The 69,511-nt window shown below is 32.3% G+C and overlaps 2 protein-coding genes and 1 long non-coding RNA gene across 3 annotated transcripts in view; 2 read left to right on the top strand and 1 right to left on the bottom strand.

Moving 5' to 3' along the window:
• Positions 1–16,156: 16,156 nt before the first annotated feature.
• LOC143052504 (uncharacterized) lies at positions 16,157–18,393 on the bottom strand. Its single transcript, XR_012971142.1, has 2 exons — positions 17,542–18,393; positions 16,157–16,330 (listed from the first exon to the last, which is right to left on the bottom strand). It is a non-coding gene; the product is annotated as an uncharacterized LOC143052504 (long non-coding RNA).
• Positions 18,394–35,451: 17,058 nt separating this feature from the next.
• Positions 35,452–48,835, top strand: LOC143052503 (serine beta-lactamase-like protein LACTB, mitochondrial). Its single transcript, XM_076225550.1, has 7 exons — positions 35,452–36,570; positions 37,423–37,489; positions 39,082–39,272; positions 41,893–41,976; positions 45,048–45,300; positions 46,636–46,801; positions 47,777–48,835. Exons 1-7 carry the CDS (start codon positions 36,157–36,159, stop codon positions 48,435–48,437), a joined length of 1,836 nt encoding a protein of 611 aa, XP_076081665.1. The 5' UTR covers positions 35,452–36,156; the 3' UTR covers positions 48,438–48,835.
• A 13,053-nt stretch (positions 48,836–61,888) lies between these two features.
• LOC143052502 (uncharacterized) overlaps positions 61,889–69,511 on the top strand; it is a 10,534-nt gene continuing 2,911 nt past the window's right edge. Inside the window, exons 1-2 of the mRNA XM_076225549.1 lie at positions 61,889–62,227; positions 64,392–64,547. Of these exons, the coding sequence (XP_076081664.1) occupies positions 62,017–62,227; positions 64,392–64,547 (367 nt within the window). The 5' untranslated portion in view covers positions 61,889–62,016. The remainder of the gene's footprint in view (positions 62,228–64,391; positions 64,548–69,511) is intronic.

The following is a 69,511-nucleotide window of genomic DNA, read 5'->3' as shown; positions in this document are numbered from 1 at the left end:
AGCATCGATATCTATAACTCTTTCTGAAACAAAGCGATATGAAGTTTATGTCTTAATCAAGAAAATGATCTTGAACTTTGACCTTGACCTTATTCTCAATTCGGTTGACCAGAACCTAAAATCGAACACCTGCTGGCCCCTATCAAGTATGTTTCATTAGTTACGAGTGCTTTTACTTATATCAAAAGCATCAAGGGAAATAACTCTCATATAAAGTTTCGGATGGTTTCGGTCAAAATTCTTCTCAACATTCTGCGGTCGTAACGAACAATTGAGATTTTTTTATAGATATTATTCGTTTGGTGTGTTTCTGTTTTTGAGTTTACCTTTTGATGAGGAATTTTTCGTTTCAAATTTCCCTTATAGTTCGGTATTTTATGTATTTCACTTTTATCGTGCTCTTTTACTCTTTTAGGTTGCAAATGAGTAGTGCACACAAAAAAAACTTGAAACACTGATTGATTTAGTGAAATATATGGTAAGTCTGTGTATTCAGTAGTTAACGAGCGTCTACTGGAATAACCATTTTGCATTTTCTTCTTAAATAAAAATAAAAAACGCGCCTTGATGCACGTAAACGCGGAGGTAAACGAAGAGGCGCCGTTATACTTTATATGTCTACAGAAACTCTGATTTAACGCAGAGTTAAGGCGGCGTTTACAAGAAGTGCACATGAGTAACCACTGCGTCAACTTATTCCGCCCGAAATGCTCCTCGTAATGCTTGGTCTACACCCAACAGCTGAAGCTGGTATAATGCTACTAAGGTGGGATAAATTGATAATGTCAACATTTAAATCGTCTCTGTTGTTATAGACGCTGGTACTGAGATGACCGCTCATGTTAAATTCGAGACATAAATCTAAAAATGAGACAGAAGAATTTCTAGCTCTGGAAGATATAATAATGGATCCTAATTAACACAGTTTGGATTTTTTATTGAAAGAACATCATTAATATATCAAATATATATATAGAGAGCCATGGTGCAGTGGTTAGTGCATCGGACTACTAACACAAAGGTTCCTGGTTCTATTCCCGTTCCGGGATGAACATTTCAGGAACTGAATTTTCGGTGCTCCCTTGACACCATCTGTGAGTATGGTCTTGAGGAACCGATGATAGTCTGTTGGAAGGGTACGATTAATGGCCGACCCGTCTTAAGAAAGAGTCATATCTCTTGCACGTAAAATACACCCTTGTAGATTTCGAAAAAGTGCAGGCTAATGCTCTTTCAAGGCAGCATTCGCACCAGCAAATTGGAAAGGGATAAATATAAGTTGCAAAACTTGTTTTCAAATCCACTATAAATACATATGTTTAAATTAAACAATGTATCAAAGTGTGTACTTGAATTATCTGGCATCTTAAATTTTAATTTTTTGACAAGTGTCAGAAGGAACAACGACACATGCCTACGAAAGTAACAAAAGGTCGGCATTGAGAGGCGTATTATCGGACAGATGATATGGATTCGACAACTGCATCTAATGTGATACGATTATCCACTCGAGACAGTTAAATTTTGAAACTTAAAACCCAAGGCTCGCCGAGCGTTGTACACATTTAAATTTAACTGTCGAGAGTAGATAAATATGCCATTGCTAAATTTCAGGTAAAAGTTCTTGTCAACCAGTTTGTATAGGAAAAGAGAAAATAGGAAAAAGATTTTTTTTAACTTTACTTTTTGCAACAAAGGTTTCGATGACATCAATTCGGCCAATGTCGTTAATCATAATTCAGTTCACTCGAAAATACCTCTCTATTTTGAAGATGAGTCTGTACCTAGCATTTTCGTATTCATATACAAAACCACTTGCAACTAAAATGTTCAACTACTCTTCAAGTACATCCTTAAGATAAAACATAATGCATTCTACATTGTTTTAATCATTCGGAGTTAAATGTTGAATGTCGTGGATTAAAGAATGATTGGTTTTCTAACACATTTCATATTTTTATTGTTTACCTTATTGACGGAAGAGGCTCATAGCTTCGCATCTGTGTAGCTAATATAACTTCAGAATTATTTGATCGAGCACCATGCTCACTATGTACTGGTTCTGTACTAAAATCAGAAATAATTAAATGAAAATCAATCATTTAATTTACATGCAATCTGTATATAAATTTAATATGGTAATCAGTAACAGTTCGATTCCAGTTCTCTTGTAAACTCGCCAAAGAAACAAAGCTAATAATTATGCATTCAGCGCACTCAACGTGTTTAACAATGCCACATTTTTATGTATCAGTCTGAAGTCAGACGTTTGTAGTTTAGTGGTTGTCGTCGGTTCGTGTATGACATACTGATAAACGATTATCATGTATTTTGGAAAAGTTAAATGTTCATGGGTTCTTAAATTCGTGGATTTTACATTTCTGACGAAAAGTAGTGACGCTAACTGAATGCTAAAACAATTAAATGTCATCAACGATGTTGATTTGTTTATAAACATGTCATTTAAAGAAAACATGAAATTGAGAACTAAAATTACAAAAACTAACAAGACTAACAATGGCCACAGGCTCCTTACTTGGGACAGACTCCAAAATACGGTAGGAAAACACATGTTTGTGAGATCTCAACCCTCCCACTATATCATGTATACATTTAGCCAATTATAATAAACAAACACACAGTATACACACATATTGATACATAAATTTACAAAGGACTACCAGCAGTTATTGACATGCCAGCCACAGACCTCATTTAAACTGATTGAAAAATTATGTCTTAATCATATCAAAATCTACCGCAATCCCTCCTGCTAGGGGTTTATAATCATACCGTTATAAAATATATGAGAAAGTTGCTTACAAAATTTCTAAACATGTACTTCGAGATAAAACGATAGAAAAAATACGTATAAAATAAAACAAATAAAAATAAAAAATGCAAGCTCAATATGATTTTTTTCTCATTATGAGGAGACAATATGAATACTTCATCATCTTATATCATCTTAAGTTTGGCTTTCATCTTTTAAATCTAAATTTTCATGAGTACTAAATGTTTAATGTCCTGCAGCTCAGGATATATTGTATAGAAGTTGAACATACTACACAGGTGCTACGCCACTGCATATGTGTCATAGTGCACTTGCAGATATTCGATGGTGTCTGGTATATGCCCGTATCCTAACAGTCAATCTTTCAGGGTGAATTTCCATGTTTTGCTTTGGACAACATTTCTTAATTTCGTTGAGTTGTTAAATTCGTTGATACAGTTATACACAAACCACGAATAAAACATTTTTGTATAAGTATTTGTTTTTTGTGAAGTGTTTTGCCTCTGGCGTCTGCCGTATCAAATTATAATCCTGGTACCTTTGATAACTATTGCTATAGATTAGTCAGTTAGTTTTCTCAATTGAATTGTACTTAAGATTTTTCATTACGGGGCTTTCATAGTCGATTATTCGGTATGTTTTGTTTTTCTTATTTTATAAGGCCTTACTTTTGCCTATAACTAATTACATTGGTTTTATTTGAACTTTGGTGGTTAGTTTTCATACCTAATTTCTTCATATTTTATAGAAACAAGTTAACGAAAAGGTAAATTCAATTATTTCAAAAAGAAGCTTGAAAGCTAAAAGGATTTATTTGTTGTCTTTTAACTCCTATTTTTTTTTTGTGTTTATTTAAATATTCTGTATAACTGATTGTTTATCCAAAATAAAGAACATATCATATTAGGAATACTTGGGTTGTATTTAACAAAAGCTTTAAACTGTTAGGTCCTTAATGTTTTGACATTAAGTATTCCATTTTGCCTCTCAATTGTCTTAATTCGACTGTCACTGATAAGTCTTTTGAAAACGAAAAGCTCATTTGGTAGACTTAATTATAGATTGGACTTTGTAAATTAAGCTGTTTTACAAACCACTTCTCTTTTCGGGAGATATATAACATGCACAGTTAATAATTTTTTAACCTGCTGGTTCCAAGTCATGATCTATTAGTTACATCTCATAGAGACATCGTTAGGGAATGTTACCATTACAAATATACATTGATAACGGCTAAATGGAATTATGTTGAAGACAATACGTGACGGAAGGGGAAGTACAGACATTTTTAAAACTTTTTAACTCTTAGAAGTTCGAAGCTTATTTTGACCTTGAAAACAAAAAGTAGTGCACATGAACATGATTAACTCTCCCTTCCCATGATATATTTTAACTAAACTTTATTGTAAAAGTTGCCCTGTTTTAATCGAAAAAGGGATTCAAATGCGAAATAACATTGTCTGCATTTACTATTGCAATCTATAGACATGGAATAATTATTGAAACATGATACATTACACCAGTTGTTGCTAGATTCTGGCAACCGTATTTGTTCTTTGTTTATTTGTGAAGTCTAAATTTGACCTTTCGTTTTCATTTATGAACTGTTTTTACTTTTTTCATTCAGTGCTCCATTCAGGTATTTACACGGTATAGGTTGTACTCATTGCTTATTGGCAATCATAATCAAAATCAGCAAGTTCGAATGAAAATTAGATACATAAAAATACAAACCGTGGCGCAATTGGAGGGATGAGTTTTTAATTTTTTTCAATTACAATCAAATCAAACAGATACAAACAAACCTATCCCTTTAAAATCGATTTCGTCAAATGCTTGTCTATTTAACAAATAATCTTTGAAACGCCCGATCAACTCAGGCTCACATGTATGATATAATAACACATTCCCTGTTTTTTCCATGTTCATATTCGTCGTCAGAGTGTATCATCTCGCCTGTAGCCGGAACAGTTGTGTTAATACGACCTAGTAGTTATATTTAAAAGAGAAGTGATATGAATGTGAATAAGTGAGAATAAAATGTCGTAGTAAAATAACTGACCATCAGTTCGAATTACTATTTTAGTTTATGACCTTAGCAAAGATAGTATAATTCGTCTTGTTGATACAAATGAACATTTTAATAATTAACGCTCTTCTATGTCTTAGTTGATTCGAGTTGAATTAATAAATCTTCTGTAGGCGTAACGCGCGTTTAGCGTACTAATTTATTATGCCGCCGTCACACATTGGCATATATACCGACGTGCATCAGACGGAATTACAAAATTTGACTAAGTCCATATACATTTGGTAAACGCAATAGGAACGCTAAGCAATCGTTTGGAGCGCGTTGCATAAGTTTGATGTACGTCTAAATGCAAATGTATACGCTTGGTGAACGCTATAACTCATTTTATAACTATGTTTTGCTGCATACAAATGTTCATCTAGCTCTAGCATATACCTTTTTTGTAATTATTTTATTTTTCCACGATGAAACATGTGAAATTACATACTACAGTATTTGATACACATTATAAAAAATAAAGTAATACTTGACAGATCAATTAAGTCATAAGGATATAATAAGGTATAATATAAATATAAAGATTACAAATGTTTTTGTTAATTAAGCGCCAGACTGCCTAAGAATCAGGCAGTGGTTAAAACATGATAAAAAAACCCACCCTATTTGACATTGATTTCAGTTCATATACATATTCACGTTTAGATAACATTTTTATCATCTTTCAAAACACTGTTTTTGATTAAAATTTCCTTTTTTAATAATTTTGCGGGAATTATTATTACCGGAGTCAACATTACACCTAAGTCCAGCACATTCTGAAAATTTATCAAACAAATATAAACACTGATTTAGGGACTTTGTGTCACCATCCAAGACTATTGAAGAATCGTCAGGGTATTGACTTTACAAAAATTCAGAGTCATTAATTGTTACACCAGCAAAATCAGGGTCATTTTAAATAGCTGCACTTAGTAATTCTAGCACTAAAATAAATAGATACGGAGACAGAGTATCCCCTTGACGGACCTCCCCTTTTAGCATATACGTTAGCTAAACGGCACGTACTTGTAAGCGCTACAAATACATTTAAGACACGTTTAGGGCACGTTGTATACTCCTCAACATCATTCGACTTTAACTTGGACTAACATGCATTTTCTATCCTACTTTCACCCTAGATGATTACTTCTTTACAAGGAAACTTTTAAAACAATGTTGAATTCATCTATTCAAAAATAGTATGGTCGGTAAATATTTGTTTTACCATTTAGAAAGACTTTGTCAACAAATTATTCCTTTTTGAACGAACTGTGCGCCTCTAAGAAGTCCTGTTATTTTCATATGAGTTCTTCAGACACTTGTCAAAAGAAGGTTGTAATTAAGCCAGATTTCTCAATTCCAAATTCAGATATATTGATGATGTTTTCTGCAGAAGCAATCAAAACATTTCTGATTTGTTCAACTAATATATCCTTTCGTCAAGAAATATAACAAATCAACAGACCCGACTTCCTCTGTCTCATTTATGACTTATGACAAAAGCAGTCATCTAAGCACCAGAATGTATGACAAACGTGACAATTTAAATTTAGAAACTATCAAGTTTCCCCGACTTTGTAGCAATTTATCAATTTCATCTGCATATGGGATATATGTCTGAATTAGACATTCAAGAGTCTAAAGCTGCTACCCAGACTTTATAAAACGTTATCAGTGTCTGAGCAGACAGTTGATGAACCAGTGTTGAAAAAAATGTCAAAAATCGTTTCGTCCTATTTTTTTTAAAGGTTAATCTGAAGATACCAAGACATTGTTGATAATATTCCGTGTCAACTTCTTGATGGTTTTAAAGTATAGATATGAGGTGTTGACGTTATTTATCAGCTTAGTTGCATGTTATACATGTCACTGTGCTGTTGTATTTGTCTTTGTCAATTGGTTACCCTAACTGTTAAGTCCATTGTTGGTAATATCATTTTGATGTGGCTAGGTACTTCAGGACTTATGCATCCTGTAAATCATAAGATGAATGTATTCGTTGAACTAATGGCTATGTTGTTACAGTTTATTTAACTGTCACAAACATACAAAGTTGTATTGCTTAACATTCTTTGACATCTTGTGTTGCCTTTTTATTTGATGTTTATGATAAAGGTGATGTCAACCTTACGTTAAATGGTTTGCTTACCTGGTTTGTCGTCTCGATGGAATAGCAGAAAATTGGACATCTGGATTCCGTCCTTCTCTATAGTTAGAAGCAAAATATGACGTTATTTCAATGTGAACGGATTGAAAAGAAACAGAAACCTAAAAACAACTTCATTTACAAAAAAACATGATATCGACTTAAAGTTTCATGTTTATACAATTGACTGCAATTAAGGCGATAACGGTTATCTTTACTCAAAAATCTATTTGTGACACTTAAATTAACATTCTTAAAAGCTCCAATAGAACACGTAAAAAATATAATTTAAACCACCATATACAAAACAGAGACCATAAAGAGCATGTTTCGCTCACCTAGAAAAATGAACATCTTCAACAATGGATACTTTTTAACGTTTGTCGACACGAATATAATTGATGAAACAATTCCTTTTTTTATACATTTTGAAGAATGTTTTCTAATTACAGTGTCTCTCTGTGTTGTTTAGTGTTTTAATTATAACACACACCAATATGTAAAAAAATCTTATGTGAAGAAGGTAGAAAAGGAAGAAGGAATATAACTCTTAGAATCAGTCGAACGTGTATGACATATTCTAAACTTCCATGTAGGTTTAGATTAGTGTCCTTTTGTTTAATCTTAAATGTTAAAATAAAATTGACAAATGATTTAGATCTTGTCTCTATTCACATTCAAAGTTTATCTATATTTTAGTTTTAAGAAATAATTCAAAAATACTAATAGATGGTACAAATCCTCATTTAAGGTTGTCTACTCCTTTTTACCTCCCCTTTTTAAGTGACTTGTCAGTTTTGATATAAGTAGATAATAAGTACATTTTATAGATCTCAACATTTTGATCCTTTTGTCGCCTGCCAGACGTTTTCTATCTGTAGCAGTTTTCCAGATAAAATAAACTTGCATTCTACAACATTTTTTATCAATGGCAGTCATTTTGATTTGCAAGCGGGATAATTGGACACATTTTCAAATGAAATACTAGTAACATTATGACGATATTGCTACTTTCGGTTTAATTTGGTCTTGTTTCAAAGGAGACGATTTTTGTAAAAGTAAACGGACGACGAAAGCCGAGCTATGAGAAAAAACATCTAGACATGTACATGTGAGACAGAATTGGAGTGTCTATTTATTTCAGGGATACAATCTTTGAGTTAACATGTATGTAAAGTGTAGTGTTTTGTAGACTAATGACCGTCTTTTCTTGGTTGATTTTTTGATTTTTTGCAATGAAGATATGGGTTTCATGTCGACTTTTTTATTGTCCCTTGTGTATCTGTTTTTACATATTGAATAAATAAATACCTTGAATCATTGTTGCTCATCTTTTTGATATGTGTTGGTGTACTTTTATACTGCTAGTGTGCCTATATATATATAAGGTAAATATTAAATAAGTTAAGTTTAAATCAAACTCGTCTGTTTAAAAACATGAAAATATTTTCTTACAAACCAATTGTGGTTAAAAAAAATTATATGTAAGATTATTTGACTAATTAATCAGTGATTAACGCTACTTTGAACACTAGTGTGCTATATTGTGGCAGATAGTTCATACTCATTTAAGAAACAGGACTGTACCCCCTACGGTATAAAAACTAACAATCGGATACAATTAATATTGTTGTTGAATACAGCTTATTTCATTTCAGTGAGGTGTCCTACCTATTAAGGAAAAGTTAACTGCCCGAAACTGAAAGGGGTAGTGAAAGATACCAGACGGACAGTTTAACTCATAGATCGATAATAAATTTACAACGCCATTGTTAAAACAGAAAGAAAAAAAAAACAGACAGACAGACAAATAATAGTACACAAGAACACAACATAGAAAACTAAAGACTTATAAACACGAACCCCATCAAAACCTGGGGGTGATTTCAGGTGCTCCGGAAGGGTAAGCAGATCCTGTTCTACATATGGCATACTTTGAAAATGTTCTCTTTTTTTTTAAACCTGCATTTTGAATAGTAGATTCTTTGGCTAAAACAGCTGTGTTTCCAAATCAACATTTACAGGTTGAAGTCATATGAATCATTGCCAATTAGGTTTCCTAGCAAGACCAAGAGAGAAATTATTGTCTTTTTGAAAAAAACGATGTATTTATGAAAGTCCTTCATCACATGAATGGAAACACAAGGCTTTAGATAATTTAGGTCATAATTGTTCTTACATAAATGAGGATTGTAATTTTTCTGTATATAGCAATCTTTAGATTGGGATAACTGGAATGCAGAGAACTAGACAAGTGCTTGGATTAGAGATTGTCTCCGATAGAACTTTTTTTTAACACAGATGGAAGTTAAGCCGTCTAAAATTAGAATCCATTAAGACCCTTCCATACATGATCAGATAAAAGATGAAAACAATTAAGCAAATATTATGCACCTGTGCCTTTGGGAAAACGTGATCTTTGCGTTTTAAAATTTGACAGAGTATAGAAAATGATACTATATATGCCCTTGAATTTTCACTAGATAACATTTTTGTTCGCTTTGGGGATTCCGTATATCGTCAGATTATCGGAATTCCAATGGGGACTAACTGTGCACCACTTATTGCGGACCTGTTTTTGTATTGTTAAGAGTTACAATTTATGACAAAAATTAGCAAAGACCCATCGAAACAACATCTGATAAACAAATTTAATAATACTTTTAGATATTTAGATGATATTTTGGCTCTCAATAATGACGACTTCAGTATGTATATTAATGAAATTTATCCTGTTGAACTTACTTTAAATAAAGCTAATACTAACAATGACCACAGCCCTTTTCTCGATCTTGATATCTATATCACTAATGGAAAGCTGAATACTAAAATTTATGATAAAAGGGATGATTTTTCATTTCCTATCGTTAATTAGCCGTTTTTAGATGGTGACGTTCCCTTGTCACCATCTTACGGTGTTTATATATCTCAACTTGTATGATTCGCTCGTGTATGTAACAATGTTTTAGATTTTAACGAGAGAAATTTATGTATTACTGAAAAATTATTACACCAGGGTTTTCGATATCACAAACTAGTCAAAACATTTACTAAATTTTATCATCGGTATAAAGACATTATTCGTAAATATAGCTCAACATGCAGACTTTTAATACGTTCAGGTATTTCACATCCAATTTGTTATGGTAATATTCTTTATAAAGCACAAAGGTGTCAGTATTCACCTCAGAAACTTACAAAACCTTTGAATAGACTTATTAAGAAGGGATATAATTACGATACTGTTGTCAAGTCATTAAAGATTGCATATTTTGGCGTTAATATTGAGTCATTGATAAGGTCTTTGCATCGGAACTAAACACATTAATTCTAAAAACAGTTGTTGGCATGACACGGGTTATGTTCTTCTCATATATGTTATGATGGTATGATACTAAACCCCTAACGGGAAGGATTGTGCCTGATGTTCATATGATGAAATCATAATCTTTCATGCAGTTTAGTTGAAGTCTGGAGCTGGCATGTCAGTTAACTGCTAGTAGTCTGTTGTTATTTATGTATTATTGTCATTTTGTTTATTTTCTTTGGTTACATCTTCTGACATCAGACTCGGATTTCTCTTGAACTGAATTTTAATGTGCGTATTGTTATGCGTTTACTTTACTACATTGGTTAGAGGTATAGGGGGAGGGTTGAGATCTCACAAACATGTTTAACCCCGCCGCATGTTTGCGCCTGTCCCAAGTCAGGAGCCTCTGGCCTTTGTTAGTCTTGTATTATTTTAATTTTAGTTTCTTGTGTACAATTTGGAAATTAGTATGGCGTTCATTATCACTGGACTAGTATATATTTGTTTAGGGACCAGCTGAAGGACGCCTCCGGGTGCGGGAATTTCTCGCTACATTGAAGACCTGTTGGTGACCCTCTGCTGTTGTTTTTTATTTGGGTGGGTTGTTGTCTCTTTGACACATTCCCCATTTCCATTCTCAATTTTATGTATTAATTCACTTTAGATATTTTATAATTTGGGAATCATAGACTTGTCGTTTATTGATTCCCCGTAAAACAAAACTATTTTATGTGTTACTTTAGATACACAGAATGTGCTTTAGAGCTAATTCATTATCATAAAGCAGGCAATAATTAATAATTTGTTGCTTTTTATCTGTTATGTCTGTTTGTTTTGTTCACAAATTGGTATTAGTTAAATGGACTTTTATGCGACTGTCAAACAAATGAGAGGTTTAACTATCTATAAAACCCGTTTTAACCCACCATTTTCTACGTACGAAAATGTCTGTAGAAAGTCAAAAATAATTCAGTTGTTATCCATTCGTTTAGTTTGTTTGAGCTTTTGATTTTGCAATTTCAATAGTGACTTTACCTTTTAAATTCGTTTTCGTAGTTCGGTATTTTTGTTATATAACTAAATTCTTTGAAACACGATTTAAGTATAGATTGCAAAAAAGAACATAAACATAAACATAAAAACACCAAATGATAAGCTCATTTCATGGACAGGTTAAACCAGGCTGTGAATAAACATGTTAAAAATGCAAATGGTTATACGATTCTAAGCAGATATATTGTTACAGTGTCAATAGATTATTGAAACGGTACATAGAGGAAACAGGATAAAGAAAGTTATCAAGAAGTTTGCAAGGCAATACATAAGATGAAAACATTACCAAGGATTCAAAATCGGATGTATCAGAGCTAAATATGATAGGAAATAACTCAAAGAAAGATAGAAAGCAGTGACTAAAACAAACAGGCCTATATTATTTCTCTTTTCGTCAACAACCTGCAAACTAATGTACTTTCAGATGTTCTAATGGTCGCAAATCAATAATATTCAGTTTTTTTTTTCAGGAAGATACATCAGGGCTTTTCGAATTAAGCCAAACATGACTTCCGACAAGTGTAAAATTCAGAATTGTAGAAAAAACTTCAAAGTTACACGATGAGCAAATATGAAGCCTGTTGAACTATCCCTACAAATGGTGAATCGGACGAAGATGTTTGAAAACATTTTGACATTAATATGCCGATTATTAACCATCCCAATCAGGTGAATACAGCCTATCAGATAACAGGCCTCATTCGCCGTTCTTTTGTCCATCGTGACTATTGCACGTTTACTATGATATTGAAGTCACTTGTTTGACCGCATTCCGAATATGCAAACAGTAAAAGCTGACATAACAAGTATCGAAATTAGCAAAGGAGATCAACCCAACAATTTTTCTTAAAATGTCCTCCACCAAGCCAGGAAAATGGCCGTTGCTATTTGATAGTTCGTTTTTCTGTGTGTTATATTGTCGTTTGGTTTTTTATTGCATTTTAGTGTTTCTGCTATTTCGTTGTTTTCTTCTTAAAGTTCATGTTTTTTTCTTTCAGTTATAGTTTATAACCCGAATTTTTGTTTCTCAATATATTTATGACTTTCGAACAGCGGTATACTACTGTTGCTTTTATTTAAATGCTACGAATATGGAACAGCCTCCCTGCACAAGACATTTTTCCTAAAACCTTAAGCTCATTAAAATAAAAGTTATAAAAAATATCAGTTGCAACAAACTATTTTCTGTACAACATCTACAAATTAGTCATTAATATACTTAAATCAACTTCTAATAAGTTTATTGCCATTGAATGTAATTCAAAATAGAAACGGGAGATGTGGCAAACAGACAACAAGAAGAGCAAAGAGCACCAATGAGTTTTCAACACAGCGAATAAATCCCCAACCCGGAAGATGGTCTTCAGCTGGTCCATCAACAAACATATGTACTAGGATACCAATCATACTATTATAACAAATATTTGTGTTTTATTTTGAAGAAATTATAACAAACAAGAGAAACCGTAAATAATCAGAACAATAAGCACAAAACGATGTAAAACATATCTTAACACGACCTATCGTTCAGTAGTCATTGTCATTACATTGTATTATTTCCGTATTTATTAGATAATTTTGAAATCAGTTACAGTATTTATTGGATTAACAACATAGACATTTACGAACTAAAGTTCGAACGCACCTTTCAGATCACGGTTATAAATCACTGTTAATCAATAAAAAAAATCCTTGAAGAACTATAGAACATAAGAGATAAAAAGGTACAATAACAAAAATATCAAACTCCGAGAAAATTTCAAAACGGAAAGTTCTTAATGGCTTAATCAAAAGCTCAAATACATCAAACGAATGGACAACAACTGTCATTTAATGTGTGCACTGTGAAATAAGTATTGCGTGAAACGTATCCATGATAGAAAGGGAAATACGAGAGGCATTTAATTTGTTTTAAAAATTTATATGGATGAGTTAAGTCGTCGTTGAATCGAATGACACACTTGTTTGTTCACGTCCAAAACTTAATTATTCAAAGTAATGGTAGAATTTAAAATATATTCTCTGCTTTACAAATTGGGTGTATATCAAAAAGTGTTTTAATGTTTTGTCCAACATATAACAATTGAATAATAGAAATTGTACAGCATTTACGATATTTAATTGATTGTACGTCGAACATGCCAAAATATGTATACAGGTACATTTATTAAGAGGTATATTTTACGGTTAAAGTTAAATGTAATAGATTAAACCAGTTGACACATATTTGACGTTCCTAATATTGTGAATACAGGTTATTTTTCTGACTTTGGCATTCCAATTAAAAGTTTTTTTCATTTACTACCTTTTATTATCGGATAATAGTTTAATAGCTGATGGATTTTTATTTACTGTGCGTACTGCTATGTGTTTCTTTATTCTATATTGGTAAGGTCAGAGGTATAGGGGGAGTGTTGAGATCTCACAAAACATGTTAAACCCTGCAGCATTTTTTGCGCCTGTCCCAAGTCAGGATTGTCTGGCCTTTGTAAATGTTTAATGTTATTTTTTTTATTATTTTAGTTCATTTATGTTTTGGAGTGTGACGTCCATTTTCACTCAACTAGAACATAATATTAGTAAGGGGCCAACTGAGGACCAACTTAGGGTGCAGGAATTTCTCGCTGCGTTGAAGACCCATTGGTGGCCTTCGGCTTTTGTCTGCTCTTTGGTCGGGATGTTGTCTCTTTGACATATTACCCACTTTCAAATTTTATTATCTCCTTAAACTATTAATTAATGCAAAAAGATATAGGTGTTGCTTTGCAAGTATCTTTTAGTGGTAGACCATAAAACGCTAATTAATCGTAAGTGATAAATGTTACTAAGTTTTTCTATTTCGTCTCTATATAATTCTATTGTACATTGCATTCCAATGTGATGAATGTAAAAATATTAAAATAGTACGCACAAGTCATTTTTAGTTTTATAATAATGTTGGCTAGATAAATAAATGATAGCATTTGGTGGATAAAGTTAAGATACTCATTATGTATTCCTCATTTTCATTAAAAATTATCGAAAAAGAAAACAAAATAATGTCAATGGTTCTTTTGTATACCAGTCAACAAAAGAAACAATACACAAGATGAACTCTGATTTATCAAAAATATAATAAATAAGGAAAATTGGTCAATTGTCCAATGTAAACCATTCATTTACAAAGCAATGCATATGATGAAAAGAATCCGATTAAGTTGAAAAGTTAGAAAATACTGATTTTTTTAACATAGGGATCAAATTTATTTTGCGGAAAATGATGAAAAATGTCGGCACTTAATTTCGAAGATGAGAATTAAGTGCTCAAATATTTGCAAAGGCATTAAAATTTTAAGCAGACCATGTTTAAGTTTTACATTTTAAGTTCTAATATCGATTTTTCTGATTTTTGAAATTAAAAACATTAAACAAAATCGCGTTTTTGCCTTAACTCAATGGTTTTGATAAGAAAATGACAGCCTGTAAAAAAAATACCAATTAGGCAGTTATTTACTTTGGTACAGTGCATTAAATTAAATCATATATGGAAACGTTTTACTACGTTTTAAAAGCGTAGCGAAACGGGAATATACGTAACGAAGCGTATTGAAACGTAGTGATCCTTTGTTTAAAACGGACCTGCCCCGTATGTTTTGAAAATTCAACACCAAACGTAGCGAAAATTGAAACGAAGTAGAAACCTAGTAAATACGTATCAAAGCTTAGTGGAACGTAACAAAACATCCCAGCAGGCACACAACGTTGATTTAACATTGAATCAATGTTTATTTTCTATGTTGAATCAATGTTGAATTATTATTAGATTTTGCAAATTTGTATCAACGTTGAAATCCTATGTTGAATCAACGTTGATGTTCAACATTGAATCTATATAGAATAATAGTTGCTTCAACATTGTTTCAACCAATAGCTTAATTTGAATTCAGATTGAATTCAGGGTGAATACAATACTAGTATTCAACACGGAATCAAAATTGGTTAGTGATTGTGTTCAACTGTGTTTCCACCTAAACTTATATGTTTCATTCATCCTGTATTTTCTTTGTCTTGCAGTCCATAATTTTATACTGTAGCAATGTTCAAGCTATTGTCTTCTCTAGGCGCTCAATATGCAAAACGCCATAGCAACATTCTGCCTCAGGAAACCTGATCCAATAACTGCTCCATTAGACCCAAGTTTGAGAAATAATCTCAAAACAAAATTGATTATCTTTAAATAAAGTCATTGTCTGGTTATATTTGACATGGTGTGTTCTTTATTTCATTGTTGAAGACTGTATGGTAACGCAAAGATATTATTGTTCTTTGGTTGTCTTGTTAACAATAGGTACAACAATAAAAAGTGTTTGGGTGCACAAAACTTTTAATACAATGTAGATGCCATTGACTACCAATTATTATTACTTGTAAAATATCAGTAATTTCCAACAATAAAACTGAGTGACCACATTCGTGTGATGATAGCATGGCTTGACAATGATGATGATAACAACCAATCAACTGAATAACAAATATGGGTGTTGAGGGATATCCTACGAACCATAATTTAACCACCAAGATTTTTTTTTAACATTTAACAACATGCTTACAACAACACAAATTATCATCCAAGAGAATTATTGATTTCGAAAGCGCACAACCCTTAATACACAAATTTTGCTCAATGTCTATTTGAAATATCTGAGTGGTCAAAATATAAAACAAAGTTTGCTGTTCGGACACTTCCTTTCCTATGTATTCTAATGTCCAACCACCGATTATAGAGAAATATTCAATACGATAAAATTAAAATGAATTTATTTATTAATACTGAAACTTTTTATTTATTAATAGTGAAACTTCAACTTCTTTTTTCTCACACCTTGTATTTTTGGAGCCCGTTTTAGAAAGTTTATTGTTTTTTTCAGACACTTGAATTGCTGTTCCGTGATTCCATCTAGGTCTTTATGATGACATCTACAAAATCAAAAGTTATAACATTGTAAAGTTGTATTCTGTTCAACACATTTAACTATTTTAACTTCATAATGATATTACTTTAAAGTATAAATAAAAAGCATAAGAACCGGTGAAAACTAAAGTAAATAACAGTTGTCCTTTGAAGTCTCAACTACATTTCCTTTTAGATAGACTAGAAGGACTTAGGTATAATCTGCAAGAAAATCCTAACTACATGTACTACATTTTAATTTGAACAAATTGAAGGTTTATCCACTTATGTCTTTTTCTGTATTACTTGTGCTGCGGCATGGATATCTGACTAATTGACATATTCGAGGATGGTAAAGGGGGTTCTGAACATGGAAACACGTGAAATAAAAATAAACAAAAACCACTGCACTGAAAATAAAAATTTGGATAAAGGAACCCCGAAAAATTAAATCATGAATATTATTAAGGAAAAAAGTACTAGAAGTTAATACTCAGTCGTTATTGGAGATCATACAGTCATGATAATGGACACGAAGACCCTGCAGTCACCTTTTCGCTTTCGCTTGTTGCATCCGAACCGTGGAAAAATATCCTGGGAACACATAATTTAAAACGATCTCCCGACTGGACTGCGAATTTAGTCCTGGTTTACTTTTTTTTTATCTTGAATGTTGGACTAGCACGAGAAATTAAAGAGTACCCAGACGAAACACGGAAAATAAATAAAAGGAAACAAAAATAATGCATGTGGAAACCAATTACGAGAAATAAAACGCTAAAACACGTGAAATAAAAAGGCCATAAATGCAAATAACTTTTTACCACCCTCATATAACCTTTATGTTTAATTACCTTGTCCAAACTCTACCTCAATTTTGACAGTAAAATTAAAGGTTCAACTTGGTGAGTCATATATAGCTTCTGACCTTTCCACCCCAAAGTTGTAAACAAGCCCCCCTTTTTATGCGATCAAAATTTCTTTTCACTTTTGATTCAATCATATGATTTCAAATAGTCAATGATAAAAATTCATGAGACGTTGCAAGATATCTTGGGAATGGTTACATGCTATCCTGATCCTGATCCTAAGGTCAATCCATAGATTGTCCTAAACATCCCCCTTTTTCACGTGTAAAATTTCAACTTTTCAGTACTGTACAGTTTCATAACAACATGATATGTTCACATTTCTAAAATACGATAACGTAATCACAACAATTAATATAAATACTTACGATAAAAATGTAAAAGCTGTATAGAGGAAAGATATTGATAAAAACTCTGCACAAATCACTTGTGGTCTCGTTGGCGGATATTCAAACTTTGGCAACAAAAACAACTGCGCATGCGCATACCTGAAGTCTTAAAATAGAAATGTTACAATGCCGCGAAAATTTAAATCGTTAAATAAATAGATCTATCCGTTGTTTATATTTCAAGTTGTCAACCATTGTTTATGTACTGATGTATACGTCTTTCTCTTGGAATTAATAAAAAGAATAGAAAAAAAAGAAGAAATGAAAACAAGATATTTGACATCAGAAGTCAAGGAAAAAGGTGGAGGGATCTTTTAAGGGGAAGGAGTTATTCACAAATATTTAATTTTATATTTACTGTATGATCCTGTATACACGCTGGTTCTTTTATTATGTTTTGGGGTGGGGTGAAATTTTTGAATTTTCTATTATTTCAATATTTGAGGTGCGAAGTTCATGATTAATTAGTAATGCTTATATATATACACTGCGATTGTTTTATGTGTTATTCTATAATCACCACAACAATTACTGATAAATCTACTAAATATTTTATTTAATGTGAATATCGTTTTCAATTTGAAAATAATTGTGATGTGTCAAATACTTCTTTTTTGACAATTCTGGTATCCACAACTACTGGGTTTTATATATTGTTTAGCCAACGTTGATTCAGTGTTGGTATTTCAACACAATGTCAATTCAACGTTGAAACAATGTACTAATTTCAACGTTGCATTGTCAACGTTGAATCAATGTTGAATATTTGTTGATCAATGTATAACCTAAAATCAACAAAGATTCAACGTTGATTCAACAAAGTGTGCCTGCAGGGATGCTAACTACGTATCGAAACGTGTCAGTGCGTGGTGGAATCGTGGGTCTACACGTATTTATACGTAGCAAAACTTGATAATAACGTAGCACAAACCTAGTAAAACCTAACTTTAAAAAAACAGGACATTTTTATTCAAAATTTAGTTGAAACGTAGCATTTCAAAACGTAGTAACACGTGACAGTGTGACTGGGGCTTTATACATATCGTTTCTTTTGTTGACTAGCATATATAGTAGGAACAAAATGTTACTCGTCTGGTACTGAGATCGTACAGATGTTTCTCGTAGGAACCATTTTGCCAAACCTCTAACTCGTACTGCATAATATTATAAACTTTTAGTAACTATAGTCAGACTCTCATATAAATAGTATTTATATGAAAACTATATATTGATACACTGTTTGTGAGAATATGTCAAAAATAATTAATAAGATCTACCTTTTTCCAGTTATTTTCATATCTCCATGTCACCTTTGCGCTATCTATAAAATATGGGAAAAGACTTTCGATAGACTTGAAGAGATGCCAAGTGCACATAATATGATCACATACAGATATATGTGTTAATGAGTTTACGGTTGAATGTGTGTGTATACAAGATAAATATACGTTTAAATAGTCTCTTGATTATCATAAAATATTTCAATAAAAATTCTCAATTAAATTGTCCTTCCATTTTCATTTTATAAAATATTTCAAACGAACAAAAACCTTTTTATTTCTTATTTTGACTATAATGGCATACATTCACTTTTAGGATGACAGGCCAATATCAAAGGTATTTTATTAGTAGGCACATGTAGAGCTTCTCTTTTAAAATCGCTTTTGGGTTGAAACGACAGATGACAAAAGAGAGCTAATTGATTTTTTCAATAAATATATAATAACATTTCTGTAATAATATAATAGCGCATTATACTGTTAAACTTTAATTGACTTTGAAGAGCTATTTAAAACCTTTAAGAACTATTTGTTTTCGTCATAAATAACACATTTTTGAACCATAATCCATGTTTTTATCTTAAACTTTAGGTTGGAATTGACTCATAATTATAAGAATTTGTTAAACAAGAGGGATATTATACTATAAAACACGGTGTAACCCACCATTTTCTCTTAAAATGCCTGTACCAAGCCGGAAGTATGACAGTTGTTTTGCATTATTATGAAATCAATATAATAATAACTATTGACATGATTATTCTTACCGAACAAGATAAAATCAGATGTCTCACGACTAGCTCCTATCATAATACAAAACAATTGACGGAATCTCCAAAGTGTAAACAAAGTAGTTTTATCTATCAACTATAAAAGAAAGCATATTTTTTCAAATCTCAAAACAGAAAACATTTTGAATGAATTTTAAATTAAATTTTGAATTAAATGTTTACGGTGTTGGATATTATACGCGTTATAGCTTTTTATTTATAGCAAAGTGACGTATATAAATGTATATATATGTATGAGTAAAAACTTAAGGTTTTAATCATTTCGTGGAATTAGGGGTATTTTGTAAAAACATATCTGTAGCAATAACATTACAGCTTCGACAGATAAATAAATAGAGACACTCAATAAGATAACAATGTCCGTTTTAGTTCGTAAAAATTACAATGAATTAGCAAAAACGTTAAATGTTGCAAAGTCAATTTTTAAAACTCCATATATCAGTTTAAGTCGTTGTCTTTGTTCTATCATAATTTTGCAAATGTAACACGAGTAATTTATTGGTTATCGGTATAAAATAATTCGAATCATTCCACTGTTTATACATTTTGATAGTTTAGTCAATATTTGATTAGTTGAAACTATCCCTCGTGCCATTGAACAAATCTTCATATTCCTCTCTGGAATGTCGGGACAACATCGTGCGACGTTACGCGCGGTTAATGAACATAAAGTTCTGAACTCCTTTTTTTAAATAGCGATAGCAAAAATCATTATCGTGTTCAAATTTATTTAAGACATTAAAGCAAACAGACTAAATTTAAATCATTCAGTTTTGGTCATATTATTTATCTGTCTATATCGTGTTTAGTTATAAAAACAAGTAGATTAGAAGAAAAAAATGTATGCAAACTAGTATTTTATGTTTAGTAAACACAGCATAGGGAGGGGAATAAAATATTCGTTTCTCTAGACTTCAGAAGATATGAAGATTTGCTCCCCTTCGAAAAATCATTCTTCCCTCGAGCAAGAACTCGTGAAATATGAATATTCTTGGGTGAACATATCTTCATATCTCCCTCAGGCACGGGAAATAAATGTATTATACTCATCAGTACCAGATAGACCTATATATGAAAAAATACACAAAAACACACGTGTTTTGATTATAATTTCAGTAATCTATTTATCCATTTATATTCAAAAATATTATTCATTTCAAACTATGATTGAATTAACATAATATCTAAATATATTTTATTGTTTGGAGTCTTCGTGTTTATCAATGAAACTAAAATAATGCAATAATGCAACACAACAAAAACAGCAAATAACATTTCAATTAATTTTAAAGTAAATTAATTCCTTAAATATTCCTTGCAGGAGGCAATATCAAACATTGAAATTTAAAGGGCATTTAAATAATTTTGAGTTTATAAAATGGTTAATTATTTCATATCCCGAATTGTATATGTTTATATTCTTTAGACACATCTTAGGTATTGATGAAATTAGATCAATGAAATTTTAAAAGAAAACATTCAAAGGGACTATGTTATTTTATATATTCCTGATATAATCATGATAAATAACACTGCATATTATGTATCAACATATTTTCTATCAACATCTTAATTTATTTCCTTAACATTCAATAATTATATTTCATGTCATGGTTACCAGCTTAATATGTAATATGACAAAGCATTGTGTTGAAACAAATGCAAATAAAAGTCTATCAACCTTACCTTATCTTTAAATTAGATATCATAGTTACATGTGATCTTAATACCAACAAGTTATGGACTAATGATGTAATTAAAATTGAGAATGGAAATGGGGAATGTGTCAAAGCTGACAACAACCTTTCAAACTTTCAAACTTTGCTAGAATACACCCGCGAAATCGCGGGCATATACAGCTTACGAACTGTTGTAAGATGAATTTTTGTTAAAGATATTATGTATGGAGAATTTCATAAAAGGTATCAAAAGCCCTCTCTCTTTTTCCAAAGTCTGATATTTGTTTCCTTTCTGTTTAATTCAATTATTTTCGTGTTCCTGGCCTCAGACCATAATTATTCTTCTCCTTTGCTGCATCTTTTGGAAAAAAGTCAAATTAAATTAAAAATTTGCACTGCTCCAAACATGAAATAAATGTAACTGCTTATATATAGACCATGATTATTAATGTAATAAAATATGCTTCTAGGACAAACCATCAGTGCTTTTTCTTTTGAGAGCCTTATTAACATGTCAATGGAAGGATATGAATCATGTATAAATGACTAAGACCGACTTAGGCTAATTTGAGGGGTGGTCGGAGGGGTCCTGATCCCGAAATCCCGGGCTTAAAAACACGAAATCCCGAGATGCAGAATTTAAAGAAATTCATATCCCGAAATCTCGAAATCGAAAAATATATTCCCGGATCCCGTAAAAACCAATCCCTAAATCCCGAGCTTAAAAACACCCGATCCCGACGTCCCGAAAAAGGTCCTGCTTCCCTCTAATCTCTACCCTACTTTCATTTTTTCCAAATCACTACTTTCACTTTTAAGTCTTATGCCCCATTTATGGGCATTATGTTTTCTAGTCTGTGCATCCGTGCGTTCGTTCGTTCGTTCGTCCGTCCGTCTGTCCCGCTTCAGGTTAAAGTTTTCGGTCGAGGTAGTTTATTGATGAAGTTGAAATCCAATCAACTCGAAACTAAGTAAATATAGTGCCGATGTGGCATCCGTGTACTATGGACACATTCTTGTTTCCACATGTTCTACTTATTTTAATATATGCAACTGGTATGATCCCTTAAATAGTAAACATTTCAAGAAAACAGTAGACAGAATACAGAGAGTCTCTATATATTAAAGTAGTATAATCGTAGTTTACATGTAGATAAACGCGAAAAATAACTGTCCTCTCTATGGAGGTGTAATAGACACCCGCGAAATCGCGGGCATATACAGCTTGTGGACTGTTGTAGGAATATTTTTTTGTAAAAGATATTATGTATGGAGAATTTCATAAAAGGCATCAAAAGCCCCCTCCCTTTTTCCAAAGTCCGATATTTGTATAGACCATTATTAGTCTAATAAAATATGCATCTAGGACACTCCATCAGTGTTTTTTTTTCTTTTGAGAGACTTATTAACATGCCAATGGTATGATATGAATCATGAATAAATGATTAAGGCTAATTTGAGGGGTGGTCGGAGGGGTCCTGATCCCGAAATCCCGGGCTTAAAACCATGAAATCCCGAGATGCAGGATTTAAAGAAATGCATATCCCGAAATCCCGAAATCCCGAAATCAAAAAATAGATTCCCGGATCCCGTAAGGATCAATCCCCAAATCCCCAGCTTAAAAACAACCGATCCCGACGCCCCGAAAAAGGTCCTGCCTACTTCTAATCTCTACCTTACTTTCATTTTTGCCAAATCACTATTTTCCCTTTCAACCATAAATTTTTATGCCCCATTTATGGGCATTATGTTTTCTAGTGTGTACATCCGTTCGTGTCTGTCCCGCTTCAGGTTAAAGTTTTTGGTCGAGGTAGTTTTAGATGAAGTTGGGCATGTTTTTCTTATTTTAATATATATTCAAGTGGTATGACCCCTTAATTAGTAAACATTTCAAAGAAAACAGTAGACAGAATCAGGGCCGACTTTTTATACTAACATACTAACATAGAAAGTCCCTGACAGAATACAGAGTCTCTATATATTAAAGTAGTATAATCGTACACATGTTTACATGTAGATAAACGCGACAAATAAGTGTCTTCTCTAAGAAGGTATAATAGTTGTGGTTTTTGCGATCTAAACACCATGATATGAAACGCAAAAAATATTTGTCCTCTCTAAGGAGGTATAATAGTTGTGATTCTTGCGATATGAACACCATGATATGGAGAACGCTCTGAAAGGCTTATTTTTTTCCATTGTTGTTATCCATCATACGATTGGTTGTAATTGTGTCAAATGTTTTACTTATTTTAATATATATACAACTGGTATGACCCCTTAAATAGTAAACATTTCAAAGAAAACAGTAGACAGAATACAGAGAGTCTCTATATATTAAAGTAGTATAATCGTAGTTTACGTGTAGATAAACGCGAAAAATAATTGTCCTCTATAAGGAGGTATAATAGTTGTAGTTATGGAGAACGCTCTGATTGGCTTATTTATTTTTCATTTTTTTTTTCTCGCAAAAACATAATTGTTCTGTCCTAAGTCCTTATGCAAATTGTGTTTCATTTCAAAACAGGCCTAAAAAAAGGGCAGCGGAAGTCTTTCATATTTCTTAAAAAGTCAGTCCGATGACGGAAAAAATAAACATATGAGCGCCTATATTTTCGTTTTCCTCCAAAAATAACCCAAACTGAAATATTTTAGGCATGATGATCAATGCTAGAAACACACCCGCGAAATCGCGGGCATCCAGAGCGTGGTTGAAAGCCAGTACATGTAAAGTGTTGTAGGATAAAGGAGTAGGTCCGGTAAGGGCCGATTTTTGCCTCAAATTTCAGGTTCAACTCACGAAAGTTTTTGGATACTTTTTAAACACTTAAATGTCTATTTCAATTGATTCGATTAGTTTATGTGAAAGATTTTAACTCATTTAGTCATTAAAAACGCTCTGATTCGAGCTTAAATATGAAAAATTTATTAAATATGCCAAAAAACGTCACTTTTCAGATGGTTTTTGTCAAAAATGAAAGTGGCCGCATCCGTGTTCATCCTCAATTTTTATATGTTTTGTATTATTATCAAATACAACTTACATTTCAATATTATGAATGAACACGAATGCGGCCACTTTCATTTTAGACGGAAACCGTCTAAAAATTAACCAAAATGCTAACATTTTGAAGAGTTCAGTAATTTAGCATGAATTAATGATGCTAGAACGCGATATGTGTGCATTGTGTTGTCAAAAAACAGCTCATATTTATGTAGCAGAAGCATTTTACTTTCCAAAATATAGCTTAAAGATTACATTTTCACAATTTTCTAAAACTGCTATATTTTGGGGCCAAAAAGGGGTCTTACTGAACCTACTCCTTTTTGCAAAAAAAAATAATGACTGGAGAATTTCAGGAAAGTTAATAAAAGTTAAAAGTTCTTGGGTTTTTCAAGTCCTTCTCCCTTTTTTCCCAAAATTTCCAATTTTTTTTCTATTTATTTCAATATGAACATACGTTTATGAACATGCATTACTATAAATAAAGTGTGTTTGCTTTTTACTATCAATTCTCAGTTAACTTATCAATCCACGGCGATCATTGATATATTATATAGACCCTCTCTATTTACTATACTTAATGACCCGATGAATTTTTGTAAAAGATTTTATGACTGAAGAATTTCAGAAAAGGTATAAAAAAAATATAGGTACTTTGGGAGCGCCTATATTTTCGTTCTCCTCCAAAAATAACCCATACTGAAATATTTTAGGCATGATGATCAATGCTAGAAACACACCCGCGAAATCGTGGGCACTCATGGTTGAAAGCCAGTACATGATCGTACATGTAAAGTGTTGTAGGATGAATTTTTATAAAAAAAAAATAATGACTGGAGAATTTCAGGAAGGTTAATAAAAGTTAAAGGTTCTTGGGTTTTTCAAGTCCTTCTCCCTTTTTTTCCAAAATTTCCATTTTTTTTGTTTTCTATTTATTTCAATATGAAAATACGTTTATGAACATGCATTACTATAAATAAAGTGTGTTTGCTTTTTACTATCAATTCTCAGTTAACTAATCAATCCACGGCGGTCATTGATATTTTATATAGACCTCTCTATTTACTATACTTAGTGACTCGATGAATTTTTGTAAAAGGTTTTATGACTGAAGACTACAGAAAAGATATCAAAAAATATAGGTACTTTGGGACATGACAGTTGTTTTCCTTCAAAACTCCTATAATTTTTGTTTCTATTGATTTCAATAATGCTTTTTACTTTCAACTCTCAATTTACTAATCGATCCACGGCGGTAATTGACATATTATATAGACCCTCTCTATTTAATAAACTCAGTGACCGTCGTGGATAGTAAACTTTAAATTGATAGCAGATAGCAAATACACGTTATTCATAGTCTTTAGTATGTACAAAGTACAAAAAAAAAAAAAAAAAAACGCAAACCGGATGTCTAGTCTGACTTAAAATTTCGTCCAATGACGGAAAAATATCCGGACGCATTTTGTTTTCGTTTATTTTTCGTTTTTCTCCCAAAATAACCCAAACTGAATAATCATAAGAATCGATGACAAATGCGACAATTCATGGTACCTATAGGACACAGAGGCATGGTGATTAATCAAACTCATACGCAGTAACTGCGCTAAAGGAGCATCAATTATACATAGTATATTATAATAACAGATGACAGAATGAGTATAGAAATTATCTTACATATATATATTAAACTAATAGTATATGATTTCAAGTTATTTGAACTTATACAAATGTACTATATACAAAGTAAATATAGATAGAAGTATTACTGTATTTATATATATTATAAGTAATAACACATATTTCAAAGATAATACACAAGTTCATGCTTCAACTATATTTTGAGTGTACTCGATCGGTTCTTGTACGTCACGTAACCACCACCACGTGTAAATAGAGTGTTGTGTTAAGCAATGTAAATAAATATGTCATCCGAGTATAAGAGCATGAGAGTACTAGACCATGAAATAAGGTGACTTTTCAGTTTGACTCTATAAGAGTTTTACAATCTTTTGGAGGGACCAGGATAGGTGAGTAAGAACTTGTGTATTACCTATATTCAACATTTTATTCATTTTTGACTCACTGGGTACATCAACAAATTAAACTGTTCTATATTTAGTTTGAATATCTTTCAATTCATTACAGCAGAAAATATAATAGAATTCATTTCCAACAGCTTGTTTACAGAGATTGCACAATCTTTCATTCCTTGGTATACCAGCCCAACGTCCCGTCTCTATCGGAAATTTGAGATTGCATGTTCTCAGTTTACATATATAGTTTCTATTTACAGGATTTAACCGTAGAAGATAATCTTCTAATTCAAACTCTGTCTTAAATTTAGAATAATATTCCCTGCGTGAAGAATTAGACAAATCTGAAAACCACTTTTGTATAAATTGATCGTGCAATCTCTGTCTTACAACAATTTTTAAAAATTCAGGATTTACATATTCTTGATTATTCCATATTTCACTATACCCCGTTTCATCAAATATGGATTTAATATAATTAATCCAGAGCATGTTTCTATTGCGATTTTCATTTAATTTGAACAGTAATTTGTACATTTTTACGAAAGCCGAGAAGGATCATTCAAAATTCAAAATTCAAAATTCAAAATTCAAAATTCAAAAAAAAAATTCAAAATTCAAAATTCAAAAATCAAAAATCCTACATTAATCTATCATGATTCCCCGCACTTACGAAAGCCAAAAAAGATCGCACTTTACACTTTAATATGCTACTGAAAGCTATTTTAGAATTTGTTAAGAATACGAACCCATTGAAACAAGGCAAAGGGTCCGTTAAACCTTCATAGGGATACATCCAACTTTACCGTTTGACAACCTTGGTAACACAGCGTTTTTGCAAGTAGCAACCCTCTATCAAGAAAATAGGAAAGGAAACCCGAGCGCTATACTACTACAGCTGGAAAGTCGCTTCACTTAAATGGAACGTTCACAATGGAAACATTGAAATCATCGCTTTTTCGTAAAGTTTAAAAGGTTAAGCAAACAGCAACAAATATCTTATAATAACCTAGTTTTCGAACGGGAGAATCTAGTTATTAATATATGTATATACAAAACACAGATTTTGTGTATCGTTTATCAAATTCTGATATATAATTTTATGTTGTTATATCAACAAAATTCGTGTTAGGTTTTTGACAATTTGTATGCCCCACCTACGATAGTAGAGGGACATTATGTTTTCTGGTCTGTGCCTCCGTTCTTCCGTCCGTCTGTTCGTCCGTCCGTCTGTGTGTCCGCCCGTCCGCCCGTCCGTCCGTCTGTGCGTTAGGTTAAAGTTTTTGGTCAAGGTAGTTTTTGAAGAAGTTGAAGTCCAATCAACTTGAAACTTAGTACACATGTTCCCTATGATATGATCTTTATAATTTTAATTCCAAATTAAAGTTTTGACCCCAATTTCACGGTCCACTGAACATAGAAAATGATAGTGCGAGTGGGGCATCCGTGTACTTGGGACACATTCTTGTTCTTTATGTTTTTTGGGAGTAATAATAATAATAATAATAATAATATCTTTATTTAAAGAGAGTAACTCATTTGGATTAAACCAATTTTCAATAAGGCTCTCTACATGCATACAATGTTAACAATATGAATAAAAAATAATTAATCTACTGTTACACACATGAAAACAATAGACGTATATAAAGTAATATAACAACAACAACAAAAACAACTATGGTATACAATGTGGCTTAACTTATAAATTCAACACTTTTAAAAATAAAATGACTTGTAAGAGTTTTTGAATGCAGATATACTTTTTGATTTTTTAATTTCACTGGACAGTGAATTCCACACTTTTGGACCACTAAAAGAAAAACTTGATTTGTTTAATTCTGTATTCGATTTAGGGACAATAAAATTATCCGATGATGAAAGTCGAGTATTGTACGATTGTTTACTACTTGTAGGCACAATAAGATTGGATAAATATTTTGGTGCCAGTTGGTGTTTTGATTTATACATTAATAATGATTTGTGGTAAAATATTCTCTTTGATTGACGAAAGATGATACTTTTGGCATTTACTTATGTAATTCCTTTATTACGAAAGCGTATTAGGGTCATCCTTTTTTATTTATTTTTTTCAAATTGTCGACTTTAATCTTGCAATTTCCAACTTTAATCTTGGAATTATCAATTTTAAGCTGGGTAAAAGGGTTAACTTCTATTTATTTTTGGTAGGGATGTGCTATGTTTGTCTAAACAATGTACCCATTTTTATATAATATTAACTAATATATGGTACCTATATTTATATATTAAAATTGTGACCCCCATGACATTTCCCGGCTTATGGAGGTAGAACGTCATTGTTAGAAAAATTATAAACATGATAAATATCTAGATTCAATAAAATACGTATTTGTGAAGAAGAGATAAATTATATCCTTGGCTTTTTTTTTTCCGGACGCCGAACTATACATAATATATAAGTTTTGAAGTGAAAAATATTTGAATCTACATTTTAAATTGATACACATAAAAAATCAAAATTCTTTGTTCTATAGATTTTATTTCATAAATGGAGTCTGAAATATATCCACAACAAATGCACCGTATCAAATGCATATAAGAGAACTCCTACTTATAACATGTTACGCGTCGCCAACTATGTATAGAGACATGCATTATCAATCTAAATTAAAAGAAGGAATTCTTAAAGCTTACTTTGACAAATTTTAAACTAACTTCATTTCAACAAGTTTAAATTACATGTTCTAAAATAGAGCTATAAAAAAAATGCTCTGCTCTATAGATTTTCTTTCATAAATGGAGTCTGAAAAATATCCATAATAAATGCACCGTATCAAATGCATATATGAGAACACCAAGACTTATAAACTGTTACGCGTTGCATACTTTGTTTAGAGACCTGCATGATAAATCTAAATTAAAAGACAAATTTAAAAAAAGAAATTCTTAAAGCTTACTTTGACAAATTTTAAACTAACTTCGTTTCAACAAGTTTAAATTACATGTTCTAAAATAGAGCTAAGAATTGTTTGTATTGTAGTAAATTAAATTCTTTGAAATTGTATTCAAATACGCTATTGAATATAACTAAGAGCCAATAAATACAATAATTTTGTATTTTATAATTTGGTGCCTTCAATAAATAAAAGTCGTTATAGAACAGTCTCATTTTCATACCGGTATTCGAAATGACTCGTTTCATTGCTATTGCTATGAAATAAAGGATATCAGGAATGATCTCAAACACCAGTCAGAAAGGTTGAAAGACGAGGAATTTCAAAATTCTATTATTGAAGACCGAATGTCTAAAACTGAAAATGCTAAGGAAAGATTAGCATGGGAAAACAATGACCTAAGAGAGGAAATTTTGGAGATGAAGTGTCATTCCATGAAATACAACTTGCTACTAGTATATTCTGAAATCCCAGGGCCTGGTAGCTGGAAGGATGAAAATACGGAGGAAGTTGTGAAGGAATTCATACAAAAGGAACTAAATGTTGATAGCACTACAATGTCTTTCCAAAATGTACACCGATTAAAACAGAGAACGGATGGTAAACCTCGGAGTATAGTAGCACGATTCACAAGCTATAATGAACACGAAAAGGTCCGACGTACTGTTATTGAAAAACTTAAAAACAATGTCAAATACTCTGTATATCAACAGCATCCCATGGAGATTTCAGAGAGACGCAAATTTTACTTCCCAAGTTGAATGATGCTAAAAAAACATGGCAGACGCGCATTACTACAAAATGACAAACTTTTTATCGAAGGACAAATGGTAAACAGGCGCCCACCACCTGCCGGACCCCCAGTAGAGATTCACAGATTCGATCACCCACAACCACAACACTTTCATTCGGATGAAGAAACCCCTCATAGACCACGATACGGATAGGGGGCTGACAACAGGAGTTGTAATATTTCGTCGAACAGTAATTTAGACAATTTAGACAATGTAATAAAAATCTTATCTCTTAATGTATGTGGCGGAATGGACTATGACATATTTACAAAACTATATGAAAGCCTTGTACAGCCTGTTTTATTATATGGAGCGAGTATTTGGGGCATATCAGAACACAAACAATTAGAAACTGTTCAAAACAAAGCATGCCGATACTACCTAGGTGCTTTTAAGAACTCTTCAAACCTAGCTTTACGTGGAGACATGGGATGGTCTACGGTAAAAACTAAACAAAATATCGAAGTTTTGAGACTGTATTTTAAAGTTACAAACTTAGATGGAAATAGGCTCGTTAAAAAGATACATGAATCGAGTAAATCAAAACAGCGCTCGTGGAATTCCCGTGTACTGAAATTTATTGAACAAATTGAATTAAGTTCTTTGATAAACGCTCAAAATATGACAATCCGACAAAAAGTTAATATTGCAAAGGACAAGTTAAACACTATGGATGCTGAAAATTGGCTACGCGATGTGCATAACGATCGAAACTGTGAAAATGGAAATAACTTAGGACGTTCAGACAGTTTAAAAGTTATCTTCAGGCAAGTAGTTATGTGAAATCCGTCAAGTTTAGAGACTACCGTCGAACTTTATCCAACTTTCGTTGTGGCTCCTTACCACTCGCCATTGAAACAGGACGTTACACCAAGCCAGTTACACCTTTAAATGAAAGAATTTGTCAGTTTTGTGATGGAAATACGATTGAAACTGAACAACATTTTAGACAATTTGACAAAGACATAAGCAGGACAAGAATGTCACACATTGTCTTAGTTTTTTTACTAGTTTGTTATTGGCTTTCATACTGCAGTCATTCTATTTGAGCAGTCAAAATGCGTTTACTGTATATTTCTGCGACAAAACTAATTTAAATAAAACTCAGATGATTGATACAAGGAGAGAAAGAGTTGCGACCAAAGAGGGTGGGTAGTGTTATTCAACTCCGATATATTTATTTATGTAGTTAATAGTAGGGGAAACCTGATACGCGAAAGGGGGACCGAAGATCTAGTTAAGTCTTAGATGCATGACTTTTTTTATTAGTTGTTAGTGGCTTTGAACTAGCTTTCAGATAACGGCGAGAACTCTCATATCTGTCCCTAGTGTCTTTTTGTTGTCGGGATGTACAAGTACCCGGCCACGTCCACTTGTATTTTTGTCCATCTGATGAGTTAAACCTTTTTCAACAGATTTTTATAGTTCGTTCTTATGTTGTACTGTTATACCACTGTCGCAGGTTAGGGGAAGGGTTGAGATCCGGCTAACATGTTAAACCCCGCCACATTATTTATGTATGTGCCGGTCACAAGTCAGGAGCCTGTAATTCAGTGGTTGTTGTTTGTTTATGTGTTACATTTTTGTTTTTCGTTCATATTTTAATACAAATAAGGTACTTTTTACATTTTCATATCGGGGCCATTTATAGTTGACTATGCGGTATGGGCTTTGCTCATTGTTGAAAGCTGTACGGTGACCTATAGTTGTTAATGTCTGTGTCATGTTGGTCTCTTGTGGATAGTTGTGTCATTGGCAATCATACCACATCTTCTAATTTAAAAAGAGATAGATCAAGCCACACATGCAAAAATTAGCGGAATAGAACAGCACAGACTGATATTGGACATACAAACAACGAAATATAAAGATAGATAAAGTACCTTGACACGTAAAACGAATATTGGACGAGGATAAGGACTGAGCAGTTGCTATAAGCATGTGTATCAACTCAATATACTGAGACAAATATCCCGCATGGAAAGAATATTTCTAATCAGGACGGACATCCACACATACCATAGAGGACGGAGTTGGTCTTTTTAGAGAAAATTTACCCATAAGAAAAACGCATTGTCGGAATAATGGGCTGTCGGAGTAATGGGTTGTCGGAATAATGGGCTGTCGGAGTAATGGGCTGTCGGAGTAATGGGCTGTCGGAATAATGGTTGTCGGAGTAATGGCCATGGGCTGTCGGAATAGTGGGCTGTCGGAGTAATGGGCTGTCGGAATAATGGTTGTCGGAGTAATGGGCTGTCGGAATAGTGGGCTGTCGGAGTAATGGGCTGTCGGAATAATGGTTGTCGGACTAATGGGATGTCACCGACGTTATATTCAGATATGAAAATAAATCTGCGAATATTCGACGTGTTTAAAAATGATGGATGGAATACGACAAGTAAACATAGATTCGGCTATTTTTTTATTATCTTCTAAATCAATAAGTTCTATTTGTTTGCTGCAAATCCTCATTTTCAAACGCATTGGCCGTTCGTTATTTAGCAATAGTCACACACATATCTTTGTTTATATAATGACTTGTGATGTATGATCCAAAATAATGATTAATAAGTCCATACGAAATTCCAATGAGCAAACTATTTTCTCAATGATTTTGCAATGTGTTATAGCGCGAGATGCAGAATTTCCTTTACTATTCTATTTTTAGGATTATTTGTTTACGAAATTTATGGTCAGATCGGTTCTTTTTATGTTGTAGTGTAAACGCATTGGATTAAATAAGATCGATCTCGTCCATTAAGGATACATAATTTTTTGTTAAATGCTTCCAGAACTTAACTTATATTAGACTCTTATAAATAAGTATCACATATTACTGTTTCAAATCCCACAATCACGGGAATAACTAAGTTCGGGTACATGCCTGTTTTGTTTATCAAATGTGAATCAAACCTGAAAATTCGATGTAAACAATATTTTTGTAACTCGCAACTCGACTTTCTTAACTCGCAACTCGACTTTTGTAACTCGCAACTCGACTTTTGTAACTCGCAACTCGACTTTCCTAACTCGCAACTCGACTTTCCTAACTCGCAACTCGACTTTCCTAACTCGCAATTCGACTTTCCTAACTCGCAACTCGACTTTCGTAACTCGCAACTCGACTTTTGTAACTCGCAACTCGACTTTCCTAACTCGCAACTCGACTTTCCTAACTCGCAACTCGACTTTTGTAACTCGCAACTCGACTTTCTTAACTCGCAACTCGACTTTCCTAACTCGTAACTCGACTTTTATAACTCGCAACTCGACTTTCTTAACTCGCAACTTGCAACTCGACGATAAGAAACCCTACACATATGTGTTATAGTAGTCTCAGCTCATAATTAACGTTTTTACATTATATCTAAATAAAGTATTATTTGCTTCTCAAAGTGTAAGACGCAATAAAAATCGAATGCTTGCATCATCCTACCCAATTGCAGATTTAATTAAGTCCTGAACATTTCGACATGTGTTTGTTTATTTTTTTAAAATACCGGTTTGTAACAAATCACAATTAAGTACATGTTAAGATCCAACTGAATACCGATATGCCGATATCGTCAGGTAAATATGCTAAACTATGGATCAACTCAGAGCCGATAACGGTCCTAAATTATGAAAAATGTAAAGCAACCCAAAGGAGAAAAGTAATGGACTGATTTAAGTAAAAAATAAAACACGTAAAATGAAATAATATTATATATATATATATATATATATATATATATATATATATATATATATATATATATATATATATTAAACAGCAACAAATAACGATAATCACTGTTTCACATGCTCTTGACTTTAATAGCCGGAGTCAGGACAGGTATATATATATATACAGAATATGGTGGGGTTAAAATATTAGTTTGCGCCCAACCCTGCTATGTTAGAAGTATGGGACTGTGGTGTATAAGTACAACAAATAAATAAACTAAAATAATTAATTGAAAATGACTGTACATACTCATCTGATCGATGCAAAGCACTATTTAAGGTTTATAAATGTCCATCGTCATGCATTTATTTCTGTTTAAATAAAACATGAGATTACTAAATCTAAAACTACTTTTGTGCTATGTCCCTCTTGATAACTTGAAACCAACTGCTATAAACATGACTTTGTTATCGATCATTATACCGATTGATCGATCTTTGTTTCTGCAACTATAAGAGGATGATAGATCAACGATTATTAACGATTATCATGTATCATCGATACAATCTAATAAATACTTGATTACCCGCAATTCGACATATAATTATTCTAAACGATCAGCTTTCGTTTTTTTTTTGTATAAATCTATTTGTCCCATCATGAACAGGAGAAAGGCAAATTGAAAAATGTGACTTTTAACCCTTTCAAAACTGAAGTGATCATCTATCACCAGTAAAAAATATGTTTATAATATTTCCCTTTTGTCTCCACGGTGGGGAGAAAAGGGGGTACTTCGATATTTTCTGGTAGGGATGTGCAGAGGCGGATTTAGGAGGGGGCAGGGGGTACGGCCCCCCTTTTTTGGAAAAAAACTGGTTGCTTATATATAGGGAATCACTGAAGCGTGACTTGAGCGGATCCCCTCTTAGGCAGTCAGTGGGCCCCACTTCTAGATCCGCCAGTGGTGTGCAATTTTTGCCTTAGACATGTAAAAATGTGCCAATTAATATAGCACTGAATTTCACTAAAATTCAATACCTATAGCTACAGCTAGACTAGTATATATATATATATATATATAGATATTTAAGAAAGAATGACCCGGTTATACTTATACATGCATAAACAATAGTTATCAAAGGTAACAGGATATCAGGAGACATATTTGCATGGGAACTTATTTCGAATGTGATCTTTCAAACAACAACCCGACCAAATAGTAGATAATATTTTCTTAAATATATATAAAATCAAATCAAATAAATCAAATCAAATCAAATAATTTTATTGGTGTAAATTCCTATACAGAAATGATACCAGCCGACATTTACAAAATACAAATACAAAAAATAAACAAACAAACAAACAAACAAAAAAAACCCAACCAAACATATTTTCTCAATGATATCATTATAAGAGATACATATTTTATATTTACATTGCGTGGAGGTGTTATTCATACAATATTATTAATTCAAGCTGTTACCTGACCTTATCTATAATAATTGATCATCAATAATCTACGATTCTTAGTAGGTCTTAAATGATTACAACATGATTAACATGAATACAAATAAAAAAAACTGAATATTTTGCCAGGAATATTTTACGGTTTTGTAACCGAAACCGATCGATCTACTATATTATCTGTGAACTGGTGTACCACTGATTTACAATTCAATGAAGAGCTACGTTTAAAAAAATATTGTCATAATGGAACCAGTACGACCTATATTTTGAACTCAACTCAAGCATCAAGGTCTCTGACATTGGACATGAATTTAGTGATAAACTCCTCTTTAAGAGTGAATAGAGTTGCTGTTATCAATCTCCACAAGCTCAAAGCATCAAACGTTCCGTTTATTGGTGCTAAAAGTAACAGTGATCCGTTGAAAATCTGCATATACACACATCAATTCTCAAACCGGCAAACTTTCCACACAACCGCATCTCTTAGAACGAGAGGGAGAGATAAATATACCGCATTAGGTCCAGCGACAATCTATATTTATCGACTTGGTATACTTTTCGTCTTCCTTCTAATTATAAACAAAGTAACATCTTATATCTTTGTAACCTCTGATTTTGGTTATTACGACGAGGAGGCACACAACAAGAATGAACTTTCTTCTAAACAAGAAGTGGACTCAAAAAATTTAACCCAGAAATAAATTCTTAATTTTATTTCTTTAAGTTTTATGGAATGATTGACTTCATATACATGTGCATTGAAATATAGAGATATTTGAAAAATAAGGATCTAAAAAATATTTGCAAATACATTAAACTGGTACATGCATGACATGTAATATGTGAACTTAATATTAAACAAAGATATATAAACATTAAATAAAATTCAGTGTATGTGCATTATCAGCTGTTATCCTTGTTCTTCAAAATCTCAACGATGAGTGTAAGGAATATGTGGCATGTAAGGGGTGCATGTTTAATGTCTACAGTTAGCAAACCTTTTATCATGAAGCAAATATCAAATCTTCATGTATGTACCTTCAATAACAGCAAAAAGATACTTCAAAGGAGACTAATACAAAGGAAAAACTACCAAGATTACAGACACACAGAAAGATTTTCAACATATGGACAATATTTGAATAAAAAGGAGTCCTGGTCTAAAGTTTTAAAAGTGATAACGTGCATTAGTGTTTCTGCATTGGCTCTTGCAAAAAGCAAGCAAATATTCTCTGTTGGTAAATGTGAAGAAACAGATAAAGTGAAGGACGAAAAGTCTGGAGATTTTAATAATTCAATGGCAATGTTTGAAGCTATAAACAAAGCAAGAGACCTTATCCAGCGAATAAAGGTAAATGACATTTGTATATTATATACATGTCTTTGTCATTCTTGAGAAAGAAAAAAAATACTTGTATCTTAAACATAAGAAATATTTATTTAGGCCTTCCCAGTATCTTTCTGAATCAGGCAGTAATACAAACCATGCAAACTGATATGGGTAGGTCTGTATGATTTTTCTTTCTTCTGTCACAATTTTGTGTCTGTAATTGCTCTTGAATTGTTGTAAAAATAGATGAATATAGAATTCAATCATTTCAGATAGTTTAATTTGCCTCTCTTTCTTTATTTTTAAGCTATTTGTATATTGGGTTTGCAATATATGAATAGAAAAAAAACTTTGTGTAAAAGACCAAGCTTTTAATTTTGTTTTCAAGATAAAATTAATATTCATATTTGAATTATCTCCCTTTAATCATTTCCAAAAATGTAATTCACAAGTTTCAAAAGGTTAAATACATGTACTAGTTAAATTCATAGGCGGTTCCAAAGGGTGGCACTGACGCCCCCTTTCTGTTGGAAAAAATTGGTTGATTGTATATTTACTAAAGCACTGAAGCATGACTGGAGTGCCCCACCAGGTGTTAAAACTATTAAAGAGAATTATATCAAATGAAACCAAACTAGACTTTATTTTACAGCAATGTACATGCTGTAGTCAGAAGAAATTCAAGAAAATAAGAAAATATGAAAATAAGAAAATCTGTACCATTATAGTCGGCTATCTGTCAAAGGATCAGACATGAAATATGTAAAACAGTCAGTTTAAAATTCACAATCTCCTTGTTTATAACTAATCATAATGGGAGTGGCCAATATATTTACATGTACGAACCATTTCTTATTTCTTTATATTTCACAGGATGAAACAGGAAGTCCAGGAATTGTTGTTGGTGTCAGTGTGAATGGGAAAGATGTTTGGAAAGAAGGTATACAAATATACTTTTTTTCTTTTCATGTCATAAAGTTACTGTTTTACTAGCTATTAACAATGGTTTGGATGGGGTTAAATGATTAAAGAATAATGCCCTTAAAAAATGAAGATTAGAGAATAATGGGCCAAAAAATTGAAGATTAATTAGAGAAAAAAGGCGTTAATTTTTTGAAGATTAGAAAAAAAGGGATGAAAAATTAAATGTTTACAGACACCCCCCCTACATGCCCTACCAAACCCTCATTAACAATTTTCCATTAATTCGTTAAATATTAATGAAATATGAACATGCTACAACATAAACAAAGCAATAATAAAACATCACAAGAACTTCAGATTTTCCCCAATACTGATCTGGATATTTGAGATATTTGGTACAGTAGCATGAGTAGCTCAGGGTTCATGTCTTGACATTTGGTAAAAATAGTTGAATGATGTATTAAATTGAAAATATTCAAATACTAAACATGCTATTTAACTTTTCCTTAAACTGTCATGACTGTGGATTCATTATTATTTCTAAGATACCAAGTTTCATGGATATCATGGGTCCATGTCAACCACAGAATTATATGCACAATGGATGACAAATTTTCTATCAACTTTTATCGCACCACTGGTAAAATATCACGTTGTGATTGGTTTAACGCTGTCACGTGGTGACCCCTATGAGACCAAAGTGGGTTGTTAGTAAATTCCATAGGGGATTCATCACGCTTTAATGGTGACGTCATCTATTAACGTTGTGTTGTTTCATTGTTTATTTTTTCAACAAAACGCAGCAGAAAAAGTATAGTTTGCGATAAATTTGTTATACGGTTAACTACTGACCCCCTATGGATCCATAGAGGGTGAATAAAATACATAGGGGATTCTGTCTCAGGCCTCACCCCCTATGGATTTTACTAACCCTCTATGATCTGTAGGGGGTCAGTAGCGAACCATATAACTTATAGTACACAGCTACTTTTGCATAGGTACTACCGGTATTTCTGTACTAAAAAGCTGTAGTACTGGAAATTTACTTTTAATATTCAGTACTATTTTGTTACTTTCAAATTATTGTAATATTTAGGTACCTGTATTTTACAGTTACTTAATTTGTACTTGAAATTTAGGTACTACAGATTTTTGGTTTAATACTTCCGTTACATTTTCAGCATTTTGAAAGTTTTTCTATTTCAAATCTCTTAAAATTATGATTTTCAAACATGGAATATATTGTATTATTTCTGTACCAAAATATTTAGTACAAATCAACTACTGTAAAATACAGTACCTAAATATCACAATAATTTTAAAGTAAAGAAATAGTACTAAATATTAAAAGTAAATTTCCAGTACTACATATTTGAAGTACAGAAATAGTACCTATGCAAAAGTAGCTGATGCAGACAATGGCAAAACCACACAATTTAAATATCCATGAAAAAAAATTTCCTTGATCCACAAAAATTGGTACCTATTAAAATAAATGAATCTACAGTATATGAAAGTTAGATTCATTTTATACTTCAAAAATATAAATGTACATATATTCTTATATTTTTGCACACTGACACATGGCAGCCATGATATATTTTTCAGGTCTTGGATATTCTAATGTAGAGAACAGATCACCATGTACTGCAGACACAATATTTAGGATTGCTAGCATTAGTAAATCTATCACCATGGGAATGGTTGCTAAGTTATGGGAAAATGGTGCCCTTGACCTTGACAAACCAGTCCAACATTACCTGCCTCAGTATCCTGTTAAATATTTTGATGGCCAGAAGGTAATATTTAAAGAAAATAAGAACTCCCGACTTTTTTATTTGCAACTAAAGAAATTAAGGAAATTTGGCTTTTGTGACCAATCTTCAGAATAAAAAGAAGAAGATGTGGTATGATTGTCACGAGACAACTCTTCACAAGAGACCAAATGATACAGACATTAGCATCTATATGTTTCTGAACAACCTTCAACAATGATCAAAGCCCATTAGTTTTTATTCCCAAACTTTATGAGATTGTCTACCTAACATGCCCAAGAGGACCCTTTTTTATGTTGTTTGTTATTTGGGTTCTGTCTTATTGACAAATACAGTTGAAGTCCTTTTATTCCTATATACTTGATATAAAGATAAAAGAGTTTCAGCTCTTATACAAAAATTTACCATATATAAAAAAGAAGATGTGGTATGATTGCCAATGGGACAACTATCCACAAAAGACCAAAATGACACAGAAATTAACAACTATAGGTCAACGTACAGCCTTCAACAATGAGCAAAGCCCATACCGCATAGTCAGCTATAAAAGGCCCCGAGAAGACAATGTAAAACAATTCAAACGAGAAAACTAATGGCCTTATTTATGTAAAAAAAGAAAAAAAAATGAACGAAAAACAAATATGTAACACATAAACAAACGACAACCACTGAATTACAGGTTCCTGATTTGGGACAGGCAAATACATAAATAATGTGGCGGGGTTAAACATGTTAGCGGGATCCCAACCCTCTCCTAACCTGGGACAGTGGTATAACAGAACAACATAAGAACGAACTATAAAAATCAGTTGAAAAAGGCTTAACTCATCAGATTGACAAAAATACAAGTGGACGTGGCCCGGTACTTATACATCCCAACACAAAAAGACACAATGAACAGATCTGAGAGTACTCACAGTTATCTGACAGCTAGTTCAAATCCACTAACAACTAATAAAAAAATCATGCAACTAAGACTAAACTATCAATGTTTACTAATTATTTAAGATGTTAGACATGTTATAAGCAATATTTTTTAAAGAAAATTTGTCAGCTGTTCCTATTAGTCAAGTTATTGTTTGTTGCCAAAGTTCATCTATTAATGTCTCTTTCAGATGTAGATTTGCATTTTTTACAATAAAGATTTGGGAGCTTTTATTTATATATAAATCATTTGTGTAAATATATATCATGTATATAGTGATATTTGTGAATTTAATAATGTAAGAGTTATCTTTCTTAGTATTGGTATAAAAATGAGATGTGGAATGATTTGCAGATACGAAATAATTTAGATGTTAGTAATGCCATATGTCACTGAATGGCCTTCAACAATGGACAAAACCCATACCAAATAGTTATAAGCTATCATAGGCCACTACATGACAATGTTAAACAATTCAAACCTGGAAATCAAGTCTGTTACATGTACAAAATGTTGAGAGAAAAACAAATAATATGATATACAACAGCAGACGACAACCTCTCAATTACAGAGAATTTAGATAGGCACAGATATGATATTCCAGAGCTAAACATATTTTGATGTATTAATACGGTCTTATGCTGTTCTGAAAATTTTCTTAGAAGATAACTGTAAACTAAAACTGACCATGGCCAGTAGTGCCAAAAATTAAATTTAAATTGTTTAATGTTGCCTACCTTCCCACCTAAAAATGTATCTGAAAATTTTGATGACACTTGTAAATTGCACAAATGTCATTTTTGTAAGTAAGATATGTATAAATGTTGTTGGCCTAAAAAAAATTAAATCCCCGTCTTCCTACTCATTCTACGAGGTTTAACAAAGACTCTTTCTTGTTACAAATGTACTGAGAATTGTAAAAAATAATTCTTATGAAATTAAAAGCAAGCCAAAAATGAAATTATTATTATTTTCGTATGAGAATTATAAAAAACAGGAAATGAACACTTTATCATCTCATATCATCATCTAAGATCTAACTTTCATATATTAAAACTTATTTTTTATGAGAATTAAAAGATTAGAAGTGGTTCAGTTTAGATTTTTTTTAAAGATAAAATGGGTAAAATCCAGTCTGAAATGGTGTATATAGGTCATAGTGTGTTGACTGATAATTGATGTATTGAATAGACATAGATAGTATACCTGTATCCAAGTAGTCAAACCTACAGTCAAACCTTCAGTCAAACCTACAGTCAAACCTACAGTCAAACCTACATGGGGGGTCTCATTGGGGGGGGGGGGGGGGGGTTTCTGATCCCGGATCCCGCTTACTGTTTTGTCATATTCCAGTATCCCTCTTACACTATGTAAGTAAGCAATTCTCATATTTTTTTCCTTTCCCGGGTCCCGCAGCGGGGCGCTAGACCCCATTTCCCGATTTCACAACACAATAATTTGACTTCCATGCGTCATGCTTAGACCCCAATAAGACCCACTACATGGTTTACATATTTGTTTTTCATAAACTGTTTTGTTATAAATTAGGTCATTGGTTTTCTCTTTTGAATTGTTCCATATTTTTCATGTCAGGGACTTTTATAGATGACATGGGTTTTTCTCATTGTTGAAGGCTGTACAATTGCTTACAATTGCTAACATCTACTTCATTTACAAATTAAAGTAATTTGACTGTAATTTCTTCTTCCTTTTCTACAGGTTGACATAACAACAAGACAATTGGTTTCCCACTTAGGAGGAATAAGACATTATGAAAAAGACTATATAAACAAAAATAAAATTGTAAGTTTTGATTAATGAATTGAAATACATTGTATACACTTATTAATCTGTCTCCAGAAGAAATGGCAAGATGGGTATTATTGAGACTTAATAATGCTTCAATGATATATTCTAAAAATTACACACCATTTTTCCGACAGCCCATTAGTCAGAAAACCCATTGGTCCGATCCGCGACAACCCATTCCTCCAACAGCCTGATAATCTGACAACCCATTAGTCAGACACTTATTAAGTATCAGGGTACCAAGGTAAACTAAAATTTGTCTGTGTGTATTATTACATATATGTTATAACTTATTTTAGGAAATAACTCCGTATTTATTACACAAAGGTAGTTCGAGTACTTTCTATATATGCAATTCAAAATCTGCATATAGTAAAGAACAGGATAGAATATTTCATTTCCAAATTACAGAGTCTTAAAGAGCATATAAATCAATATCAACAAGTAAAAGTGAGAACTACTGCTCACTGATGATACCGTTCTCCGGAAAAATATTTTGGTATTAACAGGAATTTGAGTTATGAATCTGAAAAAGTACCACCCGGTAAAGCTGACTTATATAAACCTTGAACCAAAATCAAGAAATCCTTGTGTGGTAGTTCCTGAGAAAAATGTGACAAAAACCTTCAACTTGGGCATCATTTGAAAAGTGTTCGGTTAACAGGAAGTTTTTGAGTGATGAATCTTAAAACACATGACTAGGTATAGATGTCTTCAATAAATCCTGAATCCAAATTTCAGAAATTTTTGTAATGGAGTTTGTAAAATGCAACGAAAATACCCATGGGACGGACGGACGAAATTACTGACAGAGGGACAAACCGATAGATATAGAACAATATACCCCCACTTTTTTAGAAGCGGCGGTATAGTGATTGGGTCAACATTAAGACATTTATACAATACAAGTATTATATATGTGTATAGAGTAATAATTTTTGGCACCTTTTCTTATATGCATTAATCGGTTAATATGTATTTATAGAATGAATGGGTAAAAAACGGATAAACAAAACTATTTCTGTTTAGATAGACTTCATACTTAAACACACTATACAGAATTTTAGTAATGTATATATATGCAGAATTAGAATTATATTATACAGGAAATTATTTCCGGTACAGATTCTCATCAAACTAATATCAACAAATTTGGCGTGGTCAGCAAATGAATATTTTCTGTGTATTGAATATGGTAGGACTCCAATATGAGGGAGTCCTATATGGCTAAATCCGATCCACTGTAAGGATTAGGTGGACGACTCTGCCTTAACCAATGATTGGTAGACAAACCAAGAGTAATCCCAGGAGAAGGGTATCGTGTCTGATATTTGTTTTACGTAAATGGGTTTGTAGTAATTCATCTGTCCTGCCTCTCCCGAACCATCATAAATGAGGCCTATTTTTCTAGATTTTAAAATAAGCTTGCAAGATAAAATTGGTACCCCTACAAATGAATTGAGTGTCATCTCTCAGACTACATGGACTATGTCTGATCGATCGTTATTGGGAGTGCTGTGTATTTCTCCGTATTTCATTGATTCATATTCCCAAACATGACATTCATAAAATCTCACAGGTGGATGTCTTGGTAGAAGCTAGAATTACTCATCTTTTAGGAGCAAATAAATATTTCGTCCTATTTGTTATTTAATTTTTTTGGACCTAGTTTGTATTTGTCTCTTTGTTTTTCACATATTGCCTTTTGCTGCATTAGTCGCTATATCTGCGACAAAAAAACTTTTGTGTCATCCAAAGAGGGCGGATGGCGTTATTCAACTCTGATATAAGTATGTAGATAATAGTGGTGAAACTTCACTCCCCCGATACACGAAAGGGGGAAACCGAAGATCTAGAAAAAAAGAATATAGATCTAGACAGGGTAAAAAACAGCGAACTACAACAACACACAAGGATAGTGGACACACAAATGCCGACTGAACAGTTGCAATAAGTATGCGTATCAACTCCAATATACTGAAACAAATATCTCGCATGAGAAGTTTCAAGAAGAATCGGAATCAAGAGGGACAACCATTAATATTAAGCAGAACTAAGTTGGTATTTTTAGAGCAAATTTATCCATACACTTAAGACAGATGCATTGTCAGAATAATGAGTTGTCGGGAAAATGGGCTGTCCGAATAATGAACTGTCTGATTAATAGGCTCTTGGACTAATGGGATGTCACCATTCTAAATATGTAAACAATGGAGATAAATCAAATTAACTTACTTCAACATTTACTTGTATACTGTATAGAAAATACATAGTCTGTCCCAACGCCCATATTCCTCATTAGCATAGCTACATGTACTTCTTAATCATAAAATTGATAGAAATGATGAAACATAATAAAGTTTTAGAACACCATGTTAGGAAGTGCTTTAACATGTTTAAGGGATATGATCTAAATTTGTAAGCAAGGGAGATAATTATATTAATTTATTTCAATTTCAATATAGAAATATTTGGTAATAGTCTCACAGTGGTATTATTTTATTACCACACTTACAGTTCTAGTTTAGAAGTTTCAGATTACTGCGTTTATTGTATTATTTTATGAGCACACTTACAGTTCTAGTTTAGAAGTTTTAGATTACTGCAGCTTATTGGTTAATTGTATTATTTTATGAGAACACTTACAGTTCTAGTTTAGAACTTTCAGATCACTGCAGCTTATTGGTTTATTGTATGATTACTGTTTAATAAAGCTCAAGCTTATTAGGGGGTCTCATTAGGGGGGGGGTTCCGATCCAGGATCCCGCTTACTGTTTTGTCAGATTCCCGTATCCGACTTATACTATGTACGTAAGCAATTCTCATTTTTTTGTCATTTACCAGGCCCCGCAAGACCTCATTTCCCTTTTTCATGATACAATAATTTGACTTTCACGTGTCACACTTACAAAAAATCAGAAATCCCGTGTCACACTTATACCCCAATGAGACCCACTTATTAGCTTATAGTCTTGTGTTAGGGTTGGGTGAAACTAATGTACAGTTCCTGTTATTTACCAGATCAAACAAAACTTTAAATATGACATTTTTTTTTTAATTTTCAGAATAAAGATATTGAAAACTTAGAAAAATCTCCACACACAAAAACAAAAGATGTTGTTGACAAAGCAGTAAAGAAAGACAAAAACAAAACAGCAGATAAAAAGGAAGAGGAACAAAGTAAAGATGAAAAGAAGAATGAAAATGAAAAAAAGAAATCTGAATTTGAAAATAAAGAGTATTACATACAGAAGGCTTATAAATCTATAACAGAGAGTCTAACTCTTTTCCAAGATGATCCTCTGGTGCATAAACCAGGTAAGGCATAGATAGTTGTTATGTTTATACTTAAACCATGAAAACCATCATCTTTAAGTTTGAACTGAACTTTTGTATGAGCACAAACCCTAAAAGAAAGGAGAAGGTTCAGTAAGACCCCTTTTTGGCCCCAAAATATAGCAGTTTTACAAAGATGTGAAACTGTAATCTTTAAGCTATTTATTGGAAAGTAGAATGCTTCTGCTACATAAATATAGGCTGTTTTTGACGATACCATGTACACATATCGTGTACTAACATCATAAAGTCGTGCTAAATTACTGAAATCCTCACAATTTTAGCATTTTAGTTAAATTTGAGACGGTTTTCGACTTAAATGAAAGTGGCCGCATTCGTGTTCATCCATAATATTTAAATGTAAGTTGTATTTGATGATAATACATAACATATATAAAGGTTGAGGATGAACACGGATGCGGCCACTTTCATTTTTGACAAAAACCATCTCAAAAGTGACGTTTTTGGCATATTTGAAAGATTTTTCATATTAAAGCTTGAATCGGAGCGTTTTTAATGACAAAACCATTTAAAATCTTTCACAAAAACTAATCAAATCAATTGAAATAGACATTTAAGTGTTTAAAAAGCGTCCAAAATCTTTCGTTAGATGAACCTGAAATTTGAGGCCAAAATCAGCCCTTACCGGACCTACTCCTTTATTCATTTATCCTATGATATATTGTAATTATCTTGAATACAGGAGGTAATTTAATTTAGAATAAGGAGATGTGATATTTGTTGTTGTTATTAGTTTTGGTAGGCGGCTTACTTATTTAGTAATTACGCCTGAAATTCGTATAACATAAATATTATGTATATATACTTTCATTCCTTAATTTATTTTTAGTATTACGTTTTGGCGAGTAATTATATGAAACTTTGACGAACAATTAGTTGACTGAGTTACTTAGAAATATATACATGATATATATGTAGAGAGAGAAAAAAACACATAACAGAAGGTACATATGCAATCGAAAAATGAAAAAAAAAGCAAATGATAGTCCCTAATGAAATGTACATTATTAATTGATAGGTATCATAAAATTGTTTAGAAACGTTATCTTGTTGTTCACCTTTGTGTCGTCTGTGATATACTTATAAAAAAAAAGTATATTTAGAAGCATATAACAAGATGTGATATAATTGCAATGAGACAAGTTGAACTATCCACCTGAAGCAATAAACAAGTTTAATATAAGAAGACGAGATATCATGTCAAATGAGACAACTATCCAACAAGGTCCAAATTACATAGTCCAATAGACCAGTATAAAATAAAGACATATATATTAAAGACTGTTATATTTACAGGCAGTAAATTTCTTTATACCTCACATGGATGGACCTTAGTTAGTGCTGTGATGGAGAAGGCTGCCAATAAACCATTTGATTCCCTGATGAAGGAGTACTTCAATTCATTAGGACTTCAACATACATACCTGGAGGAGAATGACCCTCTGATCTACAACAGGGGGAGGTAATATTACTATTGGAATTCTGTTAATATTTGCAAATTTTTTATAAATGGAAAGTAACTTTTTGAGTTTCGTTATCAGAGCAATCATAATCATTTTACATGTTGTATGTTGCTTTTTCTAAAATGGCAATAATTATACTTACATTCTTGTTCATTCCTTTGAAAATAGAAATAATAGATACACACAATAATATCTGAATTTATGATATTTTTATAAGCAGCAAGAAAACAAGTCCAGCCAATTCATATTTTTCTTTTTCTTATCTGAAAGCATGTTATGATTCTATGTTGTAGTTTTCTTTTTATCACCCAACATTAGATTTTTCATGCATAATCTATACAAAATCTATCGATTTTGCGCAATCTGTCAATTGCCTGTAGGGTGACCAGTGACCCACACTTTTTATTATATTTAAAAAAAAAAAAATAATTAATAAAAATTTCTATTAATTATGATAAATCCTGGCATAATTATTTAAGATGCGTAAAAAAGGAATACTTGTAGTTGTGATTTTTTTAACAATTTTTTTAAAGATTCAGAGTATACTTTATGAAGATGAACCACAATTTTAATGTTTATTTGAATAATATAAAAAATTAAGGATTAATTTAGTTAGCAAAGTGTGCCAAACCAATCCATCCCCTCTCTTTTCTTGTGGATAAAAACTGAGAAGGTTATGCAACCAGATACTTCTGTTCCTTGTTTTTCAATGTGCCTTTTTGAATGTTCTTGATCAGTTACTAAAAGCTTACACCTGTGCACACATACATGTGTATGGATGGATGTGGAACGGATAATTCATAAAATGTAATATTTTTTCCATTCTGGCCAGATTCAAGGATAAACGTTCAAATGTGACAATTTATATATGTTAAAGCAAATGAAGACAATAAAAAAATGTTTGTTTTTTTCTTCTCAATTAATGTGGTTACACATTTTTATTTGTTTCATGATATATGATCTTTTTTTTGTAGTCATTATGTGAAAAATAAGAATGGAAGACTGGTAAATGCACCATATGTCAACAATTCTTACAAGTGGGCTGGAGGTGGATTTATATCAGATGTCACAGATTTGCTCAAATTTGGGAATATTATGTTATACAGCTATCAGTATGATGCAGACATTTCAATAACTGGAAATACATCTAAGGGAGATAATCAAACTAAGGAAGATAATTCTAGATCAAAGAATAAGTTAGAAACTGTGAATAGTGTTGTCGACAAGGGAAATAACTCAGACAGAAAACTTTTACCTGGATATTTGAAAAGAAAAACAATGGATATGATTTTTTCACCAGTAGATAAAACTGAGTGTTCATGGGACAAAGATGGGTTTTATGGTATGGGCTGGGCTGTTGTTCCAGAAAAGTATGAAAATGGATATTGTAAACAACAAAGGCATTATGTGTCCCATACAGGGGGTGCTATAGGTGCTAGCAGTGTGTTACTTATCTTACCATCTCAAAACTATGGCAAGCAAGAAGAGACAAGCTCAGAAGAAAAGTATGGAAAGCAGTCTGATCCACCACAAGGGATTGTTGTTACTATTATTACTAATATGGGGTCTGTTGGGTTAAATAGAGTTGCACTTGAAATTGCAAAATCATTTGAATCAATTGAGTCTAATATTTAAAGAATTTACATATATATACATATGTGGATCAGGATGGGGTTAAAAAATTAACATATAGAAAAATGGGGCAAGACTTCAGAAAGATGTGTGAAAAAAAAGGAAAGCTAAAAATTTGAATATAAAATGGGGAGACCAAAGATGCTAAATAAAGATCTGAGAAAAAGGTAGTGAAAAATAAAATGAATACCCCATCCCCACCATCTGGACCCTCAAATGTATATACAATCATGAAGTGAATGAAAGTAACACTTTATAAATTTGATTCAGAAAATATGTCAAACAGAGTAATATATAATGTATATAACCAGCATTAACAGAAAAATTTTCTAAACATTTGTTTTTTGAGACAGCATTAGCATTTTAGCCAGTACAAAATGTAATAAAATTTATGAAAGACATATTGAATAGTTTATATATTAATTAAACATGATAAATGAGTCGAGTGAACTAGAATCACCTGATTCAAACTAGTAATTAGCTTTAACATGTTAAATCAGGATGGATAAGCAATATGCTGTGGTTGACATTAAAACTCATACTGGTACAGTCAAACCTGATTAAACCGGACCCTGAATAAACCGGTTTCCTGTCCATTCCGGCCGAAAATGAAAGTCCCAATTTTTCCCCTTCAAAGTCTTTGTTAAAATACCCTTTTTAAACCGGACCCTGTGTATTCCGAATTCCGGTCTAATTACGAAGTTCCAATACTCTTAATTACATTAATTATTACCTGTCAAAACCGGTTTGTCTAATTGATTTCAAAACATATTTGTATATACAATATGGCTTTTCAGATAATCAATTCGTCAGGTGTTAAACTGTGAACTTACAATGGTACAGTAGTGAGCTGTATTATTTATTAAAACATTATAAACTTGTCAATTAAACGAAAAGACACAACGAATATATCTCGGAGTGAAATTACGTTGTAACTTGGATAAACAAATTTAAATCGCGGAGTAAGAAATTTACATCGTGATTTCGAAGTCCCGGATTCCCTGTTGTGAACCCCTAAACAAATGACCCTGATAATGAAAAACACCCAGATGACAACAATCAATGGGTATTGTACCCTGTACGACAACGTTTCGATAGTGATGAAATTACATTTGATAATATTCTGGCTTTTTAATCGGCCATTCCAACATTTCAAATTAATGATCATGGAAGTAAATCGAAACTCTCTTCTGACAATTCAAAAAACGCGAGCATTATGATGCAAATGCAAACAATGAAGAACGAAGTGAAGTATTTTAATTTATCAGATATAATTTACAATCAGAGAGAACTTTTACATGCAAAATATCGGAGGTCACAAGTCATTAACTTCCGGTCAAAACGGAAACCTGAATAAACCTGCTCACCGTCCAAACCAGCCCTTTTTCATGGTCCCTTAGCCGCCCGGTTTATACAGGTTTTACTGTACATGTAAATCCAACCAATAAAATGTATAAAGAAACCACTGCAACTTTTGTTTGGTGTTGACTATTCATGCTTTGTTAAATTTTTAAACATTGTGACTTGGATAGAGAGTTGTCTAATTTATACTTATACCACATCTTCTTATTGTTACTTATCATTGCTTATAGGGTTGGGTAGGTAGATTTGTATTTTTAGCCTGTATACTAAGGATGATAACAGGATCATGATGATTTAACCAAAAACAATGTTGAATTATGATAAAAGGATACTATTTAAATTATTGTGTCAACATGATTCACCACATAGTCAATAGAAACATGAAAAAGATATGAAATAAAACAATGGATTTATTTATATTAATCTAAATAAATATACTTCACGACAATGTAAAGATAGAAAAGGATTAAATTTACTTCAGTGCTTGTTTCCTCTGTTTCTATTGTTCTGATGACCCTAAGTGGTGAAATATGTCAACACTATCATGACAAAGAATAATTTCCCTGCTGAAACCAGGACATTGTCTTTATATAGTTTGGGTTTATATAATAGATTAAGAAATTTTCGGGTTAAAATGTCAATATTATGATACTGTAAATTTCCACAAATATCTGTAGTATTTGGATTATTGAATTAAAAATAAGAAAGAATACCTACTACTGACCTCATTTTTGGACCCGTAATTATTAATTTTAATTTACTTGGAAAAGTCTTATATCTTAGATACTATACATGCTATAAGCAATATGATAACAATATTTTGAATGATTGTACACTGTACAGTACATAGCTAGATATAGGAAGATGTTGTATGAGTGCCAATGAGACAACTCTAGATCTCAATCCAAATAACAATTTATAAAAGTAAACCATTATAGGTCAATGTATGGCCTTCAACACGGAGCCTTGGCTCACACTGAACAATAAGCTATAAAGTGCCCCAAAATTAATAGTGTAAAACCATTCTAACGGGAAAACCAACGGTATAATCTATGTAAAAAAATGAGAAACAAGAAACACGTCTGACTTCTGTTTTTCATCTAACTTTGTGATCCCATTTTCATGGTTCAATGGTTTTGTCTATTTCTAACATGATATAAACAATAGGATAAAATTGAGAATGGAAATGGGGAATGTGCCAAAGAGACAACAACCCGACCATAGAAAAAAAACAACAGCAGAAGGTCACCAACAGGTCTTCAATGAAGCGAGAAATTCCCACACCCGGAGGCGTCCTTCAGCTGGCCCCTAAACAAATGTATACTAGTTCAGTGATAATGACCACATTACTTTGTGTGTGGAATGTTTGTAAGGGGCACATGTCTGTCTGGCAGGCTTCATCTGACCTTGACCTTATTTTATGACGCTTTCGTCTTTGTTATTTTTTCATGGTTTTGTCAGTTTATCAGAAAGTATTATTTAGTGTACGGGATTTAAGTGTACATTTGTGTCTGGAAGGGTACATGTCCTTGACCTCATTTTCATGGTTCATTGATTAATGTTAATATTTTGTGGTAGTTGTTGTAAAATCATCATATTACAGACTTTAATAAAAAAAAATCACAGCATTTAGATGAATGAATGTAAAACAGGACCAGTCACAATACACCATTAACTAATTTCTTTAAGCTACTTATCCTGCCAATTTACCAAACATATGCCTGATTATTTTTGTAGAAACTCAAAAAGGTAGTGAACGAATACCCCTTGTCACAAATATCTTAAGACAATAAGAAAACATAGGGTACACAGTCCTGTGCTTCATGTCACAGTTCAATTCTTAATATCAGTTATGTTTAAGAAGATGGTGATAAAAATTGACATTTCTGTGGGAGATGAACTTAAGAAAACCTTTATTATATTCTAGAGAGAGTCCCAACCTTATATTCCTTGTACACTATCCAACTAGGCGCTCCTTTTCTATGCCCAAATTGCAATTAGTATTCTAGCAGCATCTAACTGTATATGCTTGTATAAAGATAAGAGGTGGAATGATTGCCAACGAGACACCTATCCACTAAAGTTCAAATGAAATTGATGTAATCAATTATAGGCAACTGCACAACCTTCAACAACGAGGAAAAAACCCATTGTATTGTTGGCTATAAAAGGCCACAACAAGAAATTTAAACAATTCAATTGAGAAAACTGAAGGCCTAATTAAAAACAAAAATTTACAAAGCACAAATATGACAGACTTGAACCAATGACAACCAATTAACTGTCACAGAACAGAAGTTCCTTCATAATATAAGTTCCAAAAGGAAAATATATCCTGGAATAAATATCACAGTAAATGTTCATAACGGAATAAATGGTATAGAATATTTGTTCCAACAGAAACAGATATTATGACATTGTTTGTAACATAATGACATTGTTTGTAACATAATGACATTGTTTGTAACATAATGACATAGTTTCCATTGGAACTTCTGTTAGGTGGAACAAATATAATAATATACGTTGACAGAACTACAAGCTCCCGACTTTCGACAGGCATATAAAAATGGCACTGGCTACGGTTACATGGAAATGTAACAATAATAAAAATATTATTGTTACATTGGAGACTAATTGCCGAAATGCATGGTTGGGTAAGGACCTGATTAATTACGAATGTAACAATAACTATTGAGGCTATGTTACATGAAAAACAGCAATGTACGATGGGACTAGTAATCTGTACTAAATAATAAAAGTTTAAGACATTTATTTTATATTTACAATACATACAATTATAAATATAATTTCTTTAATTTTTTTATTTACAATGACAGTTTCTACATATGTATCCAGTAAGTGGTTTTTAAAGCATGTTTAAGTCCTACACATTTTTGATAAACGAACTTACGTCCTCCATGGATACATGTATACAGAAGTTCTCAGTTAGCAAACTTTGCTTTTGATGTATTTTTATTTAGAACTGCGTTTGTATAGCTGTGTGAAGTTTGTGTCTTGGTATTGTTTCAGTTTCGTTTCAAACGCATCCCAAGTTTTAAAATTTTCACCCTAAACAGTCTAAACAAAATTGGTAACAGAAATCTCTTCAGCCATTGTTAAAAGTATAATGACAGTAATAATAGTATGTGTGTGCAGTTAAATACTTAAAAAGTGAAACCATTGAACTATATTTTTTGCCTTTAGAGTACTCAGTCCTAATCTGGAGTAGTATCTTTAAGAACACCAAAACCAAGAATACGTAAAACTATTTACACATTATTTGTTGAATAATAATATTTATTATTTATCATTATTACCAGTATTATTTAGTACATATGAAAGAATTAAGCAATACAACTATAGATTTAAGTTTAATTAATCTAGCGTACATACATTGCTGTTTTTCATGTAACAATAACGCAATGTAACCGTAGCCTCAATAATTATTGTTACATTCGTAATTAATCGGTTCCTTACCCAACTTTCCGTTCTGTCAATTAGACTCCAATGTAACAATAATATATATATTTATTGTTGTTACATTTCCATGTAACCGTAGCCAGTGCCAATAAAAATGGGACAGGGTAAAAAAATAGTTATGAGCCCTCGACCCTCCCTTAACATGAAACAAGTCTTTTTGTCTGCTCTTTGGTCGGGTTGTTGTCTCTTTGACACGTTCCCCATTTCCATTCTCAATTTTATTGTATTTTTACAATTTGTAATTTTGAAGCACTTGTTTCGATACTATAAGCAGGTTAAAGCTTTTTAGTAAGGTAGTTTACTATATTATATATATGAAGTCTTTGGTACCATTAAAACGTTTAATCCCGCTGCAAATGTTTGCACCTGTCCTAAGTCAGGAATCTGATGTACAGTAGTTGTCGTTTGTTTATGTAATTTATACGTGTTTCTCGTTTCTCGTTTTTCATACAGATTATACTGTTGGTTTTCCCGTTTGAATGGTTTTACACTAGTATTTTTGGGGCACGTTATAGCTTGTTCAATGTGAGCCCAGGCTCCGTGTTGAAGGCCGTTCATTGACCTATAATTGTTTACTTTTATAAATTGTGATTTGGATGGAGACGGTTGTCTCATTGGCACTCATACCACATCTTCCTATATCTATTGATATCAACTTGACAGTAAATACATATGTTAATTACGATTTTGATCCTAATTACACAATGCATTTAACAGTCAGGGAAATTACAATTTATTTAAAATTGTAATTACAATTTACTTAGAAAATTTGTAAGATATTTATTTATTTTCACTGTATTAGATCTGTAATAGAAAGCAGAAGCATTATTTAGGATAAATTTACAAAAGAGTATTTATGGAATTTTCTCATTGATGAAAGCCACACGGTTGCATACAATTACTTGTATCCAATTTATTTGAACTGTAGTCGATTGGCAATCATTCCTAATTTTTTTTTTTTTATATATAATTGGATATTTTAAAAGGAATAAGGTTGGGAATCTTCCATAATAGGCAACATAGAAACATAGTCTTGTTTCTCCCTAGAACTATTTCTAATGAGATATTCTTTGTTACATTGCTGCGGATGTCCTGTTGTGTGAAAACACTTATGTCCAGTATGGTCTTAGAAACTAAAGGGAATTTACAACTTCCAAAAAGAACGATAAATTAGGAGATAGCTCTTTCTAGTTTTATTTTTCATCACTGGTTAACGAAAAATGAAATGTAGTAAAGTCGCTGCCAATTAAGAAATGTAGAAGATAAATCTTGGAGTTCAAAGTTGAATTGTGTTATCAAAAGAATTTGGTGTTGATAACAGAAAAGTGGTCCTTACTTCTAAAAGGAATTGTGGCATATAATTGTTTATATATGCAGGAATACTGTTCCCAGATATATGTCATACATTATTGGCGCATTTTGATCCTTAAATGTCAGTTTTAGAATTACCGTAAATTGCGGTTACAAGTTATACCAAACACTTATTTTAATATCTTTACTATGGTTTTTGTATGTAATATTTGCTGCTGGAAATCGAAGCACCAAACAATTATCAAATATCAATTATGATCAAGCGATGTAGTTAATATTAAATATGAGGGAGAAGAGGAAGCTTATTTTGTCACAAAAATCTAAAGGATGTACCAAAACGAACTCTCCAACACCTGCTGATTTTAGTTTCCTTATTGTGAAAATATACATGTGACTTATTGTAGTATTTTGCCTTATAACATGTTTACGTCATCATGCTCCTTTTATTAATAGGATGTATATATAAATTTGAAATGGAAATGATACACATATGACTTCCGTGCACATTCAGACAAAGTGGTCAGTCCACATATTGTAATTGTGACATGGAAAGAAACACTATGCACATGCGACTTCCGTGCACATTCATACAGAGTGGTCAGTTGTGAGTTCCGTGCATGCACATTCTGGTGGCGTGGTCAGCCGTGACTTCCGTGCATGCACACATTCTTATGGCGTGGTCAGCCGTGACTTCCGTGCATGCACATTCTAACGGAGTGGTCAGCCCACATATATACTACCAGGAAAAAATATAACAGTGATTGTATGGTGTTTTAAAGGTATCTTTCTCAGTATGATACATTGTATGTTATTTTCTATTTGCGCACCTGTCCAGTAGTGTAGTGTGATCTAATATCTATACTTTGCGTCGACAGACTAAGTTAAAATACGTAAATCTTATTGGAAGTCGAAATAGTTACACTAATATAAAGACACCGAGCTCTTTTATCGACTAGGTAGTCCTTTATCTTTTCTTTAAAAAAAACTACTAAGACTACTATATAAATATCAAATATCGATAACAGTTCAAAACTTCACCTTTTACGAAAACTTGAAAATGAAATTAAACTAGGAGACTACTTGCATATGCAATCTTAAAAACACGTAATGGTCGTCAACTTTTAACCAAATTCCGTGTAAGGGACAATAACTTAGGATAAAAAAAAATTAAAAGAGAACACAGAGCGTGTAAGGTTTGTAAAAATTTAGACGATGAGGATAACTGTTTCCTTCATTGCCAAATCAACAGTTATATTAGAATTCCCCTTGTGAAAGCAATTAAAACCCATTATCCTAATTTTAACTTGATTCAAACTCTAAATATAAAACTGTTTTAGATCTTAAAAATATATATTTTGTCTAGTGTTGTAGGCTATATATCTAGAGCAATACATGGAAATGCGAAATAATTAGGTTCTCATTAGTCAATTCGCCTTTGCAGAATCTAATGCATTCTGGGTAATATTTTCAAAAGCGTACACCAAAGCATCGTGATTGGTTAAACACGTCCTAAACAATGAAATTCAACCAATGAAGTGACGTTATTTTTATTTTGGGGTACAAACAATTGAATTACCCACAGTCCTTTAGTTTCTGAAACGGCCAATTATCTAGTATAATATACTTATTATTACCAAGTCTATTGACTTGTTTTAGACTTGTATTGTATACTAGTATATACTTATTATTACCAAGTCTATTGACTTGTTTTAGACTTGTATTGTATACTAGTATATACTTATTATTACCAAGTCTATTGACTTGTTTTAGACTTGTATTGTATGCATGTTTCTTATGTATATTATGTTAGCATTTATACCCGTCAGGGTTTTACTTTTTGAAAAATAGAATAAATAAATTATAGATATCGGATTTTGGTATCTTCATGCAAGGGTGTATACGAGTACTAGATTTTAGACGGATCAACTGGTCTATAATCGGTCCGACAATGCATGGTTGGATCATGATGGTGTCAATGTTTCTATGCTTTAATGTCTTGTTGTTTGTGATTTTCGTCAAGGTACATCAACTAACATTGCTTCAAACAGAAAATAGAGGACGAATCTGCAATTTTGGCATATTTTTTTTAAAACTTGATCATATAAAGAGAAAAAACAGCAATGATGACTGCTCGACCTGATTCATCTTTCAATACAACTTTTGAAAAAGATGTTGGCCAATTTCGTTAATGGTTAATAACGGTTCGCAGTTCTAGGCAGTATGAGATAATAGAAACAAGAAAAAACAGAAACATGACTTGTATAACAATTTTTTTTTTCATCCTTGATTTATTAAAATAGATAAGTTAAACTAGTTTGTAAAACTGTTGTAAATAAAAGAAGTTTGCTGAATGTATTGTACGCGTTAATTGTAGCCAAAATATATCCTCCTGGGCTCCATCCATACGAGTACTATGAGACGGGCATGACGCCAATTCAAAGAGCGGAAAACGTTGCGGCGTTATCGTATTTACATAATAAGCTTTTCGAATTAACGCTCCATATACGGTCCTAAAACTAAGTTCAACTTGGTAATTTTACTAATAACTCCGAACTCAACAACTGCATGCAGAACAGAATCCCCGGTTTGGAGATTGTGAAGCGTTCTAATGATACAGCACTCCAAATACAGCGCAAATATAGATCAGGAATCCCCGGTCTAAAATGTGGTATATAGACTTTCCATTGTGACAACTATCAATAGAACACAATAATGCAGGGATGTACACATGTCTGTATATATGTCAGTCAGATTTATATGGAACGCCATGACTGCCTTATGTTAATGATCAGCATTATATGCAGTGATCACACCATTATATTAAGTGCTCACAACATTATATTAAGTGCTCACAACATTATATGCAGTGCTCACACCATTATATTAAGTGCTCACAACATTATATTAAGGGCTCACAACATTATATTAAGTGCTCACAACATTATATGCAGTGCTCACACCATTATATTAAGTGCTCACAACATTATATTAAGGGCTCACAACATTATATGAAGTGCTCACACCATTATATGAAGTGCTCACAACATTATACGTTTTTTGTTGTATGATGAGATTGTTGTATGATGAGATTGATGTATGATGAGATCATTCGGTAAACATCGTTTTTTAGCGGAAATTACCGAATCCATAATTTGTAAATTACGGTAATGCCCAGCAAACAAATTTAAACAGTTATTAATGTTTGGTGCAAAATAACTAGTTTGTGAATTTAAATTCTTTTAAGAATATAATTCGGACTACGCCGCATTTTTGCGCCTGTCCCAAGTCAGGAGCCTCTGGTCTTTGTTTTTCTTATATTATTTTAATTTTAGTTTCTTGTGTACAATTTGGAAATTAGTATGGCGTTCATTATCACTGAACTAATATATATTCGTTTATGGGCCAGCTGAAGGACGCCTCCGGGTTCGGGAATTTCTCGTTACATTGAAGAACTGTTGGTGACCTTCTGTCGTTGTTTTTTCTATGGAGTCGGGTTGTTGTCTCTTTGATACATTCCCCAATTCCATTCTCGATTTTATGCTATACATAAAAGTCAAATTAGTTTCGACAATTTTCCATTTTTTTCCCCGTAAGTGATCCCTATCCACGAGAAAGAAGCCCCACAGAAACAATCAAGATCCGCCGTCAAAAGTAACTTTCCAGATAACGAAAAAAATATTCAGATATGAAATTTTCAACCTTTTAGATTGATCCTAACTTGGGATATGGAAAAAAAATTGGTAGCAAAAATAACAGAAATCCTCAGACTATAGACAAGCTTGTATGTGAGAAGAATTAGAACGCCAATCACAACAACGAGAAGAATTCACAGTAAAACAATACTAGAAGTTCTCCATTAATATAATTATATTACAATTATATATTGACATAATAATGAGTATCTTTTTTTTTTGTGCTTCCGTTACAAAATAAATTGTGTGGACTTTAAATAAAATCAAAGAAGTGCTCAGCAACAAAAAGCATTCCTCTTTTTTGTGTTGTCGCTATCATCTGGACCTAAACACAAATTTGAATCTTTTTTCGAGGTCCATTGTTATCAAAGAAGTGCATAAAAGATATTATTCTTCTATGACTTGTAGTTGATTATATTTTGTATCTTAATGTACCTTAACCAGAATTAATTTAGGTCAAGTAGTTATCAAAGGTACCAGGATTACAATTTAGTACGCCAAATGCTTGTTTCGTCTACATAAGACTCATCAGTGACGCTCATATCAAAATATTTATACATCCAAACAAGTACAAAGTTGAAGAGCATTGAAAATGAATCCTTTTTCATGGACAATCGTTACTATCCAATAATAGTAAATCATTCTATTTTACTCACAGTTTGTTTCAATCTTTACCTAAATGCAAAACTTAGATGCATGTTTTTTTTATTAGTTGTTAGTGGCTTTGAACTAGCTGTCAGTAATTGCGAATACTCTCAGATCAGTACTTATAGTGTCTTTTTGTTGTTGGGATATAGAAGTACCCGCCCACGTCTACTCTATTTTCTGGTAGATGGATTTATATTTGTACCCATCTGATGAGTTAAGCCTTTTACAACTGATTTTCATAGTTCGTTCTTATATTGTTCTGTTACGCCACTGTCCCAGGTTAGAGGGAGGGTTGGTATCCCGCTAACATGTTAAAACCCGCCGCACATTCTGTATATGTGGCTGTCCCAAGTCAGGAGGTGCCTTTATTTCAGTGGTTGTCGTTTGTTAATGTGTTATATACATGTTAGTTTTTCGATCGTTTGTTTGTACATAAATTAGGAATGTTTTACGTTTATCATTTCGGGGCCTTCTATAGCTGCATGACTTTGCAGTATGGGCTTTGCTCATTGTTGAAGGCCGTACTGTGGCCGTTTAGTTGTTAATTTCTGTGATGTCATTTTGTCTCTTGTGGAAAGTTGTTTCATTATCAAGCATACCACTTTTTTTTATATATATTAACCGTGCAAAATGACGAACAAACGTAGTAAACGTTTTTCATCCCCGCAAACTCAGTTTTCATAAGAGATGATAACTTTAAATGAAAATAATGTTAAACTGGGTCTTGAAAGGGTAAAATTTATGGATTATTTTGAAAACAAGTGTGTTTCCAGTTTTTGGAGAAAAAAATAATTTGTTTTTGATTCTGAGAAAAAAAATTTGGTTGATTCACCCCTAGCTACCAATATATGTAATGCTAAAATTGAATTAAAAAAAAATATTTTCGACTTGTCGCGAAAAAAATAAAAATCAATAGCCCCCCCCCCCCCTCCCCCCCCCCCCCAAAAAAAAATTAAATGGTTGCTGCCTAAAGTTATGTTAAACACCTACAATGAAATGCTTTAAACTGCATTTTCCATATCTGTTAGATACTTATTCATGTGAAATGACAAATTCTGAAAATGGATGCCAAAAATGACTCAATCATGACATATAAGCTAGCGTAATATGACGCTTATTGTTATAGAAAGCTGACTGTTTTATTTAAAAGGTAATTAAGCTTTTTTAAAAATGAGTACGGACTATAAAGTGGCACCTTGCTAAAGTTCTTCAGTAGGAAATGAACTCGAGGAATATGTCATACAAATTTCCCTTCGATATTTCATTAAATAAACTTTTTATTATTTCACTTACATTTTGCCATTCGTATTTCTTACGACGAACAGAACTACTTTAATCATTCACTTCTTAGTTTCATCTTTTCCTTACTTATTTCAATCAGTTTTAAATATTGTATACTGCCTTATGATCACATGACTTTAATAACTGTTTGTTTGCTGGGCATTACCGTATTTTACAAATTATGGATTCGGTAATTTCCGCTAAAAAACGATGTTTACCGAATGATCTCATCATACATCAATCTCATCATACAACAATCTCATCATACAACGAAAAACGTATAATGTTGTGAGCACTTCATATAATATTGTGAGCACTTCATATAATGTTGTGATCACTTCATATAATGTTGTGACCACTGCATATAATGTTTTGAACACTTCATATAATGCTTTGACCACTGCATATAATGTTGGGAGCACTTAATATAATGGTGTGAGCACATAATATAATGTTGTGAGCACTTAATATAATGTTGTGAGCACTTAATATAATGATGTGAGCACTGCATATAATGGTGTGAGCACTTAATATAATGTTGTGAGCCCTTAATATAATGTTGTGAGCACTTAATATAATGGTGTGAGCACTGCATATAATGTTGTGAGCACTTAATATAATGTTGTGAGCACTTAATATAATGTTTTGAGCACTTAATATAATGATGTGAGCACTGCATATAATGGTGTGAGCCCTTAATATAATGTTGTGAGCACTTAATATAATGGTGTGAGCACTGCATATAATGTTGTGAGCACTTAATATAATGTTGTGAGCACTTAATATAATGTTGTGAGCACTTAATATAATGGTGTGAGCACTGCATATAATGCTGATCATTAACATAAGGCAGTCATGGCGTTCCATAGATTTAAATACATGATCTCAAGTACATGATTAAACCTTTTTCTATGCAAGCTTTTCATATCGATATAATTCATCATAGATATATAAAACAACACATTGTGTTATCTGTGCTAAGGGAAATAGACAAATTGACAAAAATATTATTTCCTCAGTTTATTTACATAATTTGCCCCAAATATGTCCTGTACGTATAGATTTATTACCTTACACAATTTATTGTCATTACAAAATAACGTAAAAAAATAAAAGCATCGAACTTTGTATACAGCTGTTCCAATGTGTTAATTGGCTATCATTGGCTTCACTTTTATAAACTTTTAGTTTCGTATCATGAATGATACTAGTGTTGGAGTAACATATACTGTGCTTTAGAATGCGAATGTTTGACACGTGAAAGCTAAAGTTTCATTTATGTATTTTTAATCTGTGGAAATTACCAATGTATTAATTTGCAGAGGACGAAAAACGTAAAGGTTCGACGAGGGATTGGCGCAATATTTAAAACACATCATTGAAATTAAATCTTATTTAGTATACATATTTGTGAATAAATTGAATTTAAAAGGTAATACAATGTATGTACTGCAAGAACATAGCAGACCTACATAGAAATATTTATGAAGTTGAAGGAGTTTCTGGAATTTCCCACTGAAGAGGCCATACGATGGATCATTGCATACTGTTGATATATATATCATATGTCTTAAAAAAGGTTACAGAAATGGAAATAACCGTTATAATTACTTTATACGAGGAAAATATTATGACAAATCAGTATTACGTACAATAGATACAATTTTCAGTTGCTATTTTAGTCATCGTTGAGTATATAAGTGAAGGATGAAGAATTGATTTATTAAAACACTTAAAAGTGTTCGCTTGATCGGCCATTGTCATATATGTCTTGGTAACGAGGAAGAGACTGTGTTCTTTACAACATGTCTGACTGGGAATGCTCGTCTTGTACTTTGTTAAATAAAGGAACAGTCGATATATGTCCTACGTGTCACCTCAGAAATCCTAATGCAGTATTAACGTACCCTGATAATAGTGGCATGGACCAAAATGGCGCTACCTCGGCACTCAAATACCCAGGATCTGACAAATCTGAATTTAAACATACAGGATCAGATCCGACATCAGACAAAGGTATGTTCATCAAATTTGTGTTCTTTTTAATTCACTTTGTTATTGTAAGTGTGATTGAAAATCTAGAAGAAACATTTAATTTGCAGCGACCGACAGTTTTCCTTCTATTCCATCTGTGGAACATTTATAACATTGCATTGGCATTGTAATTTGAAATGAAATACATCTCCAATCTTTGGCGTAGTGTTGTGCTTGTAATGTTTGGAACTTATTTTGTTGGTTGGTTGTTTTGGTATGTTTTTCGGGGATTAGGATCTATAAAAAAGAAGATGTGATATGATTGCCAATGAGACCATTCTGCACAAGAGACCAAAATGACACAACTATAGGTCACCGTACGGCCTTCTACAATGAGCAAAGCCCATACCGCATAATCAGCTATAAAAAGCCTCGAAATAACAATGTAAAACAATTCAAACGAGAAAACTGTGTTGTTTGTTTAAAAGTAGTGGTATTTTTTATATAACTTTTGATGCTGAAAAAGTTGCATAGTTAACAAATTTAATTTAGGATGTCGATAACAGGTAGAGGTACAAAAACCATGATCCTCTTAAATACATACCTATGCATGCATGTTTGTATACAAAAATGTACGGTGATCTACATTGTAGTTGATATATAATATCTATGTTATTTGGTTGTCTCATAATACCACGTCTTCTTATTAGTGAGTCTCATTTGGGTCTAAGCGTGACGCGGGATTGCCTATCTTTTGTAAGCGTGTCAAAGTCAAATTATTGTTTCGTGAAAACGAAAAATGAGGTCTCAAGGTCAATAACAAAAAAATGAGAACTTCTTACGTACATAGTGTAAGCGGGATACGAGAATCTGACAAAACAATAATCAGGATTCGGGATCAGAACCCCCAAATGAGACCCCCGGCCCCTTATTAACATACAGTCAGGAATTATTTTTTTCTATATTTGAATAAAAAAATGTATTAAGTCTACATGAATTCTGAAAACATTCTAAATGTTCTATTATCTTGTAATTTCATTTCGTGCTACATGTACTTTTGAAAACAGACTCAATGTTGAAGCTCCGCGGCGCATGCCGAAATTTTGACCTTAAGTTGTTTACATATTGTGACTTGGATGGAGAGTTGTCTCATTGGCACCCATGTATACCACACCTTCTTATTTCAATGATTTTTAAAAATGTTAATAAAATGAATACTCAAGATTTGATCAACAACTATTGCTTGCCATGTAGCTGTGACGATTTTACAAGGTATCATGTAAAAAAAACCCAGGTGAAATTATAACACTTTCCCCTTTTCCGATTTTTTCATGGTGCTTCTTTAGTAATGTGCAAATAAAAAAATACAAAATTAATTTCTGTTGCAATTACTTCGAAGTTATCCACTGTATTGACTGGACTAGTAATGTACGATTCTGCGAAGCACCCAATATCGTTTTAGATGAGGCTCCTTATGGGGCTGTCCAAGTAATCACATAAACATTACACATACTGTATTTGTTGCCACTACAATCATATAATCAGGAATTATTTTTTAAACAAGAAAATCAAGTAATCGTAAATACAGTCCGAGATTATAAAATAATGGTCTGGTACTAGTTATCAAATAATCACTATAAAACGGACAATTAATCAAATAAGCAAAAACCCCACGAGGAGACCCCTAGATGATCAAACTTATAGATATATATATAGTGTCAATTAAAGGCAATTACTTTGAGTCTGATAGATATAGGAAGCTGTGGTATGAGTGTCAATGAGACAACTCTCCATCCAATTAACAATTTATTAAAGTAAACCACTATAGGTTAATGTGCGGCTTTCAAAACGGAAACTAGCCTCACACCGAACAGCAAGCTATTATATAAAGGGCCTCAAAAACTACTAGTATAAAACCATTCAAACGGGAAAACCAACGGTCTACTCTATATAAAAACAAGAAATGAAACTAGCAAATAGTTTATATTTCCTGGTACATGTACCTCCTTTGTTTTCTGTCCAGAAATATCTGTTATTTCCGGGAACTTTTAAGACCATTGTTTTATTTTGACGATTTATATCACATATATGTGATGTATTCATTGTTGTTTATGCTGAAACGCTTCAGATAAAATCTTTTTTTCAACAAAGGAACTAGTGTTTCGATCTTTCAGAGTGATATAAATTCACTTTCATACATTTTCAGATTGGACTTGCAGTGACTGTACCTTTCACAATTCTGTATCAACAGTTTGTGAAATGTGTGAAATCTCAAAATCAGAGTCGATACGGAAATCCCAGACACCAGTGCTGACACCATCAAAACCTCCAGTTCAAAACATGTCAACTGGTTATGCAACAGGTTAGCCTCTTCCTACACTTATTAATATACTCTGTGGTATGTTGCTTTGTTCATTGTTGAATGCCGCACGGTGACACATAGTTGTTTACTTTTGTGTTATTTTGGTCTCTTCTGAATAGTTGTCTCATTGGCAATCATTTTTTTTAAAAGACGAATAACCACCCAACATATGCCACCGAGTGTATATATAAGGGTATGGATTGGGTTTACAGAATAGAGATTATGTTCCAAATATACAGAAATATGGACAAAGATTAGAGAAAATAGGGCAACAAATAAAAAATTAAATCTCCTTAATTATATATTTACTTTTTTCACTTATTTAATGTGATTTTGGTAATTTGCGTACAATTTAGCAATACAAGTAGTTTTAATAGGAAGACCCTCTATGCTTATTTTCATTTTTAGAGCATCATATATAATTAATTGTAAAGGTTATACCACTATTGAAAATTTAATAAAAACCGGCCAGAGGCGTACCATATCTAAAGTACTTTTATAATTGTAAAATCGAATGAATAAGAGCAAGAACAAATTAAATAAGTGAAATTAGTTTATAAAATATTAATCAATGTTAACCAATGAATAAAACATAAACCAAAAATTTAGAAAAATAGCCTATCCATTCCCAAAGCACCAAAGCGCGTGCGGTTAAAAATTACACAAAAAAAAAACCCAGTGCATTTGTATGTTATAAAACAGATAGCAACTATTTAGCTTATCTGGCAATAATGATTCGTAGTGAATTCTGAGCTTCATGTGGAGGGGGAAAGGGGGAGGGGGCTTTGAGAAACGTTATTTAAAAAAAATAAGAAGATCTGTGTGGGATTTGTCTAAAATGACCCTATTAAAATAATCCTGACAAGTAATTTTGGAAAGACCTGAATGTTGACAATTTCATATGATATTATTTTTAGAGATAATAGAAAAAGATGCGTTTCGATATTTTCTAACTTCTTGACGACCTTCAGTTCACATAATCTTTCATATCATTAAAAATCGACGTTTTAAGCAGAAAATGTTTTAATTATTGAAATAGTCGTCTTTTTTTACAACAGGAAGAAGATTTTAATCGTTTATAGAAATACACTAAATAATGTTTAAGGTCATCAACTTGAAACAGGGAGCGTGAATAATAACAGAAAGGAAGTTTTCTTTCTTTATACACTCTTCAAACAATAGTAGAAAATATTATGTTTTCCTGTCCGAATGTTCATATGTCCGTCCCGTATCCAGTTTAACATGTTTCTACTTTCTTTTATAATGTATGCCTATGTTGGAAAATGTGTAAAGTAATAGTAGTAGTCACACACATTTGTTTTTTTTTGGAGGGGGGAATTAAAGTGTGCGTCCTTGTATCTGTAACTGTGCACCCGTCGTTTTGCGCTTCTCATTTACAATTTAAATCAAAGATTTATAACAACATATAATTAAAAATATGTGCGTTGAAAATAAAATAAAATAAAATTGGACAGTTGTTCTTTTATTATTATGTGGAAAAAATTTCACAAAATCTCTTTTGTCATAGTTCTGTATGACAGTATATTTGTTTTCCCATTAACCCAGAACAACCTGTAATAATGTATCCATTCACGAAGCATACAAGAGTCATGGACGGGCGAGGCATCTTTTTTTTTGTTCTTTTATTTTCAAAGCTGTATGTCCTTTTCTTTCTTTTTTTTTCTTATTTGTAATATTCTGAATTCTTTACCCTTTTCCCTGTACTAGTTTATTTTTGTCTATTCACACTTAATGCAATTGGCTGTAAAAAAATACATCTAATAATTGGGTGCTAAAATATTAAGAATAGAGAATAATGGCTAAATGTACAAAGAAAAGATGGTATTAAAAATATAGATTATAGAAATGAAAGTCCTCCCATATCATTCAGACCCTAATGTATTCTTTTCTAGACTCAGGTTGAGTGAGAGCTTGAAATTATAGGTTAATTTTTATCAATTTTTGGCTGCTGCATCCTAACGTGAAGGCCACAACGTTCCTTTGTTTTTACATTCGTTCATAATATGGATATGTGTTTACATTTGGCTAAAAAAAACCACCCCGGACGAGAAAAGGTAGCGAGTTCTATTAATAACGTGAAGTATGTATCGATAGGCGTGTAAAAGTTGATATAGTACGGAAATAATTGATGGACTATTGACTGGGAGTTCAGTTAAACGGAAATTTCTATCTTATTTTTTATTTTTATTTCAGTGGGTGTTAATCTTAACTGAATGAATTAAGATAATCAGTTAAATACATATCATATTCCATAAATATTGAAAGTAAACATTTTTTGTTTCCTGGTATCTTTGTTTAATACTAAATGACGTATAAGGATGGAAAAGATATTTAACTTTTCATAACACTATATTCAAGTGCATGAGAAAACAAATACGAATAACTTAAAGATTAATACATCATTGTTTGATTTACATGAAATGTCACAAATATTTTATGCATATGTCGTTTTCGTGTTTAACCATATAGTACATGGACCTGTTTTATTGTTGTTTACTCGACTCTTGATTTTGCTGATCTCTCATTTGAAGCAATGTCTGAATACCTTCATTAGTATTTTCGCTATTTAATTAACAAAAATTATTATCAGTTACATGTACATAGTGTGCTTGTGATCAAACACGATATATACGGGGTCTGTAAATTCTAAATGGGTTAGAGCGCTGCTCGAATATACTCGATTATAAGGAAATTAAGTCTGTAAATAGTTCTCAAATTCTGGATTAACTCATGATAGTTAATGTTGTTAACATGAACATTTATTATATATCATGACATATCGATAAATTCATTAAAAAACCATCATCTTAATACCTCCCCTAAAACATTATTTTTTTGCTCTCGACAATACCTATCAATATACGGAAATGTCAGTTTGCAAACGGAAGTTTCCCAACTCCTGAATACACTTATGATATTATATGATTTTAATTATTACACCATAACATATCGATTAAACTTTAATGTTATAAGTATTAGATATATAGTCTTCTCATAACAAAATGACATCAGCTACGAAGATAGGAGACGACGTTATCCGATATAAAAAGGGGAATTCGATTTAATAACACGGGAGTAGTGTCATTATCTTAAATTTTCCAGATACCTTTACACCTCCACCTGCCTATATTTCTGTCATTTATTGAAACATTCACTGCTGTTGTATGACAAAATGAATTGTTGTACAACTATCTTGTCTTTTATCTGATTTATAAGCCAAAATCTGAACTTTTTGTTTATTAATTATAATGCTTCTGTGTAAATTCAGAAATTATTACAAAGTTTTTATCAATGAAAATAATTTATCAGGTTCGAAATAATAAATACTTGTAGTCATAATTTCGATAGAGATTATCCTTCATGCAACTATTCCAATCGCATTATTTAGATTTTATATTTTCCCTAGTTGTTTAGGATTCGCAATAATAAATGCACTCATTGAATTCTAAATTAACAGTATCAAGAAAAAAATGAGTAAATAAATAACAACCTAAAATCGCCCTGAACATGCATGAAAATTTTGCCACTGAACTGTTAGCAGCCAACAATTAATCGGTCAATCAATCATAATCCCTTTGCCCAACTTCCACTCACCGTGGCCCCTTTTCGTAATTTCCGGCCTATTTACACTTCCGTCCTCTAGCTCCTAGACGAAAATCGGTCCTCTGTTTTACCGGATCCTATGCCATGCCTCCCGTTTCTCTCCTCTTCATTCTCAGCATCCCTTATCCATCTCCACCTCTCATAATTTGTTATTTGTTAAGTATGTATTACGTCACGTTGTTTTAGAGTAAAGAGCTTTCTGTTGGTTGAATGGTTGATATATTCTCACGTTTGATTATGTAAGGGTTTATAGACTTCCCCGTTATTCAAGTTGGTACCTAACACTACAGGGAGATAACTCTGTAAAATCAGCAGAACGTTTTAATGACGTTATATTATTAAGGGAATATTAAGCTTCTCAATGATCAAAATAAGTGTTTGTCAAACTGATATATAACCAGTGTAATTTTTCTGACAAAACGGTTGGTTCAAAATTTTTGAAATTTTTATATTTTTGTCAAAGGGTCAAAGTAAATACTTTGTCAAAATTTAAAGAAAATTAAACGAGCCAAATTAGATTTAGTGAAAGTGTTAGGTACCACCTTAATTTCCCTTTGAGTTCGGTATTGGTGTTAATTAATACTGTTCTTCTCTACTGTTGTATCTGCCTGATTTTATGTACTTTTCGATCTTCAACTGATGTTCTATTATAATGTAGAAAAGACCTTACCAAGTTGAAAAACTTGTGTATAACCCATTTGTCCTTTTTGAACAATAAAACTATAATTACATTAGATGTGTGTTTCATTATAATACGTTATTCTTATTGGCTAACAGCAATTTCACGTCATTCTGAAATTAACATTCATGTCAAAACGAACGTCATGATGGCACGAGCCTTTACAATAAAGTGCACAGGTAAAAGAAACACTTGATTGTAATTGTGTTTTCATTATGATATCGCGCAAATGTAATTATAAGTATTGAATGCTTCTTTTATAGATATAGGAAGATGTGGTGTGAGTGCCAATGAGACAACTCTCCATACAAATAACAATTTTGGTCATTTCATAGTTTTGTCAAAGCGTTGACCGTGCGCACATTTTTAGAATGCGGAAGCGCTTCATACAAAATGTATTTCGGGCAACGCTTTTACACCCCAATGAATTTACAAAAAGAAGCATTCAATTCTTAAATAATGTTCAAGAATGCCTGCTGATGTCTTGGCCTTATATTTTTTCGTTATGTTGTTGTCTCACCAAAGTTAACAACATATTCACCTTTGTTTATACTCGCTTGTACCTTGGAATCAGTACCCTAAAACAGAATTTTCAATACTTGATTACATTTAGGCAACAAAGACAGTAATTATGATAAGTGGCCCGAAGAGGGTTATTTGG

Source organism: Mytilus galloprovincialis, chromosome 11, assembly GCF_965363235.1.
Source record: "Mytilus galloprovincialis chromosome 11, xbMytGall1.hap1.1, whole genome shotgun sequence".
Classification (NCBI taxonomy): Eukaryota; Metazoa; Mollusca; class Bivalvia; order Mytilida; family Mytilidae; genus Mytilus; species Mytilus galloprovincialis.
The sequence above is the reverse complement of the archived record's forward strand: the minus strand, read 5'-3'. Positions and strand labels throughout refer to the sequence as shown.

Excerpts from the sequence above, each read along its gene's own strand:
- LOC143052503 (XM_076225550.1), top strand. The coding sequence starts at position 36,157 with ATGAGTGTAAGGAATATGTGGCATGTAAGGGGTGCATGTTTAATGTCT. Across the intron at positions 37,490-39,081 it reads GAAAGATGTTTGGAAAGAAG|GTCTTGGATATTCTAATGTA; the intron begins GTATACAAATAT and ends TATATTTTTCAG. Across the intron at positions 46,802-47,776 it reads CTGATCTACAACAGGGGGAG|TCATTATGTGAAAAATAAGA; the intron begins GTAATATTACTA and ends TTTTTTTTGTAG.